We start from the raw sequence: 72,089 nt of genomic DNA, 5'->3' as shown, positions 1-72,089 counted from the left end.
CAGTCAACCATTATCCTCTCCTACCATCATTTTTTCGTACAAAAACTCTTTCATGTATATTAACGATTTCATTCACATTATCCTCTCTTACCATCATTTTTACGTCAAGACAGTTTAGACTTAACAATGGAAAGTGATTCCTTAACTCTCTTAGCATTGCACTGCTTGAAGGGTACAAAAATCCTTTATCCTTTATTATAAAAGATAGACTTGATGAGCTAGCATGTTTTTCCTAATCCCTTGCATTTTCCCCTCATAAACATGTAATTATTGCTAATCTAATCTTCCAACCACACACTTAATCACAACCGTTGATTCGATTCAAACTCTATTTTCAAACTCCTCACTTTCTCTCATATAGAAATGTCATAATGACAATTGATAATAGTGCTAATCATACTCATTTTTCCTCCTTAATACGTAATTAATGCTAATCAACTCAGTCAACCACTCCATTCATCTCAGTCGTAGATCTCATAACTTTTCATGTATTAATGTTAATCAACTCAGTCAACCACCCCCTACATCTCAGCCGTAGATCTCATAACCTTCCATGTATATTAACGGTACGACCTTCATCTATGCAATTAACATTAATGCAATTTATCTATGCAATGAAGATGATTTATTGCTTCTAGAAGTGAATGGTTATTGCTATTTAAGAGGTTCTATGTATTGATGTCTTTTTCTTCTACCTTAGTGACAGATTTTCATATTATTATAAAAGCTCTAGCATGTTTGCCCTAATCCCTTGCATTTTTCCCTCATAAACATGTAATTATTGCTAATCTAATCTTCCAACCACACACTTAATCACAACCGTTGATTCGATTCAAACTCTATTTTCAAACTTCTCTCTTTCTCTCATACAGAAATGCCATAATGGCAATTGATAACAGTGCTAATCATACTCATTTTTCCTCCTTAATACGTAATTAATGCTAATCAACTCATTCAACCACTCCATTCATCTCAGCCGTAGATCTCATAACTTTTCATGTATTAATGTTAATCAACTCAGTCAACCACCCCCTACATCTCAGCCGTAGATCTCATAACCTTCCATGTATATTAACTGTACAACCTTCATCTATGCAATTAACATTAATGCAATTTATCTATGCCATGAAGATGATTTATTGCTTCAATAAGTAAATGGTTATTGTTATTTAAGAGGTTCTATATATTGATGTCTTTTTCTTCTACCTTAGTGGCAGATTTTCATATCAACAAAAAATACAGTAGTCAAACTGTCAATCAAGAATGTTAGATCTTAAGTCTGCCAAAAATCTTACTGATTTCGCTCTTTACTCATGCAGAGGTAAGTGCATTTTTATTTGTGTTTGTGTTATAATTTGTTGATAGAAATTATTCACAATTTTATTTAAATCATTCTTCTGCAGATGTTGCGTTGTGGGAATATCACGTTGAAGACCTGTCATATATGATGTTGTTGAAATTAAAATGGCGCACCTATCATGTCTAGTACCACCCAGACGAGGTATGTTATACAACACATAATACGTTAATTGATATCGTTAAACAATAACATATTCTAAGTGATAGGTTACTATTTCTTAAGGGGTGCTCCATTTTTTGAGCAAGTTAGTTTTACAACTGAGAAATTATAGGTTTAGTTTGCTATTAGAAAAACAGATATAGTTCCAACATTCAAAATCGTCAAACTAATAGAAATTATAGGTTGATACTTTTAAATTAAAATTTCCAGAGGAATTATAGGTTTAGTTTGTTATTAGACAAACAAATGTTGGTCAGAACACAAAATCGTGAAACAAATATAAGTTATTATAGGTTGATATTGTTAAATTAAAATTTTCAGAGGAATTATAGGTTGAGTTTGTTTTAAAAAAAAAACAGATGTTGTAAAGCAAACAAAATCGTGAAAATAATATAAATTATAGGTTGATGTTGCTAACTATATATGTTTAAATTGTTGCGAATTATTCGTTTAACTTCTATTTGGTAGGACTCGTGCGGTAGCACGGGTCAAGAGTCTAGTTAAATTATAATAACGCATCACTCATAAGCAATTCACATTAAATCCAGAGGCTAAGAGATGAGAAGAAGGTAACCTAGTGGACTCAGAGCCTAATTACTATTATGTGTCTTACTCCCCCTTTTGTCATCAACAAAAATTATAAAAAGAGTAAGAAAATATTGGATAAAACATGAATGAATTAGTATTAGAAGCACATAAAATATAGTATCAGAAGCTATAACATAGTATCAGAAACATATAGATTCAGAAATAAGAAACATAAGGGTGTGAAAAATTAAAATCTAGGGTTTCTGCTGCTGTTGCATCATTGCCAACAAAGCCTGGATGCCAGAGTTCATGTCATCTTGCTTCTTTGCCATTTCTGCTTGAGCCTTTGACATTTCAGCTTGATGTAGTGCAGATGCAGTCTATTTCTTCAACAACTCCTCATGTTTCCTTGACATCTCAGCTTGATGTTTTGCTTGCTTCTCCTGTTCTATTGCCATGGAAGCCTGATGCATAACTTTCTTTTCTTGTTCAATTGCCATAACAACTTGTCTTGCACTCGAACTCTTCTGCTCTTGAATCACTTCTAACAGTTGAGCCTTCATAGCCTCTGTGGTCATCTTCTGTTTTAGCAAATCAACTTCCATCTTATTTGCAAATTGTATCATTCAGGTTCTTGACTCTTGCTCACAATCTTGAGAGCCAAGAAGCTAGAAGTCCAAATTTCAGAATCTCAGGAACCTCTTGAGGACTTTCTTCAACAAATTCAGAGTCTGAAATCTGTCTTGAGATGTCTTTCTTGAGTTTAAATTCTTCCATGCTCTTAACAACTTTTTGAACCCAGTTTCTGAGAGGTTCTTGCTGAGAAGCTATGGATATGGTTTGAAGATCATCCAAAGTTCTATTCACTAGTTGCCTCAGATTTTGCCACTTATCAGCATAATCGAATAGTTAAATAGCTTGATGCCTTGACTCCAAAAGTTCTTGTAGGCTATCAAAGATAATCTTGCACACCCCTTGTAGGACAAGGTTAGAGGTTAAGGTATGAGGTGGGTTAATAGTTGAAGTAGCTAGTTGAATGGATGATGTGGTGATTTATGTGATAACTGGTGTTGGAGTATCAAAGAATGGTTTTGATACTTCCATAGCCATTGAGTTATCATCAGAGGCTAAGGTCATTTGAGTGGAGTTATCTGGTTGGGTTTCACCGTCTGATGCTTCAAGAATGGGAACATCAGAGGATGCTGTAACACCCCGTTTTCCCAACCTTAAAATTTCATTTAAAATCAGAGTATTTTGATCACAAACGGAATGTCACATACTTCATTTAAATCATAAAATGGATAATAATAATAATCCTTCAAATTCAACATCATGAAAATCTTAAAACTGTTGCAGCGGAAAATAGTTCAACATTTAAAAGTCTTGGCACGCAGGCCTTATTGGAAAATCTCATAAATTAGTTCATAAAAGAGACACGTAAGGAATAGAAGTAAAAGCAAGCCCCCATCCCATTACGTATCAGAGCACCTAGACACCAAGTGAGGAGTCCACTCACGAACGCCTGTAATCTTTATTACCTGCACAATACCCACGGTCGAGGCAACATATACGCAGAAGGGGTGAGATTTCATAATCAATACATTAAGCATATAATCCAATAAAATGCATTTAACAAGTTAAACATTAATAACATCTCAACGATTAACACTTAGCATATTTTTCATTTCATAACAAATACAATCATCAAATACTATTACTAATTTTCATCTCAAATCATAATCAACTTAACACTCAACTTGACGCACAACTCATCTTTGACCATGCAACTCTATCAACTCAACAACAGCTTAACAACTTAGACCATCATGAAACTTCTTGATATGCAAATGCATGTGGTACCAATCAACTACAAAATGAGCATAATAGGCTCTTCAACATGTGAGCACAAAGGCTGCCGGGCCTAAAGCCCCCAACTTTAATGAGCACAAAGGCTGCCGGGCCTAAAGCCCCCAACTTTACCCGTGCATCGCACGGTAGACGTGTCTAGTTAGTATTTATCGAGAATGAGTAGGGTTTTTGACTGTTAGGCCTTCTCCTTGACAGATGTCCTCAAAGGATACTTGTATTGATCTGGAGGTGGTCACATCATGGATCTGGACAGGAAAGTCAAAATTGAGAGTCTGAATCGCAATCCGTTGGGATCTAGGGCATGTCCATGGTATAGGTATGCCCTGCGTCGAATTCCAATTGGATATGGATCCTAACTCGGATTGAGCCTTTGCCATGTCCGGAACGAGAAGAAAATCAATTCTCTTCTTTTCTCGTTATTTTAAGATAGCATATCAACTAGTAAACTCTTATATAAGAGTACTTTTTTTTAGCTTTAAAAAAATTTTGGTTTTTTTTTTTTTGTAAGATTTTTAAAAATATATGTAGTTACTTATGTTTGTTTACCATCCATAAAATCACTTTAAAAAAAAAGATATTTAACTAGTTCATGTCTTACCTTCTTGTGTTTTTAAAAAAAAATAGATTTTGAAAAAAGTTAATCCTGATACCTTCTTGTGTATAGGAAAAATTTGATTGAAATTTTTTGATTTTTTTGAAACGAAAGTCACTACAAACTTTTACACTGTCAAGTCGATCCCTAAATTATTCATTAAACTTAGTTGATCTTTAAAGTATGTCATTCACTATCAAATCGTTCCCTAAATTATTTATCTTATCTATCAATCTGATATCTGATAAGCTTTTTCCAACACTTACATTGCAACTAGTCACAATTATAATAAGTTGTATTTTCCACTTATTATCGTAGTTTATGCTCATAGAACTCACAATCTTCTCTACTACTATGAGTTAGAATACATATATCATTAGTTCTTATTAAATTATCAGCTAATTCACACATTTAATACATAGATATTATTTATGGAAATGCTTGGTTGTACAAGACGAAAATACACCAAATCTGATTTGTGCTTTTTCACACGTACTCCGTTTTGTTTCCACTACTAAATTCAAGACCTTGCTAGCAACTGTTTTATTGGTCCAGCACACTATTATATGCTCTTTCTTGCTTTATTTCACATTGAGCTTGGCCACATACTTTCAAGTTCTCCACTTATTCTTCTGCCAAGAATCACAATGTCTACATACTTGATATATATGCTTCAAACTATATAAATAAAAGCTTTGGAGGAAGATGTTTCTTATTTAGTTGATGTCGTCTTTAGTAAAATATATATAAATATTTATAATAATGTAATTTATTTCAGTTCACACAGCAACAAGACTTGGTTCCCGGAAGGTCAGCACATACTCCTCTTAGAAACCCGAATGCGCGGCACCTTGCGTCGCAATTAGCAAAGCTATAACAAATCATAGGATAAATGCAGTTACTCAAACTTGGTGTTGGTCCTGCCACAAAAATAAAATTCACATGTTCAAAACGCATATTTAAGTTATAGTTTTTTCTTTTGAAGAGTTAAGCTATAGATTTATATTTATATAATGTTAACTACATTACAACAATGTAAAAGATTATATCAAATTTTTTTCGGATCAAGAATTTATTTATTTATTTTTTTTTTATGAAAACCGAAGTGCAAGAAAAAGAAATAAAACTTAAGGTTCAAAGTTCATATGTTTCTTACCTGAAGCTAGAACCAACACAATGCATAAAATTGCCAAGAGGCAGTACTGGGAAATGTGTTTTGCCATTTTTATGATGATTTTATCTTATAGCTCTATTATCTTTTGTTTTCGCAATATGCATAGAAAACTTCAAGTTCATTATATGTAGAACTCATGATATGATTATGCCTCCTTATCTTTTTAATTATCGTATTTCTAAAAATGTAAGTTTTTATTTGTTTGACGTTTTTAAAGTGTAATAAATATCAATTATGTTTTTTTTTGCTTAATTCAGTTGGTAGAGACAATACATTATTATATGTTAGCGTCGAAGTTTGAACCTCAAACATACCACTTATTTACCTTAAAAGATGAATTCTAGTTACTAAACTACTTGAAAAAAAAAATATCAATTATTATTTTGTCAACAATACACTACGGGTTAATAGCTCAACATCCCCTATAATTCGGAGGAGGTTTAAATATAGCCTCTGTAAAAATAAAAACACATTTCATTTTGTAATTTTAAAATTTTCATAATTAGCATTGACCTTGTTAAAAACCACTTTGTTGGACTTAATCTTTTTTTAGGCAACATAACCTCATTTCACCGGTAGATAATATTAAGGCTTAATACATCCCCAGGTCCCTTAACTTATTTTTTCTTCTCACTTCAGTCCCTTAACTATTAAACGTTTCAATTTGGTCCTTATCTTTTGTTTTCTTCATCGATTTGGTCCAATTTTATTAATTTTAAATCCCTAAAAAAGAAGACCGTTGGATCAAGGAAGTCCATCAGATCTTACCGTGTACCACCAACACCTAAGTATCTGAAATTTAATTTTTAAAAATAATATAAATCCATTTATATTAATTTAGAAATAAAAAATTAGAAAATTAATTTTCAAAAATAAAAAAAATTCTAAAAAATTTGAAAAAAATTCAGGAATTTTTTTTTTTAAAAATCTGGAAAATTACTCTAAATTTTTTTTACAAAAAAAAATTGGAAAATATTTTTCTTTTAAATCTGGAAAATATTTTTAGAATTTTTTAAATTTTTGAAATTAATTTTTTTTTACAAAATTCAGGAATTTAATATTCAAAATACAAAAAAAGCAAAAATTCAAAATTTTACAAAAAAGGTCAGTTTTTTTTTCGAAAAAAAGTTTTTAAAAAATTCAGAGTCTTTTACGGATTTTTTTAAAAAAATCTGGAAAATTAATTTGGAAAGAAAAATCTGTACTTTTTAGAAATATATTTTCAAATTTTAGCCAAAATCGTAAAATCTTCATAATTTCGTAAAAAAAAGATTTTAAAAATAATCTGGAAAAAAAATCAGAATATTTTTTTCCCTAAAAAAAAATCTGAATTTTCTCGAAAATAATAAAATTTTGGAAAAAAATAATCTGGATTTTTAAAATAATCGTAATTCTGAAATAAAATTTTTGAAAAAAATAATCTGAATTTTTTCTAAATTGGTATCGAGATTTTTAAAAGTTAAAATATTTTCCAAATTTTTTTTTTTGTAGAAAAAAGTTTTAAAATTAATTTTCCAGATTTTAAAAAAAAATTCTGGAAAATTGGAAAAATATTTTTCTTTTAAAAATATTTTCTTTTAAATCTGGAAAATATTTTTAGAATTTTTTTATTTTCGAAATTAATTTTTTTTACAAAATTCAGGAATTTAATATTCAAAATACAAAAAAAGAAAAAATTCAAAATTTTACAAAAAATGGTCAGTTTTTTTTCGAAAAAAGTTTTTAAAAAATTCAGAGTTTTTACGGATTTTTTAAAAAAAATCTGGAAAATTAATTTGGAAAGAAAAATCTGTACTTTTTCGAAATATATTTTCAAATTTTAGCCAAAATCGTAAAATCTTCATAATTTCGTAAAAAAATGATTTTAAAAATTATCTGGAAAAAAAATCAGATTATTTTTTTCCCTCAAAAAAAATTAATCTGATTTTTTTCGAAAATATTAAAATTTTGAAAAAAATAATCTGGATTTTTAAAATAATCGTGATTCTGAAATAAAATTTTTGAAAAAAATAATCTGAATTTTTATAAATTGGTATCGAGATTTTTAAAAGTTAAAATATTTTCCAAATTTTTTTTTGTAGAAAAAAATTTAAAATTAATTTTCCAGATTTTAAAAAACATTTCCAGATTTAAAAAAAAATCCTGAATTTTTTTTCAAATTTTTTGAATTTTTTTATTTTTGAAAATTAATTTTCCAATTTTTTAATTTTTTTATTTCTAAATTAATATAAATGGATTTATATTATTTTTAAAAATTAAATTTCAGATACTTAGGTGTTGGTGGTACACGGTAAGATCTGATGGACGTCCTTGATCCAACGGTCTTCTTTTTTAGGGATTTAAAATTAATAAAATTGGACCAAATCGATGAAGAAAACAAAAGATAAGGACCAAATTGAAACGTTTAATAGTTAAGGGACTGAAGTGAGAAGAAAAAATAAGTTAAGGGACCTGGGGATGTATTAAGCCTAATATTAAAGTCAGATATTTTCAGTAATCCAACTACTTTGTTAATGTTTTTTGGCGTGTGCAACATAAGGACTTATCAAGAGGTCACTCATCATAATTTTCTCAATTCTAATTTTTTTTTCTAAAAGAATTCTCATCTGTCAGTTAAAACCAATTTAAAAATTGGTCAAACTAATTCTATTTTTAATGTCATTAAAATTTCATTTGTATGGTTTGTACAACGTAAACACACGTGTCATTGTTTTAGATAGAAGAAGGTCATATGGATTGATTTGTATTATTCTTAAATGTATGTATAAAAGCGATAACTGATTAGAGTTATATCGTTGTGAATTTCAAGAGTGCTAGTGCGATGTTGTTGGAGGCACTAAGGGGAGGTCCAACTTTGCCAATATCTAGTGTTCACTGGACACCTCTTTTTAGTGGTTTCTATAAACTTAATGTTGATGCAGCAGGTCCGATAGAGGGGGGTAAGTGGGATATTAGTGTCGTGGCGAGAGATAATGAATATGTTGTCATTGATGCTAGTTACTGACAAGTTTTTTCATTATCAAATTCAGTGGTTGCAGAAGCTTTAGCTATGCGGAACAATTTGGAATTTTTGAAATTAAAGACAAGTCTTTTCTGAATCTTATAACAGAATCAAATGCTTCTAAGATAGTCTTGGTGTTGAATGCTCATCAACTATCTTCCACATATGTCGGCTCTATTATTGGAGATTGTATTAGTTCTAATGCTTGTTTTCGTAGTTTAATTTTTTCGCATGTTAGGCGTGAAAGTATGCTCTTCATAATTTAGATTGCATATGGGTCGAAGAGGTTTCACCTTGTATTTTTACCGTCTTGGCATTTGATTTATTGCTAGACTTTTATTAATGAATTTGTCTTTAATGTAAAAAAAAAGAGTTAAATCGTATTAATTATTATTTGTGATGTAATTTATTAATCAATTGTAGAAAAAAGAAATAATATATTTATATCAAATTTTTTTTTGGTTCTTGTTAACAAGTGCTCTAAGGGCATTGTTTAAGGAACCTACAAAAGGAAAATATGTCTTGAAAATATGAGTCAAACACTTGTTAAAGTCATACTCGTATAATTTCCAATGCAAAAGTTGCTACTTTTATATGTTTAAACAATGCCCTTAGGACACTTGTTAAGATTTTCTTTTTTTTTTTTGTTGTTTAAATTTTGATAAACCATCAAAATTTAAATATAGAAATTAACACTCGTATGCACGACTATCAATTAATTTTCCTAAAATTAGAGAAAGAAGATGGGCGAAAGGAAGACGCAATTTTTTGACTTACATGTAGAAGAAGTATCATCTATAATTTTTATAGGGGAAGAAGTGTCATCGTATGCGGAGTTTATTTTACGTATGGAAAAGTGATAATAACGTTACTAAAAGTGCATTATTTCCCTTTTTCATGTTAAACGTCTCAACTATAATATGTAGAGAAAAAAAGTGACATGTAACTTGTATTTTATTTTCATAAAAGTAATAGTTAATTAAATGATACACGTTTCTTTTGTTACGTAACAAGTTTCACCTCAAACTTGTCAAAAAAAAAAAAAAAACTAACGATGAAAGTCCAGAAAGTAATGCATATTTACTTCTTTTGGTAATTAGTGGAGCTAAAGAATCGAACCCCCAATAACTGATAAGTAATAATTTTCATATCTAATATGTTACTGTTGTGAATTCGATGAGAAAACCACACCATAACAATTTGATGTGTGGAGCAAGTTAATCAAGCAACCAATATCAAAGTGGATAGCAATTAAACACAAGCAAAAGTAGAAAACAGCGAGAGAAAGAAAGAGAGAACACAAAATAATTTGTTGACCCAGTTCGGTCCAAATTGACCTAGTCTGGGGGAGAGAGCATCCCTCCGTTTCACTATAATGATGAGTAACTTTACAAAAGAGATATCGATGAGTTACAAGAATAAGTCTTCCACCTAATTCTACCCAAAGCCCTAATCTCTTCCCGTAACCAAGAGACTCAATCCTAATAGTGTTTCCCAAGGTGAATCAACCCTCAAACCCTATTGTTTGTTCCCAAGAGACAAACTCTATACAAACCCTAGTTTTGTTGTTGCCTTTCTAAACCCATGTTTTAGCCCCCTCTATCTCAAGGTTTACACTGATACAATGTTTATATTTATAGTAAAAGAATCCTCAATAATACTGGAACAAATATAGGCCCGAAAATACGTTTATGTTTTATTTTCTGCTGTAAAAATCGGCCACCGAATGCTCCAAATCGGCCACCAATTTTTGCCGAACTAACAGACAAAAAAAACAGAGTTGAAAATCGGCCACCGTGCTCTGAAAATCGGCCACCGATTTTCTGCTTCCAGAATTCTAATTTCTTCAATTTTGAAGCACTTTCACAACAGTTACAATGACAATTAACCCACTGAAGATTATGTTTCTTGAGCTAAACTTGAGCTGAAGATTATGTTTCTTGACTAAATGAGCTAACTTTTTTTTTGATGGGAAATAATGATGTTTTGAACAAATATTTCGGTTTCCTGCTATATTTTTTCTTCTTTTCGAAATTATGAAGTTTTAAGCAATATCCTTGAGTTTCATTTTCACTAATTCTAGTCTAAACAAACCCATTCAAAAGAGTCTGAACAAATATTTCCGGTTTCCATTCTTTTTTATTTTATGTGAGATTTTTTTTAACAAGTCAAAATAACATTATATATAAACCAACAAGCTCTCCCTAACACAAGGAATGCACAAGGAGAAACTCAGAAAACCAAAAGTAAGTACAAAATATAGAAGTTTAGGAAGTAATGCATATTTCCTTCCTTGAAGGCGCAGTTAGTACTAAAGAATAGAATCCCCAACAACTAAAGATTAATACTTTTCATATATAATATGCTACAATGACAATTAACCCGTTGAACTTGTTTCATATACGATATGCGCTGAACTTCAGCTGAAAATTACGTTTCTTGAGTAAATGAGCAGACTTTCAGCTATATAATTAGTTTTTCTTAAATAACGAGCTAACTCTTTTTTAAGGGACATAATACTGAAGTTTTGAACAAATATTTCCAGTTTCAAACTGTATTTTTCTTCTTTTGGAAATTATGAATTTTTCAGGAAATTTTTTTCCAAGTTTTATTTTCAATTATACTAGTCTAAACAAATCCAATCCAAAAAGTCTGAACAAATATTTTCGGTTTCCATTCCTTTTTATTTCATGTGAGAAAATATTTTTTTTTTTAACAAGGCAAAATGAAATTATATATTAACTAACAAGCTCTTCCCAACATAAGGAGTGGACAAGGAGAAACTCAGAGAATCAAAAGTAATTACAATAGAACTAGTAACAACATGTAAAAACCAAAACAAAACTAGAAGGTTAACCGAAAATTAATGTAGGATTAACCCACCAGTCGTTAATTTCAAAATCTATACCCGACTTTCTTGCTTTCATCCACCAAAAAGATATCAACTTAACTTTATCAAGCAGTTTATGCATTGCCTCCTCCTTTCACTTAAACAAACAAGAATTACGCTGTCTCCAAATCACCCACACTGAATATGACCAAATAACATGCATAAGAAACTTTATTTTTCTAGAGAAACCCACACAACGAGCTAAACATTAATACATGCCCAAACAAATGAGTTCACAAAAGAAATACCCAGCCATTGCAAAACCAGAGACCAAATGCTGCCAAAATGATTATATTTAAAGAACGAATGATCGATTGATTTAGCTTGACACACCCGTAACTACAAACATTTTGATTCGATTAAATGATCTCATGTTGCACCAAATTGTCTTTCATTGCAATACGATTCCGAAATAGCCACCACGCAAAAATTGTTACATTTAAAGGTATTGTTTTATTCCAAATTATATTGATAAGTGCTAGAAAGTAGTAATTCAATGATATATATTAAGCCCTTTTGGTTACTTGTTTTACAAGTTATCCAAGGAAAAACCATAAAAAAGTGATAAAATGCATTTTTATACTCCTGATGTCTTACTTGACCCAATTGTGCATGAAAAGAGTGAACAAGACAAGAATCAAAGAAGGAAAAATCAAAAGAGGAGCAAAGGCCATTTCGCCACAACGAAACATGTCGCCATGGCGAGAATTTGTCATAGAATGCCATCATTCTGCTCGCACCAAAGCTCTCCACAACGAACCTAAAAGCGAGATTTCGCCATAGCAACGGAAAGGCGAGCAGGAGGGCGATAAGTTATTCTAGAGACCATGTTTCTGATGTTCAGAGCTCGCCATGGCGAAATATTCTTTCCTGGCGAGATAAGGCGGTTTGGAGCACTGAAGGATGACGTGGCAGAAACCCACTGGAAAAGAAAGGTCAGCTCGCCATAGCGAGCAAATCCTACCTGGCGAGAATGCAAAATTATGCAGAAGTATAAAAGCCCATTTGTACATTTCAGAACATATCTTATCATCATTTTTAGAGAGAGAATATGGCGAAATTTACTGTACTTCATAGGGCAAGAGTGATTGAGTGTGATTCATCAAGAAACTTTGAGAAATCAAGCTCTTAGCATGGATCTTCATCATTTCTTCCACTTTTGTAATGTTATAATGACAATGATTAACTAAATCCCTGACGTGATACCTTTGTATGCTGACCCTCCCTAACCGATTCTACTCCTCCTTGCCGATCCGATGCCCTTGACTTGTCCCGTCGTCGATCCTCTGGTTGCGTCGCTTTCCTCCTGCGTGACCTAACCACATACTAATTTCCCCCGTACCCCCCCCCCCCCCCCCCCCCCCCCCCACCCACCACACACACACACACACACATTTTCTGCCACCCTGGCTGGATCCCTTTCCCCCCCAATGTTCCTCACCGCCGGTGAAACGCTTTGGCACGATTGACCTAGGGCACTGCCACTCACTCTCGATCTATTCTCTCTCATGGGTTTTTTTCTTCCGAAAGTTTTATATAATGTTAACTACGTTACAACAATATATTTTTAGGAAAAATAAATTTATTTCATGGATATTTTATTTCATTACAATAATCGATTTCTAGCTTCTATAGGAACAAACACATCTATCCTTGGTAAATTGATTTGGAATACAAGTCCCAAAACCTTGTTTATAAGTGGCAGCACACTTTGCATTACAACAAGATTGATCACATTCACCCTGATAGCATGTTCCCATGCCAATATGACACAAATTGTTTGAGGAAGGATCTTGATTGAAAGTACAAGTGCATAGGTTGAAGAGATCACATCTCCAACTTACTCCACGGGTGCCATGAGCAGATTTACAATGTGAAGGGCAATCTATGTCATCACATCTATTGAATATACTTGTGCATGTGCCTGCTTCCACCGTTGAATATTGCACTGCGGCAATGGTGGCTAGGATGACAAAGAAATAAAAGAAATTTGAGATGTGGTTTGCCATTAGTAAACAATTCTTTGCTATGTAAAAGATTATATCAAATTTTTTTCGGATCAATAAATATAATAAACAATTCAACTAATTAAGAAAATATTTTCCTAATTGTTTTTTTACGAAAACCGAAGTGCAAGAAAAAGAAATAAAAGAAATAAAACTTTAATATTCAAAGTTCATATGTTTCTTACCTGAAGCTAGAACCAACGCAATGCATAAAATTGCCAAGAGACAGTACTGGGAAATGTGTTTTGCCATTTTTTGTGAAGATTTAATCTTATAGCTCTATTATCTTTTGTTTTCGCAATATACATAGAAAACTTCAAGTTCATTATATAGCAGTACTCATGATATGATTATGCCTCCTTATCTTTTTAATTATCGTATTTTTAATTTTTTTTTATTTGTTTGACGTTTTTAAAGTGTAATAAATATCCATTATGTCTTTTTAAGTTTAATGATCAGTTGGTAGGGACAATGCACTGTTATATACTAGCGTCGAAGTTCGAACCTCGAACATCCCATTTATTTGCCTTAAAAGGTGAATTCGAGTTACTAAGCTACTTGAGGGTTAAGATCCACTCCATTTCTTAAATAAAATGGCAATCTCCATTACTATAGTTTTCAAATAAATAAATGATATAAATACACACATTTCTGAAAATTGATACATTAATGAAATATTTATACACCAAAACTTTAGTAATGGAACAAAAAAGAATAATAAATGGAGAGGATCTTAACTAGTTACTTAACAAAAAAAATATCAATTATTATTTTGTCAGCAATATACTACGAGTTCCTAAAAAAACAATACACTACAAAGTTAATAGCTTAATATCCTCTATAATTCGGAGGAGGTTTAAATATAGCCTCTGTAAAAATAAAAACACGTTTCATTCTGTAATTTTAAATTCTTCATAATTAGCATTGACCTTGTTAAAAACACATTCATGAAATAACCTGTGTAATTTGGATAAAGTTTGAAAATAACATTCTATAATTTATTTTTATTTATATTTTATCAAACTAAAGTAATAGTTTTTTTTTGGTTGTCTTGGTAAAGTAATAATTTTTTTTTGGTTGTCTTGGTTATTGTAAAATGTCATAAAACGACAACTAATTAAAAATGAAAGGAGGGATTAAGAGTATTGAAAAATAAAAGTAAGGAGAATTAGATACAAAGGGCCCGTTTGTTACGGATTAAAATAAAAGTGATTTTGATATAAAATAATTTAGAGATTATATGAAAAATCAGAATCTATTTTGCGTTTGTTTACTGTAATCAAAATCACTTTTTTTAAACAAATAATCTAGTTTGTTTGGATACAACTATATAAAAGGGATTTTTTGTCACAAAATTAGTTCAATCTTTTAAATTATATTTTCTCTCACCTCTAAAAAAAATCTATTTTATTTTAAGCTGCTCCTAACAGCTTCTCATTTGAAGCTGTTTTTAGATTATTTTTAGATTCTAATTTTTTTAAAAATCTGTAACAAACGGATGCAAAACTCTTAAAAGTGATTATTTGTTTAAAAAAAGTGATTTTTTTTCTTAAAAAAACTATAACAAACGGGCTCAAAATATGTGATGGAATGCAAAGTAAACTTTCTTCATTTTTTTTCCCTTAAAAGTTTTGGATTAACGTGTCAATACGCCTGAAGATTAATTTTATGATACACATACGTTTCTTTACGCTGTCCATTAATTACTAACCACTTTGTTTGACTTAGAGCCCGTTTGTTATAGTTTTTTTTAGGAAAAAATCACTTTTAAGAATATTGCATGCGTTTGTAACAGATTTTAAAAAAAAATTAGAATCTAAAAAAAAAATCTAAAAACAACTTCAAATGAGAAGCTGTTGAGAGAAGCTTCTCAAAAAATAGATTTTTTTAGAGGAGAGAGAAAATATGGATCTAAAGATTGAACTAATTTTGTAACAAAAAAATCGCTTTTATATAGCTGTATCCAAACAAACTATTTTTTTTAAAAAAGTGATTTTTTACTACGGTAACCAAACGCAAAATAGATTTTCATTTTTCATAAAATCTCTAAAAAATAATCTCTAAGAGCCCGTTTGTTATAGTTTTTTTAGGAAAAAATCATTTTTTTTAAGAAAATAATCACTTTTAAGAATATTGCATGCGTTTGTTACAGATTTAAAAAAAATCAAAATATAAAAAAAAATCTAAAAACAACTTCGAATGAGAAGCTGTTGAGAGCAGCTTCTCAAAAAATAGATTTTTTTAGAGGAGAGAGAAAATATGGATCTAAAGATTGAACTAATTTTGTAACAAAAAATTGCTTTTATATAGCTGTATCCAAACAAACTATTTTTTTTTTTTAAAAAAGTGATTTTTTACCACGGTAAACAAACGCAAAATAGAATTTGATTTTTCATAAAATCTCTAAAAAATAATCTCTAAATTATTTTATGTCAAAATCACTTTTATTTTAATCCGTAACAATTGGGCCCTAAATTATTTTATGTCAAAATCACTTTTATTTTAATCCGTAACAATCGGGCCCTAAATCTTTTTTTAGGAAACATAATCTCATTTCACCGATCGATAATATTAAAGTCATATATTTTTAGTAATCCAACTATTGTGATTATTTTTTGAACGCATGTGCAACATAAGGATTTATCAAGAGGCCACTCATATAATTTTTTCATTTCTAATTTTTTTTAAAAGAATTCTCATCTGCGAGTTAAAATCTATTTAAAAATTGGTCAAATCAATTTCATTTTTAATGTCATTAAAACTTCATTCGTATGGTTTGTACAACGTAAAAACGTGTGTCATTGTTTTAGATAGAAGAAGACCATATGGATCGATTTGTATTATTCTTAAATGTATGTATATAAGTGATAAGTGATTATATTTAAATCGTTGTGAATTTCAAGAGTGTTAGTACGATGTTGTTGGAGACACTAAGCGGAGGTCCAACTTTGCCAATATCTGATGTTCACTAGGCACCTCTCTTTAATGGTTTCTATAAACTTAATGTTGATGTAGCAAGTTTGATAGAGGGGGGTGAGTGAGATATTGATGTTGTGAGAGATAATGAAGGTGTTGCCATTGCTGCTAGTTACTGACAAGTTTTTTCATTACCAGATTCAGAGGTTGCAGAAGCTTTAGGTATGCGGAAAAGTTTTGAAAATTTTGAAAGACATGTCTTTTCTGAATCTTATAGCAGAATCAAATGCTTCTAAGGTAGTCTTGGTGTTGAATGCTCATCAACTATCTTCCACATATGTCGGCTCTATTATTGGAGATTGCATTAGTTCCAATACTTGTTTTCGTAGTTTAATTTTTTTGCATGTTAGGCGTGAAACAAAATTAAACTGCTAATTATTTAGCTAAGTATGCTCTTCACAATTTAGATTGCATATGGATCAAAGAGATTTCACCTTGTATTTCTACAGTCTTGACATTTGATTTATTGCCAGACTTTTGTTAATGAATTTGTCTTTAACATAAAAAAAGACTTAAATCGTATTAATTATTATTTTTGAAGTAATTTGTTAAATAATTGTAGAAAAAAGAAATCATTTATTTATATCATTTTTTTTGTTACATTTTGATAAACCATCAAAATTTAAATATAGAAATTAACACTCGTATGCACGATTATCAATTAAATTTCCTAAAATTAGAGAAAGAAGATGGGCGAAAGGGAGACGTAATTTTTTGACTTACATGTAGAAGAAGTATCATCTATAATTTTTTGACTTACATGTAGAAGAAGTATCATCTATAATTTTTTTAGAGGAAGAAGTGTCATCGTATGAGGAGTTTATTTTGCGTATGGAAAAGTGATAATAACATTAATACAAGTGCATTATTTCCCTTTTTCATGTTAAACGTCTCAACTACAATAATGTAGAGGCGTGGTTGGAACTAATCCATTTTTGAGTCAACATTAGATTAAGCTTTTCTTCTTTTGGTAATTAGTGGAGCTAAAGAATAAAACCCCCAACAACTGATAAGTAATACATTTCATTTATAATATGTTACAATGACAATTAACCCATTGAAGTAGTTTCTTGAACTAAACTTGAGCTGAAGATTATGTTTCTTGACTAAATGAACTAATTTTCAGCAATATATAATTCTTTCGCTTAAATAATGAGCTAACTTTGTTTTATGAAGGGAAATAGTGATGTTTTGAACAAATATTTCCGGTTTCCAGCTATATTTTTTCACTAATTCTAGTCTAAACAAACCCATTCAAAAAGGTCTGAACAAATATTTCTGGTTTCCATTCCTTTTTATTTCATGTGAGATTTTTTTTTTTAAACAAGTCAAAATAAAATTATATATAAATTAAAAAGCTCTACCCAACACAAGGAATGCACAAGGAGAAACTAAGAGAAACAAAAGTAATTACAATAGAACTAGTAACAACACGTAAAAACCAAAACAAAACTAGAAGGTTAACCCAAAAACAATGTAGGATTAACCCTCTAGTCGTTGAAGGTGAGAAAAACACAAGAACGGGGGGTTGGGTTGTGTTAGTTTTTTCTTCTTTTTAACTAAGTGCAGAGTTCAGCTTCTGATAGAGTTCAGAACCTGAAGCAATGTTAGAGTTAAATGCAGCGCGTATAATAAAGATAGAGAGAGAAGAGAAAGACACAAAACAATTTATCCTGGTTCCTTCCACAATCCGGAAGTAGTCCAGTCCCCGTGTAACTTACAAGAGTTTTTTTCACTATAATCACACAAGATTACAATTGCTCAAGTACACAAGCAAGAGACTTCCAATGCTCAAGCACACAAGCAAGATACTTCTAACAAACTAAGATTACAAAGCAAATTGTTTGGTTGAACACTTGATATACAATCAAAGATGTTCACAAAATACAACACAGTTCAGACTCTCGACTTAAATATTTCGAAGATATGAAAGTTAATAAGAAATTCTAAGTGTTTGATGCGTAATGATTTTGACAGAGTAATGACACTTGAAAAATATTGCAGATTCTTGTATAATCTTCAAGTCTTCAATCATTTACATAGAGACATTGAAGAGTGTCAGCGCATCAAAAGTGTCGTTTGAGAAGCTTGATCAAGCATCATTTATTTCTTGCTGGATTTGGTTAATGTCCTATGAAGGAATAATTTTGAATCCTTTCCTTGATAAGGAATTAACCGTTATTTTCCAAAGGAGACACAACTGTAGCTTCGTACAATGCACATGAGAATGTTGAAGGTAGTGATCATACACTTTGTCCTTCATTGTCCTTTAATGAAAGTGACATCCATTGACCTTCTGACACTTCAGAATTACCATTGCTTGATCTTCAAAATCATAGCATGACATCCATTGTTTCCGCTCCTTTGTGCTTCAGCTATCCAGAGTCTGGCTTCTAGAGTCTGAGGTCCATCTTCTGGGTGATCTTCAGAGTTTGACTGCACCGGCTTCTGGGTAGTCGTCAGAGTCTGACTTCTTCAGATTCTAATTTGCAACTAGGCTTCTCTTGAAAATTAATTGCCCTTCATTTGTTCTTTCAAAATCAATACTTAGATTAAGACATAATAAATTTTAGTCTATGGTCTTGCACAATTTAACAAATATTAATCAAATCAGTCAACCATTATCCTCTCCTACCATCATTTTTTCGTACAAAAACTCTTCCATGTATATTAACGATTTCATTCCCATTATCCTCTCTTACCATCATTTTTACGTCAAGACAGTTTAGACTTAACTCTCTTAGCATTGCACTGCTTGAAGGGTACAAAAATCCTTTATCCTTTATTATAAAAGCTAGACTTGATGAGCTAGCATGTTTTTCCTAATACCTTGCATTTTTCCCTCATAAACATGTAATTATTGCTAATCTAATCTTCCAACCACACACTTAATCACAACCGTTGATTTGATTCAAACTCTATTTTCAAACTCCTCACTTTCTCTCATATAGAAATGTCATAATGACAATTGATAATAGTGCTAATCATACTCATTTTTCCTCCTCAATACGTAATTAATGCTAATCAACTCAGTCAACCACTCCATTCATCCCAGTCGTAGATCTCATAACTTTTCATGTATTAATGTTAATCAACTCAGTCAACCACCCCCTACATCTCAGCCGTAGATCTCATAACCTTCCATGTATATTAACGGTACGACCTTCATCTATGCAATTAACATTAATGCAATTTATCTATGCAATGAAGATGATTTATTGCTTCTAGAAGTGAATGGTTATTGCTATTTAAGAGGTTCTATGTATTGATGTCTTTTTCTTCTATCTTAGTGACAGATTTTCATATTATTATAAAAGCTCTAGCATGTTTGCCCTAATCCCTTGCATTTTCCCTCATAAACATGTAATTATTGCTAATCTAATCTTCCAACCACACACTTAATCACAACCGTTGATTCGATTTAAACTCTATTTTCAAACTTCTCACTTTCTCTCATACAGAAATGCCATAATGGCAAATGATAACAGTGCTAATCATACTCATTTTTCCTCCTTAATACGTAATTAATGCTAATCAACTCATTCAACCACTCCATTCATCTCAGCTGTAGATCTCATAACTTTTCATGTATTAATGTTAATCAACTCAGTCAACCACCCCCTACATCTCAGCCGTAGATCTCATAACCTTCCATGTATATTAACTGTACAACCTTCGTCTATGCAATTAACATTAATGCAATTTATCTATGCCATGAAGATGATTTATTGCTTCAATAAGTAAATGGTTATTGTTATTTAAGAGGTTCAATATATTGATGTCTTTTTCTTCTACCTTAGTGGCAGATTTTCATATCAACAAAAAATACAGTAGTCAAAATGTCAATCAAGAATGTTAGATCTTAAGCCTGCCAAAAATCTTACTGATTTCGCTCTTTACTCATGCAGAGGTAAGTGCATTTTTATTTGTGTTTGTGTTATAATTTGTTGATAGAAATTATTCACAATTTTATTTAAATCATTCTTCTGCAGATGTTGCGTTGTGGGAATATCACGTTGAAGACCTGTCATATATGATGTTGTTGAAATTAAAATGGCGCACCTATCATGTCTAGTACCACCCAGACGAGGTATGTTCTACAACACATAATACATTAATTGATATCGTTAAACAATAACATATTCTAAGTGATAGGTTACTATTTCTTAAGGGGTGCTCCATTTTTTGAGCAAGTTAGTTTTGCAACTGAGAAATTATAGGTTTAGTTTGTTATTAGAAAAACAGATATAGTTCCAACATTCAAAATCGTCAAACTAAGAGAAATTATAGGTTGATACTGTTAAATTAAAATTTCCAGAGGAATTATAGGTTTAGTTTGTTATTAGACAAACAAATGTTGGTGAGAACACAAAATCGTGAAACAAATATAAGTTATTATAGGTTGATATTGTTAAATTAAAATTTTCAGAGGAATTATAGGTTGAGTTTGTTTTTTAAAAAAAAAAGCAGATGTTGTAAAGCAAAGAAAATCGTGAAAATAATATAAATTATAGGTTGATGTTGCTAATTATATATGTTTAAATTGTTGCGAATTATTCGTTTAACTTCTATTCGGTAGGACTCGTGCGGTAGCACGGGTCAAGAGTCTAGTTAAATTATAATAACGCATCACTCATAAGCAATTCACATTAAATCCAGAGGCTAAGAGATGAGAAGAAGGTAACCTAGTGGACTCAGAGCCTAATTACTATTATGTGTCTTACTCCCCCTTTTGTCATCAACAAAAATTATAAAAAGAGTAAGAAAATATTGGATAAAACATGAATGAATTAGTATTAGAAGCACATAAAATATAGTATCAGAAGCTATAACATAATATCAGAAACATATAGATTCAGAAATAAGAAACATAAGGGTGTGAAAAATTAAAATCTAGGGTTTCTGCTGCTGTTGCATCATTGCCAACAAAGCCTGGATGCCAGAGTTCATGTCATCTTGCTTCTTTGCCATTTCTGCTTGAGCCTTTGACATTTCAGCTTGATGTAGTGCAGATGCAGTCTATTTCTTCAACAACTCCTCATGTTTCCTTGACATCTCAGCTTGATGTTTTGCTTGCTTCTCCTGTTCTATTGCCATGGAAGCCTGATGCATAGCTTTCTTTTCTTGTTCAATTGCCATAACAACTTGTCTTGCACTCGAACTCTTCTGCTCTTGAATCACTTCTAACAGTTGAGCCTTCATAGCTTCTGTGGTCATCTTCTGTTTTCGCAAATCAGCTTCCATCTTATCTGCAAATTGTATCATCTCAGGTTCTTGACTCTTGATCACAATCTTGAGAGCCAAGAAGCTAGAAGTCCAAATTTCAGAATCTCAGGAACCTCTTGAGGACTTTCTTCAACAAATTTAGAGTCTGAAATCTGTCTTGAGATGTCTTTCTTGAGTTTAAATTCTTCCATGCTCTTAACAACTTTTTGAACCCAGTTTCTGAGAGGTTCTTGCTGAGAAGCTATGGATATGGTTTGAAGATCATCCAAAGTTCTATTCACTAGTTGCCTCAGATTTTGCCACTTATCAGCATAATCGAATAGCTAAATAGCTTGATGCCTTGACTCCAAAAGTTCTTGTAGGCTATCAAAGATAATCTTGCACACCCCTTGTAGGACAAGGTTAGAGGTTAAGGTATGAGGTGGGTTAATAGTTGAAGTAGCTAGTTGAATGGATGATGTGGTGATTTATGTGATAACTGGTGTTGGAGTATCAAAGAATGGTTTTGATACTTCCATAGCCATTGAGTTATCATCAGAGGCTAAGGTCATTTGAGTGGAGTTATCTGGTTGGGTTTCACCGTCTGATGCTTCAAGCATGGGAACATCAGAGGATGCTGGGTTTTGTTTTGGCTTGGAAAATTTTAAAGGGTCATCTAAAATTGGTTTGTCTTCTAATACTGATGATGTATCAGAGACTGTTTTGGTTGATATGTTGGATGGTGGTTCAGATTCTATTGTGGTTGTTGTTGTTGTTTGGGTTTCTGAGACAACTGCTTCTGAAGCTATCTTAGAGGCTATTTGTGAGGGTTATTGAGGGATTTCTGAAACAATTGCTTCTATTATTGTTTCAGAGGCTGTTTGAGTAGTTTGGGTTGGTATTTGTTTAGGCAGTTCTCCACCCAGATGCTGTGAAAGAACATCTATGGTAGACGAAAAACTTGGCTTAGAATGGGTTTGTATAGTTATATAAGAAGCTTGTTTAGATTGTCTGGCTATCTTAACTCTATCGATAACATTTTTACATAAGCAACTTCTGCTAATTCTCCATCTATTCTATCTAACTCAGGTAAACAGGTCTGAAGTGGTCTAACCTCTAATATTTCCTCAGTTTCTGATACAAGGTCGGGTTGAGGTTTTGGTGAAGGGGGTTTTGTTTTTCTTGAGGTTTGTATATCTCTAGTTTAAAGGTAGGTCATTTTTGGGTGAAGGTGTGTGTTCAAGTGAGTATACATGTATTGGTCTGAAAAGGTATGAGTGTGCAAAACTACCGGGGTTCTGAGAAGAACCACCAGCTTCTGGTCTAACGGCTTCTGAAGCACCATGTTCAGACTTCACTTGAATATGAGCCTTCAGAGCTTCCTGGGCTTATCTGGCAGAAGAAAACATCAGATCATCGGACAAGCTGATAACCTGCTCCATAACCTTCATATGTTTTTCCTTCACTTCTTTGGTAACCAAGCTCTCTACATGTTACTTGGACTTCTTGCTTGTTTGAAATGGTGAAGCTTTCTCATATGCTCCTCTTCTGGTCCCTGTAGGAAGCACTTCTTTATGAACATCAGAAGCTACAGGCTTAAAAGTCTTCTGATGCTTTGCTGCCTTTTGTGGCTCAACCTGAGTATTGTTTGAAATGGTGAAGTGATAGGCCAACCGCAAGTGCACGGTCTATCGAAGTAATAGTAGTAAAAGAGTATCGTTCCGCTAGGGAGTTGTTCAATTCAATTAACTTTTAGAAAATGATTAGAGGAGAAGAAAGTTTATAAAAAGGAGGTTTAGTTGGCTGAAGGTAAATAACAATAATATAAAAGAGCCTTGGGATCATTGGTTCATCGTAACGACGAATCCTTCACAAACAAGCCTTAAACTTATAATTCTACGTTAGTCTTAATTTCTAAAGACAAGTTTCTCTTTAGCGTATCAAAGCTTCTCTCGAAGTCAGTGAGTGTGTTCCTCCAACAACCACACCTATTCTCATGGGTGATTGTCTTTGGAACCCTTGAAGATCGAAACTTTATGTGTCTCAAGGTTTGCTAGACTATTCTCATGTTTCGCAAACCTTGTCTAAATTCACTTGTTCGAATATCAAAGCTCCGCGTTCGCTTTATGAATTGATATTTGAGATAATGAATTAACAATTATCAAACCCTCCGCGTTCGCTTCCACAGTTTGATAATGGTTAATTCATGTTAAAGCGGTGAATTTAGATTAGAAATTAAGGTAACATATAATTAGGGTTTAAGACTTGGTTTGATTCGGTTTACGTCATTAGACTTATCCAACAATCCCAAGACAAAGAAGTCTACTCACTCATGTTCATCGTAGACATGGGGGAAGAAGAGAGAAAGCAATAAAATAACAAGAAAGTAAATAAAATAAAAGATGAACTTTATTATGAAAACAATTGTCACTATTTGATTCCAAGAATAAAGATGAATATTTGTGATGGAGAGCTACTCTATTTATAGCTTTACAATCGACTTAAAATCGAAGCAACTATAAGGGCATTTCGGTAAAACTAAAACAGAGTAACTTGGCCTTCAAGCAAAAGCAGCAAAAGCAGTCCTTGGAGGTGGCACGGCCGTGCCACATGTTGGCACGGGCCGTGCCAAGCTTCTGACTTGGGGGCTCTATATTTTTGTTCCGAATCTTCCGTATTTTCGCTCCAAATCAGCTCTAGACTCCTTTCTTTTGCTCCAAGACACCTTCCATCATATATTCGTTCCTGAAATATAAAATATGCAATTGTAGTAAAAAGATTCAAAAAGGAAATAATATTGCAATAAAATAAATTCAAATCTAATTAAAACTAAACTAAATAATGCATAATAATAGACTAAATATAGACTCATCAAACTCCCCCACACTTGAATCTTTGCTTGTCCTCAAGCAAAAGGCAATAGACATAGTAGCAACAAGAAAGATTAAAGATGGCATCACAATTGAAAAACTCAAGCCTCTCTTAAGGTTTTGTTTCAAGTACACTAATCACGACCTCAAGTATTCCTTGTGAACCTATTCAACCCAACAACAAGTCTTAAGTGAGTGTGTGTGTGCAGTCCAACCTTTTTCTTGCTCCTGTATAAGACAGATATTATGAGGAACATGTTCTATCCCTAATACTAAAGTAACCGAGAAAAGTCCTTTCTTCATTTCATATAAGAGTGATGGGAATTTAGTTAAAATTAAATTAGATTAACAATTTAAGCACAAGGGGCTGCAGATTGCTTAGGGGCTATCTATCCTCATAGGAAGTCTTTATGGATGAGTTGTCCTTTTCCCCTAGATTCAAGATCACCCTAAGTAGCGCTGCAAAATTTTTATTCATCTCCGCGTAGGAAGTCTTTTCGGATGAGTTGTCCTTTCCCCTAGCTTTGATGAATTTAATTTCCTCATTTGAGGGATTTGGAACTTAAGTTCAATTTAGGGAGTCACCACCACAATTAGGGAGTTAGGGATTGTCCTTTCCCCCACATGTTGGTGCCATTTTCCCGCCCCATTTAACCTTAACAATTTAGGATATGACAATAAAGCACATTTATTATTCCACACAAACTTATATTACTTTTACTCTAAAGACTTTTAAGGGTCTAAGTTACCACTAAAGATAGAACGAGTTCCTTAAAACACCTACTCATACACTTGCTCAAAGATTGCAACTGGGTGCTTTTCTCATTGGAGAATTTTTCACAATAAAACATGATGTGGGTATAGCAAGAACACTAAAAACACAAGAAATTACTTTCATGTACAAGAAACAACCTTTTTTTTAAGAGAAGACAACAAAAAAAAAATTTATGCCATGATTTTCATTAAAAACAAGCTACTTAATCATGCCTTTCGCTATAAAAATAAAACAAAAGAATAAAGTTCAAGGGAGTTTGGAAACACTACGACTCTAGACACTTTATTAGGCTCCCCCCCACACTTAGGGGAAGCATTGTCCTCAATGATTCAAAAGAAAAGAAAAATAAAAAGAGAAGAAGAAGAAGGAGTAGAAGAAGGAGTATGAGAAGGATAGATGTAGAGAGTAGGAGAAAGAGAGAAGAGAGAAGGGAAGAGAGGAAGAGGAAAGCTCACAATTTATTGAGGTCCATAAGGAGGACCTTGGAGATTGAAGTGGTGCATCATCCTTCGGAGCATTTTGTTATTTTCTTCTGTCATACGGTTGCCCCTTTGGACTTCATTTCTAAGTCCGGAGATTTCAACACCTTGCCTTTGTTGCTCGGTGCTCATCCTCTCAACCTCATTGTGTATCCATGCCCATCTTTGATCGTCATTTATCCCACCGGCTTCATGGCCATGGTGCTCTTCCTCTTGGTGCAAGTTAGCACCTTCTCCCTCATCATCATGCTCATGTACCTGTTCATTATCAACATACAAAAAATTTCCCTTCACCTCAGTGTTAGTCCGAGATGGGTTAGGAAGCAAAAATAGAATAGGTACGTTGAGAGTAAGGGCATATTGCAAAGGTGGACGATGCTTAATGAATTTCATAGAGATTAGTGTCTCTATGTTAAGCCTATTGTTGCCCTCAATTTGATTTATCCCCTCCTCCTCACTCACTCCAAACTTCCAAGCAATGAATGTAATAACACCACCCACTACTATATGAGTAACATGATTAGGCTTAGTTCCTAAGAGGCAAGGTAATCAGGCATGTAAAAACAAGTATTCACAGGATAATTTTTAAGCATAGTCCAAAGCACAAAGAGTTCATCTGTCCTACATGTTCCTACTTCTTTCCCACCCCAAATTGTACAAGCCATCACTCTTTGGAGGTACCTAAGCACTGGATTATGAATGTTACAAGCCTTGTTGTTACGTGAAACATATTGATTTAAACCGGTGATGCGTTTCCAAAAGCTAGCAGGGTCATAATCTTTCGGCTTTAGAGCTTGATTCCAAGAGTCATGGATGAACCCCGCATTTGCGAAGCCCATTTCATTACAAAAATGTTCAAGGGACATCTCGTAATCAATATTCAAAAGCCGGAAGGAGACTCTATGATCGGGGTTATCGAAATTCAACTTATCTTTCTTGAAATCTATAGAACTTAAAAACTCATAAGTGAAGTTCTCATACCCCCTCATAGGTCTAAGCATCTCTCCCCATCCTAATCTATTCAACAGTTCAAAAACATTGTCCCTAATCTCTAAGACATTCAGAGTGTGAGAGTCAAGGTACCTGCAAGGATGAAAAGGTTTAGAGCTGAGAGCTTTATACCTATCCTTTTGGTTGTTGTCTTTGAAGAGGATGGCATGATTCTTAGCCGGTGCTTGTTTCTTTCGTGGAGGTCCTCCGAAAGAGCTTGCTGGTTCCTTGCCACTTCTTCTTGAAGCCATTAGACCTTGACCTTTGGTTAACTTTTGAGTTTCAGTGAAGGTTAGGGTTTGGTGATGAATTTTGGTGGAAAGGATTGGTTTAGGGTTGGGGTTGATATTTGAGTAAGGTTTATGAGTTTAGTTGTTGAGTTTGGTTAAGAATTTGTGGTTTTGGGGGTTAGGTTAATGAGAATAGGGTTTTGGTGAATTTTGGGTTTGGGTGGATGAAAGTTGTTTTTGATTGGTGGTTTGTGTTTTGAATGAAGTTTGGGATTGATTTGTGGAAGAATTGAATTGATTTGGTGGAGCTTTGATGGAGATGTGAAGGTTTGAGGTTTGATGGTTATGGAGGTTTTAGAGAGAAGTTTGAAGGTAGAGAGAGGTTTGTGTGTGATAATGAATGAAGAAGATGAAAAATTTTGTGTTATAGGAGGGCTAGGAGTCGGGCACGGCCGTGCCAACATTATGGAAGTTGGATGGCTTTTTGGCTTCACAATCTGGCACGACCGTGCCAGCCTTAGCACGGGCCGTGCCAACCTTCTGGTCCAGGGGCTTCAAAATTTTTCAATTTTCTTGAATCGTATTCGGACAATTACCTACAAAACAACTTAAAATAAAGAAAAACAAACAAAACAAAAGAAATTAAACGCGTGGGTTGCCTCCCACGAAGCGCTCGTTTAAAGTCATTAGCTTGACGGTTAGAAAAAAGTCCTTAAAATGGATCAAAGAGATCATCTTGTGTAGATGACGCTATAAAACGTTCTTTCACCTCATGATCTTTAAGCATGCAACAAGATTAAAGAGCGGGACCTTTCATAACACCTTCCAACTCAAATCCTATCATTTTATCACTCACTTGAAACACGATCCTACCATTCTTAACATCAACTAGAGCTCCCACAGTTGCGAGGAAAGGTCTACCTAGGATTATAGGGGCGTCATCGTCCTCTTTAATGTCAATGACTACAAAATCAGTTGGGATGTATATCCCTTCTATTTTAAGAGGTATGTCCTCAACATATCCAACTAGTTTCATGGTAGAGCGATCAGCTAACTTCAAATCTAACTCGATAGGTTTCAACTCTCCTATCCCCATCCTTTTAAAGAGGGACAAAGGCAGCAAACTAACACTAGCTCCTAAGTCACACAAGGCTTTGTTTATGGTTTCATTCCCAATTTCACAAGGTATGACAAAGCTACCTGGATCTCTAAGCTTAGGGGGTGTCTTCTGAATGATTGCACTAGTGTCCTTAGCCAAAGCTATTGTCTCATTATGCTCTATAAGTCCTTTCTGTGAAAAATTTTTCTTTAAAAACTTAGCATATAGAGGCATCCGAGACAAAGCTTATGCAAAGGGAAGTTTAATGCAAATCTTCCTAAGTATGTTAACAAATTTTTCAAATTTACCCTCCAAGTTAAGCTTAGCAATATTTAAAGGGGACGGAATTTTGTTCTCATCAAGTGGTTTCATATCTTCTATCACGGTTTTATCACTTAAAAGCTTGACACTTTCTTTCCCTATACTATTAACCTTAGCAATAGTTTCGCCTAGCTTACTACCCCCAAAAGTTATAACATTAACTTGGGCTTTGGGATTGGCTTCGGTTTGACCAGGAAAGACTCCCGGTGTTTGGAAAGAGGTAGCCACTTGTTGGGCTACTTGGGCGATTTGGGTTTCAAGCATTTTGGAGTGAGTGGCAATAGAATCAACTTTGGTATTGAGTTTGGAAAGAGAATCGTTTAGAAATCCAGTTTGGTTTTTAAGTTCTTGAAGTTGTTTGTATTGGTTGGCAATAGAATTTTCCAACAAAATTTCCAAATTAGATTTCTGAGCGACTCTTTGGTTGATTGCATAGCCAGGTGGTGCTACTTGTCCATAGGGATTTTGATTTTTATAAAAGTTTTGATTTTGTCTCATCCCTTGGTTGTGTTGAGCATAGTTCATTTGCTCAATACCATTAATATCACTACCTAGTTGGCAATCAACACCAGCATGACCAGTTATACCACAAATTTCACAAGAAGGAGTAAAAGCAGAATTGATGGCATTAACATTGAATTTTTCGAATTTTTGAGTTAGTGCATCAATCTTAGAAGCAAGGTGATCATAGTTAGAGACTTCGTACATACCTGCCTCCTTTTTGGAGGGTGAAGAACTAGTGATGGCTTTCTCATCGGTCCATTTATAATGATTTTGAGCCATGTCTTCAATCAGGGCGTATGCCTCCGTATAGTTCTTGTTCATTAGAGCTCCACCTGCAGCTGCATCAATAGACATCTTAGTGGTATAAGACAAGCCATTATAAAAAGTGTGGACTATAAGCCACTTCTCTAGGCCATGGTGGGGACAAAGTCTTAGCATTTCCTTGAAACGCTCCCACGCCTCATAGAGAGAATCCCCATCTTTTTGATTGAACCGTGTGATTTGGTCCCTTAGTTTAGCAGTTTTAGATGGTGGAAAGAATCAGGCAAGGAATGCTTGCCTCATTTGATCCCATGAAGTAATGGAACCGACTTCAAGAGAATGGAACCAAGCGCTAGCTCTATCCCTTAAGGAAAAGGGAAAGAGATGAAGTCTTACGGCCTCTTGGTTCTCCTTTAGGGTTCCACTAATTCGTAGGAAAACAGAGATGTGAAGATTGGGATCCTCGGTGGGGGATCCCGAAAATTGGTTTTGCTGCACCAAGTTAAGTAGGGCAGGCTTGATTTCAAAATTGTCATCCTCAACCGTTGGGTACACAATAATAGCTTGTGGCTCAGCCGTAGACGGCGTTGCATACTCTTTGAGTGTGCGATCAGCCATGGTGGTATTATTTCGTGTGTCTCTCTTTCGTTTATACAAATACCTTTCGATCTCGGGAATTATTACCACTCGATTTCTGGTTTTTCGCATAAAAAATTGAGAACCCAAGAAGTTAACGATAACAGAAAAATAAAAAGATAAAAATAAAAAGAAAAAGAAAAGAAAAAGAACAAGAGAGACTTCTAATCACTAAAGAAAAGTTAATTAAATTAGTTAACTTCCCCGACAACGGCGCCAAAAACTTGATATGCCAAACCGCAAGTGCACGGTCTATCGAAGTAATAGTAGTAAAAGAGTATCGTTCCGCTAGGGAGTTGTTCAATTCAATTAACTTTTAGAAAATGATTAGAGGAGAAGAAAGTTTATAAAAAGGAGGTTTAGTTGGCTGAAGTTAAATAACAATAATATAAAAGAGCCTTGGGATCATTGGTTCATCGTAACGACGAATCCTTCACAAACAAGCCTTAAACTTATAATTCTACGTTAGTCTTAATTTCTAAAGACAAGTTTCTCTTTAGCGTATCAAAGCTTCTCTCGAAGTCAGTGAGTGTGTTCCTCCAACAACCACACCTATTCTCATGGGTGATTGTCTTTGGAACCCTTGAAGATCGAAACTTTATGTGTCTCAAGGTTTGCTAGACTATTCTCATGTTTCACAAACCTTGTCTAAATTCACTTGTTCGAATATCAAAGCTCCGCGTTCGCTTCCACAGTTTGATAATGGTTAATTCATGTTAAAGCGGTGAATTTAGATTATAAATTAAGGTAACATATAATTAGGGTTTAAGACTTGGTTTGATTCGGATTACGTCATTAGACTTATGCAACAATCCCAAGACAAAGAAGTCTACTCACTCATGTTCATCGTAGACATGGGGGAAGAAGAGAGAAAGCAATAAAATAACAAGAAAGTAAATAAAATAAAAGATGAATTTTATTATGAAAACAATTGTCACTATTTGATTCCAAGAATAAAGATGAATATTTGTGATGGAGAGCTACTCTATTTATAGCTTTACAATCGACTTAAAATCGAAGCAACTATAAGGGTATTCCGGTAAAACAAAAACAGGGTAACTTGGCCTTCAAGCAAAAGCAGCAAAAGTAGTCCTTGGAGGTGGCACAGCCGTGCCACATGTTGGCACGGGCCGTGCCAAGCTTCTGACTTGGGGGCTCTATATTTTTGTTTCAAATCTTCCGTATTTTCGCTCCAAATCAACTCCAGACTCCTTTCTTTTGCTCCAAGACACCTTCCATCATATATTCGTTCCTGAAATATAAAATATGCAATTGTAGTAAAAAGATTCAAAAAGGAAATAATATTGCAATAAAATAAATTCAAATCTAAATAAAACTAAACTAAATAATGCATGAAAATAGACTAAATATAGACTCATCATGAAGCTTTCTCATATGCTCCTCTTCTGGTCCCTGTAGGATGTAAACAATTTAATCATCAAGATCGAGATATTATATGAAGTTAGAACACACTTACTTGGAAACCATGATTACCGGATTCGCCGAGATTTGAGACAAAGTCTTCCTTTGCCTTTCACATGCTCCGAACTTAGGGCTTTCGATGGGGCAAACCGCTAATGAGCAGAATTGTCAGAGTGATGGCAAAGGGGACCTAGCCTCTCTATTTATAATCGTGCAACCCTAGGCACCACCCATCATGGGCCTAGTGTTTGGGCCTAGACTATGTTTCTACACAAATTAGATTAAGTGCCCAAAAGCCCAATATTTATTGATCACTTTTATTAGGGCCTAAGCATCATCAAATGGATCATAACATCAGTCCATTTTTATTAAAACCAAAACAAACAATTGATTGTAGCCCACAAAATATTAGAAGAAATTCTAACATTCTCCCACTTGGGCAAAATCAATTGTGTATTTTAAAAATAAAAATTTAAAAATAATTTTTAAAAATGACTCTCGGACTGATAACAAACTTCCTAACGTGGCCACTACATGATCCCATAATGCAACACTTAATAAAGACTCCGTCCAACTAAGAACTGAATGATATCGAATCATGGCGGTAGTTATATCCTTAATTGATACAACACCTTCCATGGTTACAAATATCACCAATTCCGTTGATTAGTCATCTGTGTAGAGTGTAGCAAGAAATGATATGTCAACGTGATCATCGACCATACTATCATTTTCATTGTTGGTCCTCAATTTCTCTCAATGCCCTAAAGCCAGAGAAATTATGTGATTTCGCTCAAATGCTTAAAGCCAAAGAAATTATGTTATTTCTCTCAAATGCCTTAAAGCCAAAGAAATTATGTGATTTCTCTCAAATGCCTTAAAGCCAGAGAAATTATGTGGTCCACGGAAAACCACATTGCCTCAGCTCCAAAATAGTGTCAATCACCGGCATAGTGATCCCAACGACACTGATCTCTAATTTTCACACATAATACATCAGCTCCAAAATAATGTTAACAGCCGGCATAAAGATCCTGTCAACATTGAGCTCAATTTTTTTTATTTTTTTTACATGTAATGCCTCAGCTCCAAAATAGTGTCGATCACCAGCATAATGATCCCTTCAACACTGAGCTATAATTTTTCACATTTGATATTTGATATATACAAGAATTCATCTCATCATCAATAATTAAATTGAATGGAAATTCACATCAATATATCAAAGAAAAGAAGTGAAGAAAAATTCATCATCACAAAATTGATAATATAAAATTCAAACTCCCACTAACCAAAGACATCAAATGAATTCACAATATTCATGTTATTCAAAGTGACTCTTGAAAACAATGAATCAAAGTCATTTGGTTAAAAGAACAATTAACGTCAAAGCTAGGGAGCCAATCAATGTAATAAATAATTTATTACTATAAATTATAGGAGTTGGGGGCCACTAATTTCAATATTGACAATTTCTAAGGGTTAAGAACTGCTAGTTGTAACCATGGGTTGCAGTAAATTTTCTTATAATGCAATCCACACAAGTACCTGGATCATCAAACTTTATGAGAGGTAGAATATTTACTTTCATTAATTTCTCAACCCTTTCCCCAATAAATATGATCCAAGTGCTTATGCCATAAAGTAAAGGATGTCTTCCTCAACATTAGACCTTATAGCAACAAAAGTTTTGACAACGAAAGACGAAGTAAGGTTATGTGAAGTCAAAGACAACTTATACAAACCATCAACAAAGATCTAGGGAGTCAAGAACCATCTACTAGAGACAATTTATGTAGATGAACAAAGGATGAAACAAGGTTTATGTGAGTTTAATCTCAAACTTAGTTTTCTACCTCCAAGAGTAAAACTAAAACAAAGTTGCTCCAACAAGGTAACGCAAACAAGATTCATCCTAAACAAGATATTTTTCTCAAAACAAGTTCAAAACTAGAATGTTAAATTATGGTGACATCTCCCACTGACTGAAATTAAGTTGACATCTCCCACTGACTTCACAGTTGCTCCTAAATTATAACATTGTCATATTTTCACGTCCAATAACTTTTCATTAGACACATGGAGACCAATATGGTAAGGTACTTTAACTTGTGAGTCATCTCCCACTTACCAAAAGGTTATTTCAATTCATGCATGTTCTCCTAGAGGCAACTCCGAATCTTACTTCCATTTCTTACGGTTTGACTCGTTTATGATCTCGATGGAAGCAAAACAATCATTCATTAATAAGGAAAAAATGAATGAATTAAAATATGTCATAAGACAAGATATAGCTTAAAATAAACAAGCTATTATAACGAGACCAATATAATTGTACAATCACCTTTGGGCAGAATGCACAAACTAAGGTCAAAGCCCTAGCCAAAACCTCAAATGAGTTAATCTATGAGGATACATTGAACTTGTGAAATTGTCACCTTTGGGCAGACAAATTCTTTGGTTCAACATATACTCCAATAACTCTATCTCATATAAGTTAATCAATGAGCATGCATAATAAAAGCATAACAATTATCCTTTGAGGAAATATATGAGACAAAACATGAATGCATCAAAATATATCATTTGACAAGATATAGCTCAAAATAAACAAGCTATCACAATGAGGCCAATATAATTGTACAATCACGTTTGGGCAGAATGTACAAATTAAGGTTATCACCCTAGTCAAAACCTCAGGTAAGTTAATCAATGAGCATGTATTGAATTCAAAAATTTGTCACCTTTGGGCAGGCAAATTCCTTAGTTCAAAACATTCTCCAATAACTTATCCCAAATAAATTTTTAATTATATAATGCAATAACCACCTTTGGGCAGGAAACTACATGTTACAATTAAAAACATTACTCAAACTACAAAAGGAAATGTCATCAATCAATCAATAGAGGCGGTTCCACTTTGGTGGTAACGACCTATATTAACGCAAGAAATTCTTTTTGCATAGGAATCAATTACTCTTGTCAAAATATGACACAGAAAAATTATGCATCATTTAAATGCATCTAAACTGGTCAATATCGTTTCAATTTGCATTCATTGTAATTTTGTTTGATACGATGCGGTAGAATAGTACGTTAAAAGCACATAAAAGAAAATCAACATATAATTATGTGCTATCTTTTGTAAGAGTACTATTACCGCTAAACTCATAATCTTATTAACAAGTAATGATTTAAATCAATTACCTACGCAGCAGAAATATATGAGACTTGAATTTCATCACAATTGATGATAAAAGACAAAAGAGTCACAAAAAATATTTAATAAAAGACTATAATATCCTCAATGTAAGTCTCCATAATAAACAAAAGAGTATTTTTCAACAAAGGATATTTGTTTCTCATTTATAGATAATTGACATGTAAGATTCTCCCACTTGATGGAGAATGATAGTTGGATTATCAGTCCAAGACTTTTAAAATATTTTAAAAAAATATTCAACTATATTCTCTATCACACAATGGTCATGTCAATTAATATTACACCAACAGGATATGTTCATCCCTTATATAATAAGAAAACAAGTGTAATCAAATCAATAAAAGGAATTTAAATTAATTAAACCATGGCTAACCTCAAAAGGTGTAATCAATTCTCCTTGTATGTGGAGTCATTAAGCTTCGATGACTTAGAGAAAATTCCGCACAATTTGGCATATTGTCATCTCAATTGGTTCATAATTCAACAACAAACCAATATAGCAAAAGAAAAAGACTCTCATAATACATCAATAAAATACAAGGATAACAGTTTTTGATTGCCTTCAGAATTGCTCGAAAATTATCTTTTATGATATTCCACAATTGAGCATTCAAATAAGAACAAGACAACATATAATTTAATAATTATAAATTCATATACATTGATATTTGGTGCTATGATTGATAAAATTGTGTGTAATGTAATTTTACAATTACAACACTTTAATAGAATAATTCACTTCTATAAAAGAGAATATATATCTCACAAAAAAAGATTTTACATATTTCACAAAATAAAATTTATTGCCATAAATAAAAATGTGAAAACAATGTTTGGAAATTATTTCCAATCAAATTACTCAATTTTTAAAACAAATCAATCCACCAAAATCAAATCAAATCCTTTTGAAAATGCAAAATTTGATCCATAAAATATTAATCATGGTCAAATCAATCCACCAAAATCAAATCAAATCCTTTTGAAAATGCAAAATTTGATCCATAAAATATTAATCATGGTGTTTCCTTCCGAATTTAAGATAAAATAAAATTATGCATGATGGAATATTCATATAATAATCATGCCAATATTTATTCACATTAGATGCACATGCACAATGAATCACAACATGTGAAATTTGTTTCAAAACCGCAAACCTTGTGGCAACAGAAACAAATATAACATCAATTTTTATTGACAAAAACAACATCAAAAGGAGTAGCACAAAAAATACATGGTCTTAATTTGAACATGACTACTCAAAATTGTCTCTGGATCCACACATGCAATTGTAATTCAATCATGATAAACATATTTTTAAAGCAACTTCAATCTATGCATAAACCAAATCTCAAATCCACTCAAATAATAGAATAGAAACTATAGTCATATATAAAGGAAACTATCCATAAACTTAACAGAAGAAGGAGTCACACAAAAATGGATCAATTTACCAATTTCACATGTATTAATACATCTTTCACACATATAAAAATAATTTTCTATTTAAGAAAATAAATGACTCAAAATCAATCGATATCCATATCCATTTTAGGAACTTAAATTCAAATATAAGATGAGAAACATATCTTTGCCGGGCCATATTTATATATAAAGGTTAATAAATATGACGTCACTTTTGTGACATTATTTAATCAATTCATCCCAAAATTAAAACAAAACATACCATTAGAAATAAACCAAAGTCTACCATGTATCAAGAGACCAAATTAATTTCACACACACGTAACATTATATTGGATTATATGCCAAATAGGTCCTCATAAAATTAAAGTGAAAACATTGACAAAGCACACATACATGGATATGGAAGCCGAAAAAACAATCAGGATATTAATTCAACTTTATAAATCCACATAAATCAGGATATTCATTGAATATCACAAGGTTTATTGTTTCAAAAGTTAGGGAAACAAACAACCACTAAATATCAAATCAAACAAAAGAAATTTACCTATATAACCTGATTGTGCCGAACTATATCCTTAATTTAAGGAAGAAATAAACAAGGTAACATATTTTAAAATCAAATATAATGATTTATTTCAAAAATATGATATGATCTGTTTCAAAACAAAATCACAAATCCACCTTTTCTTCGCAACAAACAAAATACAAATAAATTGCAGACAAAATTCAATCGAAATTTATTTTCATGAGTATACACTCTTTTAAAGTTTAATCACTCACAAGAAACGCAAAATACAAGCAAAACTAACCTTAGAATAGTTTGGCAAATCATATATCCATAGAAATTTGGGTTCGTAGAAATTAATATGATTGCCAAAATAAAAAAAATAAAGAATAAAAACCACAAAAAGAATCGGAACCACGATAGGATTAAAAAATTAGGATTAGTGCTTACACAAAAATCATGAACCACAAAACTTATGTTGCATAGATGCACATAAATCGAAGACATCATATCAATCGAAAGGCTGAGAATACCGTAAATTGACATGAACACATGTATAAACGATAGTTATTGGCATCAACGATACGATACGTAAAGCGACACAAATAAAAAATAAAAAAATCTATCTATGTGATGCCGTCCAAAAACTTTAGATGTTAGGGTTCTAAATCATATAATAGTAGGCTCTGATACCACATGTAAATAATTTAATCAAGATCGAGATATTATATGAAGTTAGAACACACTTACTTGGAAAGCATGATTACCGGATTCGCCGAGATTTGAGACAAAGTCTTCCTTTGCCTTTCACATGCTCCGAACTTAGGGTTTTCGATGGGGCAACCGCTAATGAGCAGAATTGTCAGAGTGATGGCAAAGGGGACCTAATGAGCAAAGGGGACCGTGCAACCCTAGGCACCACCCCTAGTGTTTGGGCCTACACTATGTTTCTACACAAATCAGATTAAGTGCCCAAAAACCCAATATTTATTGATCACTTTTATTAGGGCTTAAGCATCATCAAATGGATCACAACATCAGTCCGTTTTTATTAAAACCAAAACAAACAATTGATTGTAGCCCACAAAATATTAGAAGAAATTCTAACATAGGAAGCACTTCTTTATGAACATCAGAAGCTACAGGCTTAAAAGTCTTCTGCTGCTTTGCTGCCTTTTGTGGCTCAGTCTGAGTATCTTTTGATGAAATTTTCCTCTTCCTGGATGCTTTCCAGGGTTGGTCAGGATGATCTGGGACCATATCCCATGATATTGCTATACCCGTTTTTTTTATAATGTTGAGCAATGAAGTGAGCTAGCACATCTGAAGGGTCTTCCCTGGAAATGGGTGGGAAGTCATCCATTAGTGCACTCTGATTCAGACTTGCTTGAAAGTTTTGTTCAGAAGTGACTACATTTTTCTTCTCAATGATTTTCATGTAGCCTAGGGTCATTCCAGACAATATTCTCTCTGTCCAAGTCCCTAAATCTTCATCAAAAGCTACTCCAACATGTTGTAGCGTCTGAAGCAACTTCCCCTGATGGAAAATCTCAGAAAGTAATCTAGTGTAAGTCACATTTATTTTTCCTTTAATTCCTTCTTTGATGGAACTACATAAATAGTTGAATATATATGCAGGAGGTTGATGGGAAACTTTTTGATCAGGAAATGCATGAAGTGTTTGTGATCCTAAGACATGTAGTTTGTTCCTCCTTCCCTTGGTAAGAAGCACATCAATACCAACTTGCGCAGAACCCTGTGTTCATTCTTCATGTGACTTTCCTTCTCAGACTCCCTTCCTTCATGGAGTGTTGAGTAAATTTTGGAACTCCAATCACTTTTCTTGTATGTTCCTACCACAAACATTCCATTACTTCTGGCACTAATCACCTTAGCAATAATTTATTATATGATTGTGACCCTGATTCCCATCACAGCTGACCTAATTTCAGGTACTGAAAATTCTTCCAGACCCATTTATGCCCTTGTATTCCCTTTTAGCTTCTTGTTCTCAGACACATTTTGAGCTTCCTCCCTAACAACAACCTCTTGATCGTAAACTTTGCTTTTGACCTAGAAGTCATTTACTAACTCAGTGTAGGACGATCCATTCAACATATTGAAGAAAGGCATCCAATTCTGATGCTCTATGTAGTGTTGAATGTCGCAGCCGTTTAGCTTCAGAGACTCGAAATCCACTACATTCTCTATTATCATACTCAAATCCTACTTGCTTACAGTCATCGTTCTTGGCTTGATGAAGGTTGTAGCACCAGATTCATTTGTGGGTTCCGTTTCTTTCCTTGCTCTCTTTTGGTTTTTTTGTTGCTTTTTATTTTATTTTATTTTATTTTCTTGCTTTGTTTTTCTTGTTTTGGTTTTTTCTTGTATTAGAAGATTTTGGTATATGCCCCCCTTATTCTTTTGTTTATGTTTCTTGATATCTAAATATTTCTAGGGTATTGCAGTTGGTTCATCATTTGCAGCTCTTTTTGCTTTAAAAATATATTTGTCACTTTCATTCACTTTGTACTCATTCGAAGTCATTAGATTGTCAAATTTGTTCATGCCATTGCTTAGGGGCCTGTTTTAGACCATACAAAGATTTGTCTAGCTTACAGACCTTGTTTTCTTGTCCATGGATCACAAAACCTTAGGGTTGTTCCATATAGATTTCTTCTTCTAGTTCACCACTTAAATAAAATAGTTTTCACATGCATTTGGTATACTATCAAGTTATGAATAACAATTAAGGAAATTAATACCCTCATGGATTTCTTTTTCAAAATCCATTTACAACCAATTGGATTGCAAGAGACTTCTAATTGATTCTATTTTGAACATAACATGGTGCGTTTACTGCTTTTGCCCAGAAGTACTTAGCCAAGTTATTTTCATGAATCATGGTTCTAGCTATTTCTTGTAAAGATATGTTCTTTCTCTCTACAACCCCATTTTGTAGTGGAGTTTCAAGAGAAGATAACTCATGGATAATTCCATGTTTTTCATAAAAAGATTCAAATGGCTCATTTTCAAATTCACCAACATGATCACTTCTGAATTTTAAAATTTTCATTTCCTTTCCAAACTGTACTTGAGTGCGGAAGTTACTAAACACAACATATGCATTATCTTTAGTTCTAAGGAATTTTATCCAAGTCCATATGCTATAATCATCAACAATAACTAATCCATATTTGCTTCCATTGATTGATGTAGTACTTAATGGTCCAAACAAATCAATGTGAAGTAGTTTTAAGGGTCTAGAAGTAGAAACAATGTATTTAGATTAAAAAGAAGATTTCACAATTTTTCCTTTCCGACATGCACCAAAGAGTGCATCTGAGTGATAGTCAATGTCTGATAGGCCTCTAACCAGTTGTAACTTAGTAAGCTTAGAGATTAATCTCTAGTTAGCATGTTCTAACCTTCTTTGCCACAACCATTTCTTATCGCTCACTGATAAAAGACAAACTACCTTGTGATCAGCCAAATCTGAAAAATTCATTTTATAAACATTGTTCTTTCTTTTAACTTTGAACACTATGGATTTGTCACTTTTGTTGATTTGTCATGTGTCGTGAGCAACCATTGCTCAGGTACCATGATCTCTGGTTTTCCTTTCCTATGAAGCATATCTGTAGCATAAACAATTTCAGACTTAGGTACCCATATCTTTTTAGGTCCTTTATGGTTAGTTCTGAAGGGTTTAGTCTTCTTTTGTGCCTTGTACTTGAAGTTATGTGGCTTATGTTCATTCAAGACTTTAGGTTTAATACCACTTGGTCTTGAATCCCATGTAGCAACAATAGTTTTCCTCCTTTGATCCTTAAACTTTAAGACTCCAGACTCTGAGTTAATCAGAACTTGAGATTTAAGTTCTGGTCTCTTTAGAATCTGAATCTTTGAAGTCTTAGGTCCAAAGTTATTCACAACATTAGACTTAGGAATCTTTGACATTGAAATGTTCATAGTCTTAGAATTAGAATTAGAAGCTTCAGGTTTTAACTAGATTACAACTGTCGTTTTATCAACTTCTTGCACAAAATAAGCTTTCAATCATTCCTTAATGTAATCAGAACAAGAATTTGGATTAGCTTCATTAGGTTTCCCTCATGTGAAGCCAATTCCTTCACCATTGGTTCTGTATATGCTATAAATCATGGAAGCTACCTTGCTCATGTCAATTCCAGTCATGATAAAATTTTCAAGAACAATTTTTTGTTTACTTAAAGGTTTTTCATTAAACTTATCATTTAGTTTTAGAATAAGATATTTGAGTTTCTTCTCATAATTTTGAACAATGGAATCATAACTCTCATTATCTTCTTTTAACTGCTCCATGTCCAAAAGAGTTTTCTCATGTTGTCGCATTAGACTAACATATTTCTATCTTAACTCTTTTAACTCTTTAGATCTGGTTTGATAATGACCGAGAAGCTCTTTGACAGATTCAATAAGTTCAGATCTAGTTAATTTAGAATATACCTCATCTTCATCCTCAAAGTTTGTTCCAGATTCTGCATCAGAAGTCACTATAGCTACCAATCCCATAACCACATTAGCTTCTTCTTCAGCTTCATCGTTCTCATATTCTGATTCATTGTCTAGATCTTCCAAAGTATCCATCAGACTCTTCTTGATTTGCCTTCTGAAATTGTTGGATTTGAAGTTTTCTTTCATAGTTTTATCCTTTGATTTCTCTTTTTGCAAATCAAGACAATTAGAAATGAAGTGACCAGGTTTCTTGCAGTTGAAGCATCCCTTCTGATCTTCTTTTCTTGAACTTGATCCTTTGTAGCCACTGCTTCTTCTCAAGACACTGAAGTCTTTTGAAGAGCATATCCATCTCTTCAACTTCTGGATCTTCTTCAGGACCTCCAGCAGGAGATTCATCTTCAGATTCATTAGCTTTGGGAGCGTTTGAAGACTTTCCTTTAGACTTTAGTGCTATAAATTTTGATTTCTTCACAAGTTCTTCTTCGTTGAGCCCTATCTCATGACATTTGAGAGAGGTTATAAGATCTTCAAGACTTAGTGTGTTTAGTGTAACACTCTAAACCCTCAAAGCGATAAAACGCGAATAATACAAGTCATACTTCTTCTATAAGTTCAAAACATAGATAAATAATTTTTCAAAACATCGCATCGAAATGTAATATCATCACATCTCAACAACAACTAAATAAAAATCTCCAAGTAGCTACGCCATATAGTTATAATACATCACCAAAATAAATCAGACATCTCAACATACTGAGTGATGAAGATCTCAACAAGTCATAAAATGAAAAATAACAGACAGACACCACTAATCAGAGCCTACACACTAAGACTCTGAAAGCAAAAGACGAGGTAGCTCCAAAGCTAGCCTCCAACAACTTACCAATCAAAGCAAACTAAACCTGCACGCCGTTTACTCATTCATAAGAATAAGGCAGGTGGTCAACCAAACGACCACTGAGGGTTAGATAACAATTCATAATTAAAGCATAATCAGATAAAAGTAAACGACATAATTTAAATTCACATGATTATTAAACGAACAAGTATACAAGCACAATCAAGCAATGCATACCATTCATCTTTTTCCATCAATCACCAAAATTTCACCAATGCACATATACACAAATTTGCATATCCAAGTATGACTCGACTCACCAAATAATCATATGCATGCAATGTTATAGACTCATCTAGATGCATGTCGTACCATTAGGATTCCGGAGATAATTTTAGCAATAGCTGTCACCTTAGGTCGCCAATTAGCAAGTAAACTCCTTAGAATCTTCTTCACATGATCAGCAGCTACATAGCTTTTCTTCAGAATCTGAAGTCCAGATACTAGAGTCTGAAACCTTTAGTACATAATCTCAATGTCTTCATTCTATTTCATCTTGAACATTTCATATTGCTGAACAAGCATAGTAACTTTATCTTCTTTGACTTTCTTGTTGCCTTCATAGTTGGAACACAAAGATGCAAACATAGCTTTAGCAGTAAATTTGTTACTCATCTTCAAGCATTCTTTGTGAGGTAGAGCAACAACAAGAATTCCTCCAATCTTGTGATGTTTCTTGTAGAGCTTCTTATGAGTAGCAGTGTGTTTCTTTCTATCAACAACTACACCTTCTTCATCCAAAACAAGATCAACACCATCTTCAAGAATATCCCATAATTCTTCATCTATGTCATTGATGTGACTGTACATTTTGCTTTTCCACCAAGAGAATGCATCAGGATCACCATTGAACATAAGAGGCTTGTGTGAACCAGAAGACTCGTCATAGTACCATAATCATATGATACAACAACACTAGAGTTTCCAGCATCACCAGAAGACAAGTTTTTCTCAGATCTTTTTCGTTACACTGTTAAGTGCTAGAACAACAGAACTAGGCGCTCTGGTACCAACTGAAGGTGAGATAAACACAATAAGAGGGGTGAATTGTGTTAGTTTTTTCTTCTTTTAAACGAAGTCCAGAGTATAATAGAGTTCAGAGTCTGGAAAAATGTTCAGAGTCTAATGCAGCGGATATAAAAGAGATAAAGAGGGAGAGAGAGAGAAAAGAAAGAGACATAAGCAATTATTCTAGTTCCTTCCATAATCCGGAAGTAGTCTCGTCCCCTTTGTACTTCCAAGGAGGTTTTACTTTAATCACCCAAGATTACAATTGCTCAAGCACACAAGCAAGAGACTTCAAATACTCAAGCACATAAGCAAGCGATTTCCTATGCTCAAGCACAAAAGCAAAAGACTTCCTAAGCAAACAAATTACAAAGAATAAGTTTGGTTTGAACACTTGATATACAATCAGTGGTGTTCACACTACAAAACAGTTCAGACTCTAAGACTTAAGAAATTCTAAGATATGAAAGTTGATAAGAAATTCTAAGTGTTTGATGCACAACAATTTCAGGAGAGTTTTGAGATGATCTACTATCACAATAATGATTCAAACGAGCTCTACAATTTTCCTGATCTACTTTCTATCATTTATAAAGTATTGTTTTTATTCTATTATTATTTCACTATTCTAAATCTATTCTACATTGTTTATTTTTAATTTAGGAATGTGACAGACATTACGTGTAAGTTGTTTATTTAATTTATTTGTTAATTTTATACCGTTATTATTTTCAGTATTCAAATAATTCTAAAAAATATTAAAACAGTTAAGTAATATTCTTGCTTAAAAAAATTTATATCCTAATTTGAAAGCAAAATCAATATAATCTATATAATATAAATTTACCACCTATTCCAACGCCTCTTCTCTTCTTTTCTTGCCAAGTGTCACCATTTTTAAAGGTTTTAAGGTTTCATTCAAAGAGCGACATGTGGCGCTCTAATCTTCTTCTATTCTAATGTTTTATTTATGGAAATGTTATAATTCAATATTTTTTTTGGAAGACCAATTAAATTGTGTTATTATATGTTATTTTTTTATGGAAATGTTACAATTCAATGTTTTTTTTGGAATACCAATGATATTGTATTATTATATTATTTGTATAATCGTGTAATGTAGTGTTTAGTTATCATATTAAGGAATGAAATTTTAACGAGATTGTTTTATATAATATGATATTTCAGTTATAACATGAAAATACGTGCAGAATAAATGAAAAATATCGTTGAAAATAAAAGGTTAACCCACGCTGATATTTATCCCTGTGCTAAAAATATGAATATTGTTTTATCCTTGTGCCAAGTATAGTGACCGTGATCCACCATATTTTTTTTTAATAAATTTCGTTGCATATTTATTTTAGGAAAGAAAAAAAAAATCGGATACTTTATTTTAGAACAGAATTTTTTTTTGGAATTTGAGGTATTTAATTGGCATTATGATATGAAAAAAGAGTTTAATGACCATATATGATTGGTATAAATTAACTTTACATAAACTGACACCCCATTACAGTAATTTCTTGTGTAGTAGCATCTTCTATATATATAAACAAAAAAAAACACCAATATATTATTCCATTAGTTTTTTTTTTTTTTTGAAAAATATTATTCCATTAGTTATATCTTACATATACACACAAAAAAAATATCAATGTAGTAAACTCAACAAATATACACACCCTTTGGTACGTTGCTACGTCCCAATATCTTCCATCCTTGATATATTTGTGCGCTAAACCAACGTGATCATAACAAAAGTGGCACGATATAGTGATGTAGCAAAAAAAAATTGGATACTTTATTTTAGGAAGGAAACAAATTTGGAATTTGAGGTATTTAATTGGAATTAAGATCATATATGGGTGATTGGCAACAAATATGAAAAATATGATTTCAATTGATTTTATTTAATGGACTTGCTAAAATAAACGTTTAGACCTTCCCTAAAAAAAAGAGCCTTAAACCAAAAAAAAAATCGGAATTGCTTAATAGCTAAAAAAATAAATTATTTCAAGGTCTTTCCTCTTTTTTTTTTTTTGGTTACCAAGGCTTTTCCTCTAAAATCACAAAAACCATTAAACAAATTGAATCACGTAAAATTCATAGTCCTATTTAGCACGCTGATATTTATCCTGTGCCAAAAATATGAATATTGTTTTATCCTGTGCTAAGTATACTGACCGTGATCCAACCATATTTTTTTTTTAAGAAATTTCGTTGAATATTTATTTTAGGAAAGAAAAATAAAATCAGATACTTTATTTTATGACAGATTTTTTTTTTGAATTTGAAGTATTTAATTGGAATTAAAATCATAAATGGGTGATTGGCAACAAATGAAAGATATGGTTACAATATGATATGAAAAGAGAGTTTAATGAGCATATTGTTGGTCTATTTAGGTATGTCGGCAACCATGTCTATTTAGGGTCTATTTTTTTTTTATTATGAAAGATATGTCGGCAACAAATGTGAAAGATATGGTTACAATTATAAAAGTAGCACGATATAGTGATATAGCAAAAAAAAAAAATTGGATACTTTATTTTAGTCTATTTAGTTTTTTTCAAATGCAATCATTTAATAAAAAATATATATTATATTTTGCTTAATAGTTAAGATATGAGCTCAAATTTGATTGGTTAAGTTACATGTTGTTGTTTTACGTAATTATCCTCTAAAAGCTATTATAAATTAGACCCTTTGGCCAACACATTCTTCACACCACAACTCCTGTTTTGCTTATCCTCTAAAAGCTATTATAAATTAGACCCTTTGGCCAACACATTCTTCACACCACAACTCCTGTTTTGCAGTTGTCTTTCACATCCCTTTCTTTTTCATTACGTAATCTTCGTATCTCTCTGTCAAGCTGAAATGGCGCCAAAGATCGACTTGATTTCTGATATATCCCCTTCCAAAGAAAACTGGAATATCAGGGTTCGAGTCGTTCGCCTTTGGTTTGTGAGGGATATGAAAAAGGATCAACTTCCTTACTCCTTGGAAATGGTTCTAATGGACAATAAGGTAGTTTGATTCAATTCGTTTTTAGTTTTTATCTTTCTTTTTTTTTATCAATAATTTTTTGTTTTTTTTTGGTCAAAACAATTTTTTTTTTGTTAATGTCGTGTGTAGCTATATCAAGGACTTCAGTTTTTTATAAAGCAAAGAGCGTGTGTAAACACTAAATTTTTAATTTTTTATAAAGCAAAGGACTTCAGTTTTCAATTTTTTATGAAAACTTACATTTGGTCAACACTAAATTGATTCATTTTATTGCTTACATAAAAAACTCTTAGATTCACCGTGTAAGTTTTCAATTTTTTTATTTCAAAGAGCGTGTGTAAACAAATCACAATTTCTTGACCTCAACCGTTGAACCTAATCCAAACAAAAATACGATCGGTTCATTTATATATATATATATATATATATATATATATATATATAAAACAGCGTTATATCAATAATTTTAGTAATTGTATCAATAAATTTTTGTTTGGGTCCTTGGAATTTTATTTGTTTATATACAATTGATTGTTTATATTTTTTTTGTCCGGCTGTTTTTATTTTTCGTTCTTCTATTATTTTATCCCTAATTGTATTAGGTCATTATCCGTAATTGTATTGTTCTCTAAATTAATCATATAACTTATTTATACTATAAAATGTTTTGTTATCTAATTTAAAGTTTTTTATTTTATTTTATAGGGTGACCGAATCAATGCGTCTGTTAGACGTACTCTCATATACAAGTATGAGAAGGAGCTGAAGGAGGACCGTGTCTTCTCTATTGGAAATTTTAGTGTTGCTTCTAATGTGGGATCGTATAGGACGGCGAGACACCTTTATAAGATTAACTTTCAGTATGGTACAAAAATAAAACAATGTGATGATAAGTTTGTTCCTGCTGACATCTACGTGATCGGTGATCCTCGCGAAATCTTCCTAAGTTTTTTCTTACATTGCATCTACTTAATTTTTTTTTAAAGACTCAAATTAAAATATATTAAACACTTTATTCTCCAATCAATATACAAGATATGCATTAATTCCAACATTTATCCTTTTCTATAGTCAATCACCTTTAAAACAACATAAAAAATCATCTTTTTTTTTTCAAAAATAAAACACATAAATTATTTTAATTAAAGGTAAATAAGTTGTAGAAACTTTGAAATGCATCAATCAAGGCAATCACAAAAACAGAAATTCATTGAGTATTTTAAATCACTGGAGAATAACTTATGCATTTGATCTATATATTATAGTGTTATCTTCAGTTATTCAATGAACCTAAAAAATGATTTTTTTCACACTAGCGCACACACCCTTAGCCAAGAAGAAATGCATCAAATTTTTGAAAATACCAACGCTATATTAGAGCGGTCTTTAACTTCATAGGGAATTAATCCTTGATAAAAATCATGGGATTGACTTTCTATTGTGTTTGATAGATCAATTCATTGCTATTCTACTCATGTATCTTTCATGATTTTTTAAAGTTGCAATTTTTGGGGTTGTCTTGATCCAATATATAGCACCTATTCTCACACAGTAAGATGTCGAAACATGACCTAATTTCATTGTTATTCTGTAACACCCATACCAGACGTATCTAGAAAGTCTGGCACGTGCGTTAATATTAGTACTGGATACATTAAAATATACAACAATTAAAAACTTCGAATGAATAATATTTACATCAAGTTACGTTCGTATAAATAATAATACAATACAACTCATCCATACATAAAAATACATCCTTGATGTCCATGACGTCCTGCAGCTTTACGAACGAACCCTTGAAGTAATATCCATTCGGCTTCGAACATGCATAAACGTCCTGCTTATCTGAAACAAATAAGGATTGGAATGAGACATAATGTCTCAGTGAGTTCCCCTAAATCCTAGGCTATAGGCAACCTCAAGGGAAACCTACGGTCACCACGTGTCTAAAAATACAACCTGACGGTTGATTATACGTGTGTGGGGACTTGCATACTTAGACGGTCGTGCATACTAGGGCCGTCCTAGTCTTATCTCACTTGTTATAGGCTTCACTTCCTATACGTGTCATGGCGGTCGAGGGGAAACTAAAACCGCAATGCCAAGAATACGCTCTACGTATCAAGGCCTAACATACTATGATCATGACACCATTCTAAACCGGACGGTTAGGGGAGACCTAGGACCGTCATCGGAATATCTTTCTCTATTTGCTCTAATGCATAATACAATGTTTCTAACACGTATCATATCTTGCTATCATACTAGTTTTGACGCTCTACGTCTATGCTCTACTATTCTTGACGATCTACGTCAAGGTTTTACTAGTTCTTGACGACCTACGTCAAGGCTCTGTGACTTATCATAAATATATCTAATAAATATGCATAGTCAAGTTCATTCATAAAGTTAGAGTTTAACAATCAAACATTATCTGAGTTCATTTTACGGAAAGCCCCGAGTGGAGTAACCCCGAGCGCATTCCCTATCTATCCGATGGAAACCTATCTAAGGTATAACCAACGGCACTCCTGCAGTGACGTGCGGGATCCTTACGGCTAACCCCGTTTCACCTAATGGAAACCTCTTGAACCAACCTAATGTGGACACAAGAGACACGACACTACCTCTTGCTTACTAAGTGACATGCGGGTTCCTTACGGCTAACCCCGTTTCACCTAATGGAAACCTCTTGAACCAACCTAGTGTGGACACAAGAGACATGGCACCTTAACTTAAAAGTCTTGATCTAAATATATGCATGAGTATTAAATCTATACTAGCTATCTCTTTTACCCCGGATGTCTATACGATCCGACTAGAGGTAAACTATGTGCTTGCTTAACCTTCTATGTGAAGAGATATCTAATCAATTCACGTCTTGCCATACCTGTATGACACTTAGATCTTATGCGAAGATAATATTCTATATCACTTCGCGTCTATTCAAACATACTACTCATGTCTAGCATTCTATTCTCTTCTAACTATTCTAGTTCTTGACAAGCTATGTCAAGGCTCTACTTTCATCCCATGCCTAGTTCCTTGCTACCCGAATAATTCGGCTAAAACTCTCTTGAGCCATCCTTGTAATACATGCTAAGATTGCCATGATTAATGATGCAAGGATCAATTGACGATGCGTGCAAAGTTTCAATAATTACTAGAGACCGAAAATGCCATAAACCCAAGTTTCATGCCGTTTATAAATTCTATGATTTGATAAAGCCAAACTTGTTCCAGTAGAAAAATAAGTGAAAACAGTGAAAGAACACTTCGAAACGATCGCTACGGACCCCCACACGACTGCCCCCAAGCACCCGAACGCAGAACAACGCGGAGGTTGTCCTGTCTGGGGCGCCTGGCGCCAGGAGTGGGGCGCCTAGCGCTGGCTCCCTGTGTGTGGGCGCCTAGCGCCCTTGTACAGGCGCAGCGCTGCGATTGTTGCGTTTTCGGTGTTTTCGGCTACGGGTTTTCGCCGTTTTCGACCCAAAACTCGTCCAATTCGACCCTGTAATGCATCAAACTCATACAACAACATGTATAGCATCATTTAAACATAACTCATGGCAATTTTTAACATATAATCAACTAGAATTGGCTTGGGGTGCTAAAATTTCATTAAAACTAAACTAGCATAAATCATTATCCTTCACAAGATTAAACAACCCCAAAGGTGGGTAATCTATCTATGGAACTCACCTCTAATGTTTGCACTTGATTCCCAAAGCCTCCATGTCCTAAGCTCAAGAATGCCAAAACCCTTGCTCTTGGTTCAACACAAATCCATGGCTTTAGCTCATCAATCCCACTTCTTCCATGCTTCTCTTTGTTTCTTGATCATGAAGAACCACATCATGCACAAAATCATGCTTCTACTTCCAACATAACCAAGACCCTAACCTCTTGAGGTTCTCTTGGTGAAAAGAAAGAGTAGTGGTAACAATCCAAACCAAGCTTCCATTCTTCACTATGATCTTGAAGAATCTTTGCTCAAGTATGTATAAAGATGAAATCAAATTCTTGGATGACAAGGAGAAGAGAGGAAGGCGTGAAAGAGGAGAGAAGGAGGAGAAGAATTTCTTTCCAAAACCTAGAGAGAGAAAGAAGAGTGGAAAGTGAGATATTTTGAGCCAAAATCAAATAAATATCTCTCAAACGTGCAATTACTAAATTGCCCTTGCTCCAAGCGTGTTTAATACGACACTGATACTGAAATCGTATTAAGCTAACATCCCATAAAATATTTCCATCACTCTTATTTTCCATGAACTTAAATCCTCTGGCATTATCGTCTGGTAATATTCTGATACTGACAGGCGGGATGTTACACTCTACCCCCCTTAAAGAAATTTCGTCCTCGAAATTTAGAAATCATCTACCAATCGCTGCGACTAAAACCTGTCTTCTTTGGTTTCAGTTATACTAAATCTGATCAAACTCACTCCGTAGAGTTTCGAAGCATACTTTCCTTATCAATACATGTAATTCTTCCTCTTTCTTATTCTGCATATGATTGAATATGGTCTCTTCTATCTTACCATCTTTATCAAAATCACAGAACTGTCTGAGAAGATAGTGATTAAAACTAACCTTTGTTATAGGAGGATTGCTTGTCTCGGATCTATTCCTTCTCTGCATAGCATGAACTCTGCATCTAATAAGTTTTCTCTATCTGAATCACTCAGGATTTGCCTTTAAACTGGAGTTCTACTGATATCCAGGTTTGCCCTGCAGTGCTTACGTGTATCTAACACATCTTGTCATGCATACATTTTATCACACATAGATAATCTCTCTTGCCGCACTTTGCGACTTTTGCCTCTTACTTTGTTACTCATCTTGATAATTCGGCAAACCTATCATCTCTTTTAGGAGTCTTAAGAAATCTTTCTATCTTTCATAACCTCCCTGTACTGCAATTCATGGGTAACTTGTCTAGCTTGGCATGAAGAAGTGAAATCAACTACATTGATTCATCTGACAATCTATTAACCTGTCTGGTGGTTCACATGCTCTTGAAACTTTCTACTAAGTCCATTTGCACTTGCATTGTACACTCAAAGCACAAATCCGTGCATCCCGTATGACTTGAGTATCACATGGGTATTGTCATTCATTCATAAAACTTTACCTTCTAGTATTGGCATACTTTTAGCGCCATTGCTTGTTAGTTAATAACGATACTCATTCTAGCTTCTGTTTCTAAAATTTCTAAACTTTGGTACATAGGTTCTTGGGATGAATAGATACATGACTAGAAAAATATCATTTTAAAACTGAGTCTATACTAGTACTGCAGAACCACAGGACAAGTCTCTATATCTGAAAAAGGTTTTATGACTCTCCTTCACACTTGTCTCTAACAAGCTGGTCCTGAAGTCTGTACGTCTTAAGTGAGCTTACTCGCTTACGACGTATCTCATCAGTCTTAACAATGTGAAATTTCATGTTTCTTTTTTTTTTTTTAACATCGTTCCCAAGTTCCTTAATACCGACCTTATCTTTAAAAGTTAAAAAAAAACGTGGCTTGACACCATTCTAGAAAGTATCGTTATCAATTAACAAGTATGGTATAAGAGGGTATGCACTTCGTCAGGCATAACTCATCAATCGTACTCCATCAATATAGCATATACTCCTTCTGACTAACCAACAGCTCTTCTACGAATTAGACATCACCAAAAGGCAACTTGATTAATTCACCTGTGTTAACTCTAGTCTTTCTCATCTTACCTGAGTGAAGATGCTTTCTTTAAACTTTTACTTTAATCATTACTGGCTGCATAAGCATCTATACTTACTTAACATAACGAGAACTCCTCGCTTTCCACATAATACTTCTCACTGAAATGGTATTTCTATCTCGAACATTATTCACAAGATTCTTACTACAAAATTCCATGTTCCATGGCTACTGTTCGCAACTTAAGTAATTAACTTCCGTTGCGCTACTCTGATTCCCACCGGTTGGCTTCAACCAATACGTTGATCCGTTGAGACGAGTGAACTTTCTTCTTCTTCTATTATTACATTAATATCTGCTTGAGCTCTGCTCGATACTTCTATGTTGCATGCTACTCTGTAACCTTGCTCTACTCTTTGCTGGTAAGATTGAACCTCAAGGAAACTTACCTCTGGACATATCAATTTCATACGTACTCTTATTCCTGAGCAACTTAACTCAAGGAGCACATCTTTGCTATTACATAACTACTATTCCATGAAACGCGCTTACAACATCCCATGGTAGACTCATCTTGCACTCGGACAACTTCCTTATGCATCTAACATTGTAGCTTCGTATCTCGCATACTATGTTTTGCTTAATTCTTCCTATGCTTGCTCGTTAATTTTTCTTTCTAAGAAATTTCATAAATTAGCACAAGGGTCATTGACGTTGATGACTTTCAACTATATAAAAAAAAAACATATACTGAATCTAGGTCCCAGTCGTTACTCTAAATTCACAGAACGAGTTGATAACACGTATGTGTCATCAAATCTTAGTCCTAGTGAGTTTAGCCAAACTATACGAGTCGTAACAAACCGGTACCTACAGAATTTCACTTCGAATTTCAAAATGTCAACTTCAATCACCCATATGCGTATGTCTTTCTAAAATCATGTAAACTTTACAACTTAGCATCTTAACTAGCCTTCGCAAGTCCATCAAGCAAAACATAGATTCGAGGGGTACTCTTAACTCTGCGAAATCCAAAATCCTCATGATTTCATATGACTTTGCACCATTTAACTTCTTGCCTTATGATTTCACGTCTGTGACTTTCATTCTAGATACTGGTGCCTCTAAACTCTTGGTCTAAACTCATTCTTATCTTTTGACACATTAACTTCCAAAGTCACGTTAAACCGGATTGATTTTTCATTGATAGTTGCTCATGCCTTTTTCCCTTTGGAAACCTTAGGATGTGATATGCATTCGTCACTCGATATCAAAAACAATTTTTCGTTGCATAAAAGATGGTGAAGACAACTCTCCAATAGTCACTGCATTCCCTAGAGACGAACTGAAAAATTTCGCTCCGGGTTCGCTATTGATGAGTTTCTTCAGCTCAATTTTTTTTTCAAAACATAGTTTGTATAAATTTTTATTTCTCAAGTAATTTAATGCACATCAGTCATTCCCAACATCTAAAATATCCTACTACATATGCATGGCAAGCATCAACCTAATTCGATACAATTCTCGGCACTTTAGAAATTAATGCCTCATTCCTGATAACATAAAACTTTCACCGAATCCTTTTCTACTACGAGTAGCTTACTTCCCTGCGTTACCGCTTAACATAGCTTCCCGAACACTAGAACCTTGTTCACCTTGAACATTCAAGTCCATAACTTCAATAACATAACACTAATCCTGAGAGTCTACTAATCCCGTCAACCTACGTCGACTGCTCTCTATCTTGTAGCCTTGCGTTTACTTTCTGGAATACAATTCCGTTCTAACTACGACCCTTACTGAAGCTTCAGGTCCTACAAAGATATTTCCATATCCTTCACTTACGGGTATACGAAGTATCATCAACAACTTACCCAACACTGTCTAAGCGCCCCTTCTTAACTTTACCTTACAGTCCCGGAGGATTCATACTTCTACTTGCTTAGTTCACCGTCCACCTACTGGCACGATCAACTTCTTACTAATACTCATTCCGAGTTCTTACTTCTGAGTTCACACTTTCCAGTGCATCTTCTTCACATACTTCGTCCCTCCAGGGTCCTATTCAGCTCTCAGGCATCCATTCTAATCGTCGAATGCTAAATTGAGTTGATCAGGCTCAACTAACAACAACAACTAGAACATTTACCCGGAACCCAATGGTCCCACTACCTTTGTTGTAACTTAATGACCCAAGGCACGGTCTGAATCGACCTGCTCTGATACCAAATTGTAACACCCATACCAGACGTATCTAGAAAGTCTGGCACGTGCGTTAATATTAGTACTGGATACATTAAAATATACAACAATTAAAAACTTCGAATGAATAATATTTACATCAAGTTACGTTCGTATAAATAATAATACAATACAACTCATCCATACATAAAAATACATCCTTGATGTCCATGACGTCCTGCAGCTTTACGAACGAACCCTTGAAGTAATATCCATTCGGCTTCGAACATGCATAAACGTCCTGCTTATCTGAAACAAATAAGGATTGGAATGAGACATAATGTCTCAGTGAGTTCCCCTAAATCCTAGGCTATAGGCAACCTCAAGGGAAACCTACGGTCACCACGTGTCTAAAAATACAACCTGACGGTTGATTATACGTGTGTGGGGACTTGCATACTTAGACGGTCGTGCATACTAGGGCCGTCCTAGTCTTATCTCACTTGTTATAGGCTTCACTTCCTATACGTGTCATGGCGGTCGAGGGGAAACTAAAACCGCAATGCCAAGAATACGCTCTACGTATCAAGGCCTAACATACTATGATCATGACACCATTCTAAACCGGACGGTTAGGGGAGACCTAGGACCGTCATCGGAATATCTTTCTCTATTTGCTCTAATGCATAATACAATGTTTCTAACACGTATCATATCTTGCTATCATACTAGTTTTGACGCTCTACGTCTATGCTCTACTATTCTTGACGATCTACGTCAAGGTTTTACTAGTTCTTGACGACCTACGTCAAGGCTCTGTGACTTATCATAAATATATCTAATAAATATGCATAGTCAAGTTCATTCATAAAGTTAGAGTTTAACAATCAAACATTATCTGAGTTCATTTTACGGAAAGCCCCGAGTGGAGTAACCCCGAGCGCATTCCCTATCTATCCGATGGAAACCTATCTAAGGTATAACCAACGGCACTCCTGCAGTGACGTGCGGGATCCTTACGGCTAACCCCGTTTCACCTAATGGAAACCTCTTGAACCAACCTAATGTGGACACAAGAGACACGACACTACCTCTTGCTTACTAAGTGACATGCGGGTTCCTTACGGCTAACCCCGTTTCACCTAATGGAAACCTCTTGAACCAACCTAGTGTGGACACAAGAGACATGGCACCTTAACTTAAAAGTCTTGATCTAAATATATGCATGAGTATTAAATCTATACTAGCTATCTCTTTTACCCCGGATGTCTATACGATCCGACTAGAGGTAAACTATGTGCTTGCTTAACCTTCTATGTGAAGAGATATCTAATCAATTCACGTCTTGCCATACCTGTATGACACTTAGATCTTATGCGAAGATAATATTCTATATCACTTCGCGTCTATTCAAACATACTACTCATGTCTAGCATTCTATTCTCTTCTAACTATTCTAGTTCTTGACAAGCTATGTCAAGGCTCTACTTTCATCCCATGCCTAGTTCCTTGCTACCCGAATAATTCGGCTAAAACTCTCTTGAGCCATCCTTGTAATACATGCTAAGATTGCCATGATTAATGATGCAAGGATCAATTGACGATGCGTGCAAAGTTTCAATAATTACTAGAGACCGAAAATGCCATAAACCCAAGTTTCATGCCGTTTATAAATTCTATGATTTGATAAAGCCAAACTTGTTCCAGTAGAAAAATAAGTGAAAACAGTGAAAGAACACTTCGAAACGATCGCTACGGACCCCCACACGACTGCCCCCAAGCACCCGAACGCAGAACAACGCGGAGGTTGTCCTGTCTGGGGCGCCTGGCGCCAGGAGTGGGGCGCCTAGCGCTGGCTCCCTGTGTGTGGGCGCCTAGCGCCCTTGTACAGGCGCAGCGCTGCGATTGTTGCGTTTTCGGTGTTTTCGGCTGCGGGTTTTCGCCATTTTCGACCCAAAACTCGTCCAATTCGACCCTGTAATGCATCAAACTCATACAACAACATGTATAGCATCATTTAAACATAACTCATGGCAATTTTTAACATATAATCAACTAGAATTGGCTTGGGGTGCTAAAATTTCATTAAAACTAAACTAGCATAAATCATTATCCTTCACAAGATTAAACAACCCCAAAGGTGGGTAATCTATCTATGGAACTCACCTCTAATGTTTGCACTTGATTCCCAAAGCCTCCATGTCCTAAGCTCAAGAATGCCAAAACCCTTGCTCTTGGTTCAACACAAATCCATGGCTTTAGCTCATCAATCCCACTTCTTCCATGCTTCTCTTTGTTTCTTGATCATGAAGAACCACATCATGCACAAAATCATGCTTCTACTTCCAACATAACCAAGACCCTAACCTCTTGAGGTTCTCTTGGTGAAAAGAAAGAGTAGTGGTAACAATCCAAACCAAGCTTCCATTCTTCACTATGATCTTGAAGAATCTTTGCTCAAGTATGTATAAAGATGAAATCAAATTCTTGGATGACAAGGAGAAGAGAGGAAGGCGTGAAAGAGGAGAGAAGGAGGAGAAGAATTTCTTTCCAAAACCTAGAGAGAGAAAGAAGAGTGGAAAGTGAGATATTTTGAGCCAAAATCAAATAAATATCTCTCAAACGTGCAATTACTAAATTGCCCTTGCTCCAAGCGTGTTTAATACGACACTGATACTGAAATCGTATTAAGCTAACATCCCATAAAATATTTCCATCACTCTTATTTTCCATGAACTTAAATCCTCTGGCATTATCGTCTGGTAATATTCTGATACTGACAGGCGGGATGTTACATATTCTTTTTAGCGAAACCTGCAAAAAAGTATGCCAACCAAAATTATTACAAGAGAATCGATCAAAGTATGGACTTCATCTTGATAAAAAATTTGGGACAAATAACTTCTATGATGTTATGTGGTTACTAATTTGACATATGAATGCAAAGTAAATGCCTTTTATGTATGTCACGTTTTTTAATACCATAATAATGCACATAAATGTCCTTTAACACAAAACTGTCTTTTAACACAAAACTTCTTAATGATCATTGGACCATAATGATTCTTGGGTATGATATTTAATGTCGTTATTAAAAAAACAAAAGTCATAGTGAATTTCTTTTCGGTGAATTTTTTTTATGGTGATTGAATGTTAATTTTGTATAAGGTAGGAAAAGTCTTAGAGATAAAAGAACACTCACTAAGATATTTACATTTATCTAGCTCCAAAGATACTCGAAGGGCTCGAAACCTGTAACCTTTAAATCTAAAGTATGTCTTTACACTGCTAGAATAAACCCTGATAGGATATGAAACTGGATAGAGACTTATATGGACATGATAAACATTAATCATATCATGTGTTTGATGCGCACATGATAACAAACATGATATCATTATCTCTATTATATACATTTGCCTTATTTTTTTTGAAAAGTACACATGGCATCTTCTAATTTCTCATCTCATTTAATGCTTTTTCATCAACCAATCAAAATATATCATGACTCATTTATTTTTTATTTGCCAATCAAAATGAATCATGACTCATTTATTTTTAATTAGCCAATCAAAATTGATCATGACATGATTTTCTTCCCTATATATAGACAACCTGCTTTTCATTATATTCATACCTCTTCCTCCCTAAAAAAAGAAGACATAAAAAGGCATTTTCTGTATTTTAAAAAGCATGGAATTTTAATCACTTGATGGATTAAGAGGTTGACTTACTTTTTCATTTGAATCTAATCGCTAATGCTACTTTCTTCCGGTAGATTTTCAGATATCCAAAAGGCTACTTTCTTCCGGTAGATTTTCAGATATCCAAAATGAATGAGTGGCTAACTTAGTCATTCTGAGAGAAGAATCTAGATAATTTTTTTTATTGCAATGAGCACTATTACATCTATTTTATTGCAATCAGCCAGCTACTCTGTTATATCTGTTATATTAATGAGGATTATGTAATTTTTTGTTATGATTATGCCTATATGCATTCGAATGGAATAAAAGGGAGTAAATTATATTGATGAGATTAGTAAATGTAGCTTAGTTCTCATTCCCCTGCTTTTTACTACATAAAGGGGATAACTTATATTTTAATATGATTGGTATTCTATTTTGTTATTCTTGATTCCAGAGTTTACAAGTTTATATTTAACTTTTCTTTTTAAAAAAGTTTATGTTTAACCGTATAAAGGTACACTTTTTGGCCCCAAAAAAAAAGGCACACACTTCTTGATTAGAAAAATCCTAATTAATAAGATTAAATTTGAAGAAAAAAATTCAACAAATTTTAATTTCGAAGACTTTTCCATTTATATGAAGATTATAACTCATAATTAAAAAAATAGTTTTGAATGCCCGTAAATTTATTGTATGAATAAACTCAAATAATTTTCTTATAAATGTCAATGAATTTGATTAAATTTTAATAATTTTGTTGAGATTTTAATTTCTATTGATTAGACTACGCTACCTTTTGTACATTTTGAGGTGATCTACATGAGGCTTTTGCAAACGAGGATAATATGCCACTAATGGTAAAAAATAAAATATCATTGATAATAATATTCATTTTTTTTTTTTTGAAAAAATTGATGATAATATTCATGTTTGCTTCTAATGTTGGCCTTAACTATTGCAACGATGCCTATTATTTTGATGAATTAATATTAACATGATAATTAAGGTTTGTTTGAAAGGGGATTTATTGTTTGTATAATGTTACCTCTAAAAAGGTCTAAGGCGTATATTTACTATTTTCAATGAAAAGAAACTAAATTTTATAATAATAAAAAATGGTGAATAAATTTTAAAATTTACTCCCCTAAAAAAACAAAAATTTATAAAAAATGGTGATGATAAAGTTTTTTTTTAGTTATTTTTCTTTAAAAAACAAATCGTATATGCAAATTTCGCTATGGTAAACTAATAAAAAAATAGCTTCAATTTTTTCAATTGTATCTCTAAATCAAATGAGGAAAGTGTCTAAAGGATTTTAAAAAAAAAACTCCGTATCCGAGTCAATGATCGATTAATCATGGTAACCATTCTCAATTTCTCATTTTATATTTCTACAAAAGATGCAAAATCATGTTAGCATTTAATGTAATATCAATTTTCTAATTCAATGTATTTATTGGTTTCCATTGATTGTATTTTTTCCATGATAGAGGTTTTTGGTACAAATTCGAATGAAGAAAAAAATATTTGTTAATTACTAAAATTTGCCATTAATTTCCTCAAAAAAAATTGCCATTAAAAAACTCTTTGTTTAATAGGATATCTTTTTTCATAATTAAATACATTAAATATATAACTTTTAACATATGATGATCAAAAAAAAGCGTATGTCTTTCATTTTAAATAGTATTCTAGACATTTTTCAATTAAAAATAGAAAAAATTGATATTTTAAGGATCTTTTCTAACAAGTTTTCTTATGATAAAAATTTATGGAGAAAAAAAAACTAGGAGACGTAAACCTAATCTGATAAAAAAAATAGGGACATAAATCGAATCCAAGAAAAGAGCTAACATGAACTAAGTTTTATAATCACATTAGGTCAAGAATAACCACATTATTCTGATTGACGCTACATCTTCGTCCAAATATTATTTTTTTACTTTTTATTAAGGATATTAATGATTAAACAATTTAAGAGTAATTAATGCCATTTAAATTAAAAGGCTTCGATCATGGATCAGATGGAAAAGGAAAAAAAATGATAGTGTTAATTATAATCCCTAATTAATGGAAACAACTAAACAAAAAAAAAATGTAAACAAACAAATATTGAAATATGTTATAAAAAATAAATCGAAGACATTTAAAATTCAAATGGTTCATTTTTATATCCGTATAAAAAAACAGAATTATTTGAATATTTTAATCTTTCCTGTTAATGTTTTATATTCAATTCTTTTAAGAGAATATTTAATTTACAAAAAAAGTTTTTGAGTAATTTTCAAAAAAATAAATTGTCTTTAAATTTTGAAATTTATATTTTTTATAATTCAAAATAATTAAATTATATGTGTCATTTTAATTGGGTTGATTCTATAAATATTAAACTTTGTCGTTTAATAGGTCAGACAGATTTTAGACAAAAAAATAAAACGTTATTTAAATAAGATCCTTAATTGTAGCCCTTAATTAAACGAAATAAAAAATATTAAATTATATTGCAAAGAAAGAATGATGTGTTGTCAAAATTTAAATAATTGAGGTTACTTAGAAAAAACGTATTGAATATTTTATTTTTTTAAATAAACTAAAAACAAAAATATTTGAAGTTTTTTATTATTGTTTCACATCCATTTTTTTTTTGTGATTTTTTTTTAATGATCAAATAAATTAAGAGTCATTAATGTGGTCATATAATGAGACAATACTATTATATTATAATTTTAAAACTATTATATTATAATTTTTAAACTATTTTTTTTTTTGACCAAATTTTTTTTTTTTTTTAAACTTTTATATTATAATTTTATCTTTTGTATAATAGTATTTAAATTTTTAATTAAAAAATGGAATCACACTCTAATTAAGTATAATAATGATCAAATAAATTAAGAGTCATTAATGTGGTCATTTAAATTAAAATGATTCTATTAAATGTCTCATTTATTGGGTCAGATGAAAAAAAAATGCTATTTAAATGATACCATTAAATGATATCATGTTTTGATTCACTATTTTTGCTATTAATACTAATAATAGCATTCCTAATCCAGGTTGACTCTGCTAATAATGAGTTGACTCAACCTCAAGAGCGTGGATTCAATTCCCACTGTTAGCGTGAGGATCTCTTTGATAGGGAGTAACTTTTTAAGTGCACATTGAGTCAAGAGACATATCTTGATGTGTCCTCTAGAGTCTAACTCACCTAATTTTATAATTAAAAAAATATTTTTTTTAAATTGTAAATTGTAGATTATGATAGTAGTCTTTGAAAAACCTCAATTTATTTTATGAAATATTAAGGATGTATTTGTTTTAAGGTAAGAAATTACATTCCTTGAAACGACATTCCTAGGAATAACATTCATAACCATTTGTTTGGTAAAAATTTAGATTTCCTGAAATGTTTTAGAAATTAATTAATTAAAAAATAAAAATGGAAATAAATTTTAATGGTAGAGAGAATTTATAGCAAGTTGCGTTTTATTACCGTGGAAATTTTAGATTCCCGTCCTTTAAACATGAAAATAACAATATAAGAAAACATGTGTAAATAACATTCCTGCGAATATAACATTCATGGGAACAAATTTTCAAAACTTGAAACAAACATGAGAATGTTGCATTTTTAATCTCACATTCCTAGGTATCATATTACAAACGTATTCTAAAGGAATTTTTTTTTAAATAATAATAGGAAGCACAATTTAAAAGGAAAATTGAATGATATCCAAAATTAAATTTTAGCTCTAACTCAATGATTTTTCAAATTTCAATTTTACAAATTTTCAACAATTTTTTTTATACTCCTTTAAAAAAAACAATTTTTTTAAACAATTTATTTAGGTGCCCCTCACAAAAGTGAAGAGAGATAGGATGCTACTATAGCCACCATTCTCTACAAGCACCATAGTTATTTCCACCACAGTGGGGGTGCTTATTTATTATGGTGCTAAATAGGTGAAACACCCACCATTGTGGATAGTCTTAGAGATAAAAGAGCACTCACAGATATATTTATGTTTAGTTATCTCCAAGAATATTAGCTGAGCTCGAAACTCATAATCTCGAAATTCAAAGTTTGTCCTTCTACTACTAGATCAAACCCTTTAGTTGGAAAATCCCATTGAACAAGAAAATTATTTTTATTTCAAATTAATAATGACAGATGAAATATCCCTTATACCTAAACAATCTCTAATTTTGATTTTTTTACTAAAAGAGTTTGTTGGTTTAATTGTTCATACTAATTGGGATTGCTCAGTCAAACATATTGTCCAGAAGTTGTTGGTATTTTGTGGACTTTTTGAAGGAGTTGAAAAAATGACACCACATAATGAACCAAAACGTTAAGTCATCGGGTATATTGGTCATCTAAATTATATGTAACATCTACTTTAGCATCCAATATAGAACTTTAACTCACACTTGACACATTGACATCCCTCACTTAAGTTTGAGACACTTTGTGACTGGGATATAGAGACATAATAAAATAAAGTTAGACGGATACACGACATGCTAAAAAAGGTGGGTTGATGGTGGATTTATACAAAGCGTTTTTATCCCTTTCTTTCATGATAAATAAAGGATTAGGCAAATGAAATCCAAAAAAGAAGAAAACAGTTCATCATAATGTTAGGACTTTCGCGGAAGCGTAAACTAGGTTGGATAATCACATTAGACTAAGAGCAACTACTCAAGTGAGATTAACATCACATCTTCATCCAAATCCTAAATGCATTAGATTTATGGGTCATCTCACTTATATGTTTGTCACTATATTCTCTTACATCAAATCTAAAACTTTAACTCATATAAGACATGTTAGCATCTCTCCCTTTAAGTGTAAGACTCTCGGCATCTGTGATTTGGTAACAAAGCCAAATAAAATTAGATGAAGATATAGCATGGTAAAAATGGTGAGTTGGTGGTGATTTAATGGAGGGAGGTTTATGTTCCTTTCTTTCATGAGAAGTTACGAAATAATTTAGAAAAGGAAATAAAATAAAATAAAATAATAATTTAAACACGAGAAAAATGATAAGGAAAAAAAGAAGTGTGTGCTTTTATGGGAGCGCATAAGGAATAGAGTGAATTGTCGATAATTTTACTGGTTCGATTAAGGAGTTGGACATTTTTTAGTAAATATTTAACCAAAAACTTAGACAAACTAAAAAAACGCCACATTATTTTAAAATTGATAACAAGTATTTATTTTGTCAAATCAACAATACACATATGCTTTTTTCCGTTGTCAAATTTCACCAAAGAATATAAATGAAGGAGTTTGAAGTAGTTGAATAAAAAAAATATCATGAAAGAGAATGACATCCAATAATTAAAGTTTAAGATAAAAAAATAAACAATTGACAATTGAGAACTAACAAAATAAATTATCATAATGTTGGGATTTTCGGGTAACCGGGTTGGATGATCGTATTACGTCAATAACAACCATACAAGTGAGATTGACACCACATCTTCACATAAAACCTTAAGTCATTATGTATTTCGGTCATCTCACTTATATGTTGCTCAAAATCTACTCTTCCATCCAATGTATAACATTAATTCATATTTGACACATTAACATATCCTAATCAATTGTGTGACTATATGTGTCCATAATTATGTAACGTAGACAAATAAGGTCAAAATTAGGTATAACATGTTCAAAAAGGTTGATTGGTGGTGATTTCATGAAGGGAGGTTTATATTCCTTTCATCCATGAGAATAGAGAAAGGAAACTAGAAAGAAAAATAAAACAAATATGAAGAAGAAAATTGAACATGAGAGAAACATTAAGGTGAAAAATATGTAGGGTGCGTTTTGTCCGTGAGAGTATAAAAAATAGATTCAACTACCGGTAATTATGTGGTTTTGTTGAAGGAGTTGAAGATTTTTGGGTAATTATTACAAAAAAATAGACTTAATTAAAAAAAACGTATCATTTTAAAATGTCTAATAAACATGTATTTTGTAAATTCATCATAACACATGTACATTTTCCATTGTCACACCCCATCATAGATCATATGCGAAAGAGTTTGAAAAAATAGGGTTTGAATACAAAAATAGAATGAAAGTGAATGACATCCAAAAACGAAGTTTTAATGGTAAAAAAATGGTTAATTAAGTAAATGTTCCCTATAAATATTAAGAATTTTTTTAGTCCCTTGAAAAAAAATTGTATATCCTGATTTTTTGCAAAACATTAAGATCACGGATTTTTTCCAAGAGCGGGGGATACTTGCTCCCACACTGGACGTAGTTGAGCACGTAAACAAATTCCTTCTCTCATTGGTTCCAGTAGACGAAAAGGAATATATCAGTCTTGATTCAATTTGCAATCAGACGAGAATATTGAGGTACAAAACGTCAAGTTGTAGATTTGATAAAGAGAGCGACAAAGCTTCTATGTTCAAAAAAGCAAAATTAATAATACTGGATGGTGTCGATAATACAGACAAACCATTTCGAGGTGTTTCTGTGGTTTTGGGCGGTGATTTCAGAAAATTTTGCCAGTGATAAGAAAAGAATGCAGACATGACATACTTGCTTCATCCATCAACTCATCATAGCTGTGGAGTCACTGTAAGGTTCTCACACTTACAACAAATATGCTTTACGTGCTTCAGCCGTTCGTGCCGAGCAAGATGAGATAAGAAAGTTTGTCGATTGGATACTTTCAATTGGAGATGGAATATGATCCGTCAACGAGAGTGGAGAAATTATCGTACTCATTCATGATGAGTTGCTGATAAAAGATTCCTCTGATCCGTTGAGTTCTCTGGTTGATTTTGTATATCCGAATTTTTTGCAAAACATGTAAATCTCAGATTTTTTCCAAGAGCGGAAGATATTTGCTCCCACATTCGACGCAGTTGTGCACGTAAACGAATTCCTTCTATCATTGGTTTCAGGAGATGAAAAGGAATATATAAACTCTGATTCGGTTTGCAAATCAGACGAGAATAATGACGTACAAAGCGAATGGTTTACCACCACATTCTTAAACAATATCAAGTTTTTCGGTATTCCAAACCACAAGTTGAGATTTAAAGTTGGATGTCCATTTATGTTAATGAGGAACATTGACCAAACAGCTGGATTGTGCAGTGGGACTAGGTTGATTGTAGACAATCTCGGGAAGAACTTTATCAGTGCAACTGTTATTACCGAAAAAATTCTGGTGAAAAAGTAATTATTCCAAGAATGAACTTAGTTCCGAGTGATCCTGACTGGCTTTCAAATTTACTACGAGACAGTTCCCGTTGGCTTTGTGTTTTGCAATGACAATAGATAAAAGTCAGGGTCAACCGTTGTCTCATGTTGGAATATATCTTTCCAACCCAGTTTTTACTCATGGATAGTTGTATATCGCTGTGTCGAGAGCCACTTCCAAAAAGGGATTGAAAATGCTTATACTGGATGAAGAAAATTGTGTGCATACCGAGACCACTAATGTTGTGTACCGTGATGTTTTTCGAAACATTTAACCGGTCGTTCCTGATGACACAGGTGGGTATGAGTTTTTTTTTCTCTCTTTTAAACTTCATTGTAATATATATTTTTTATTTGGATATGAATTGGTTGTTGCTACTTGCAACCATTCTAATAGTTGCGTAAAGAAAGAGTAGTGGAATTGTCATGTAGATAAAATACAATTATGCAACTAACAATTGAAATCACACTTCTTAATTCATTATATAAAATTCAATGACATTTATTGTTGTGAAAAGAACAGGCCGAATGATCGATTATTATAGGGACTAATATGTTATATGGAGTAATATTTTTGATCCCTTTTTGACAATATTTTTGGTCTCATGTACCTTCAGGTGTTGCTTTTGTGCTTCAGGTGACGTGATATCATTCAGATGTACACATGCTAACATTAATGTAATAGGTGCAATGCCTTCTCTTCGGCTCCGAAATTAACATTGCCTGATACATTAATGTGTTTATCTACTGAGACTTCGGTTTTTCTATTATCTGATAGAGCAGTTCCAATATTCGCATACTCAGTTTAATTTTATCTATAATGTCAGTATCCTTCTAATCTTTCTCATTTTTTCAAATGCAAGTTGTACTCTTTCAGTGACCATATTATCAGCTATATGTTCTGCTTTATTTTTTATACAATCTACTATATATTCATCTTTTTTTCTTTGTTCTTTGGAGCGTCTATGTCTATGTGCATGCACAGGACAATTTTGTAGTCCCTTTTCAAGCCTTTTCTGTTGTGTTTTTACTGATGGGTTATTTTATAATATGCGTAGTTAAAAAATGTGATAGATAGTTGATGTCTTTGTCAGTGACAGTTCTAAGGTCTGGCGAGCCCAGGCACTTTCTCAGGCTTCGACCCAAATATTTTGCAATTTCTTATGTAAATCTCTTTGAATTTCCTATACAAACCCCTATAAATTGGGCATTTTTTTTTAGATTTTTTGATTATTTGCTTGCAATTTCTTATGTAAATCCCTATAAATGTGTTCCAATTTTGTTTTGCCCAGGCTTTATAATAATCCTGGCTCCGCCACTGGTCTTTGTCGTTGTTTGTTATACTTATTTGTTACACGATTGAATAATTACAAATTCGTGTTGGGTGTTAAGATGAATCAAGTGTATGCACGATATTAACTTTGTATATATAAGGCTATCCGCTATAGAAATCATGGAATTTGAAAGAAACTATATATAAGAGCATCTGGTAGAGACGATTTGTTGGGTAGGGACAATTAATTGTATATGCAGTGGTAGGCCTCGAGACTCCAACACCCCCAGTTATATGTAGAACATCCAAAAAAAAGACTCATGTCTCCGTGATTAATTTTAGTCATCCGTGTAAAATATTACGACGTTAAATACTAATATTTCGACGTTAAATCATTCATGTTTAACGATACGAAAATCCAAATAACTATATACGCGTTGATATATGTATATAATATGCAATAGAAAATACGATAACGATGTGTTCTATTGATATGTTGTGTATAAATAATGAATTTGCCGTTTAATTAGATTTTATAAAATAAGTAAAAATAATCGTAATTCTAGCCCGTGCTTGGCACGGGTTTCCAAACTAGTTAACAAACATTCATATTAATATATTCAATAATGTTCCTTAAAACTACAATAATTATCAATAATAATTCGATAAAACTTACTCGTGCATCACACGATAGACGTGTCTAGTTGGTATTCATCGAGAAAGAGTAGGGTTTATGACTGTTAGGCCTTCACCTTGACAGATGTTTGTATTGATCTGGAGGTGGTCATCACATCATGGATCTGGACAGGAAGGCCAAAATTGAGAGTCTGAACCGCGATCCATTGAGATTTAGGGCGTGTCCATGGTATAGGTCCGCCATGTGTCGAATTTAAGTTGGATATGGATCCTAACTCGGATTGAGCCTTTGCCATGTCCGGAACAAGAAGAAGATCAATTCTCTTATTTTGTCGTTTTTTTAAGATAGCATATCAACTAGTAAACCCTTATAAGAGTACTTCTTTTTATTTAAAAAAATCTAGATATTTTTTTATAGAGATTTTTAAAAATATAAATAGTTATTTATGTTTGTTTACCATCAATAAAAATCAATTTAAAAAAAAATTATTTTTAACTAGTTCATGTCTTACCTTTTTGTATTTTAAAAAAATATATTATTTTTAACTAGGTCACAATTATAATAAGTTGTACTTTCCACTTATTATCGTAGTTCATGCTCATAGAACTCACAATCTTCCCTACTACTATGAGTTAGAATACATATATCATTAGATCTTATTAATTTATAAGCTAATTCACACATTTAATACATAGATATTATTTATGGAAATGCTCGGTTGTACAAGACGAAAATACACCAAATGTGATTTGTTGCTTTTTTGACAAGTACTCCATTTTTTCCCCACTACTAAGTTCAAGACCTTGCTAGCAACTGTTTTATTGGTCCATCACACTATTATATGCTCTTTCTTGATTTATTTCACATTGAGATTGGCCACATACTTTCACTATTATATTCTTATGCCCATACTTGATATATATGCTTCAAACATATAATAATGTAATTTATTTCATTACATACAGCAACAAGATTGGGTTCCCTCATTGTCAGTATATACTTTCACAAAACGAAGGAAAATCGCAGCTATCACCTGGAGTTGGTCCTGCCACAAAAATAAAATTCACATATTCAAAACGCATATTTAAGCTTTTTTTTTTCTTTTAAGAATTAAACTATACATTTATATTTATATAATGTTTACTACATTACAACAATGTAAAAGATTATATCAATTTTTTCGGATCAAATATAATAAACAATTGAACTAATTAAGCAAATATGTTCTTAATTTTTTTTACAAAAACCGAAGTGCAAGAAAAAGAAATAGAACTTAAGGTTCAAAGTTCATATGTTTCTTACCTGAAGCTAGAACCAACGCAATGCATAAAATTGCCAAGAGACAGTATTGGGAAATGTGTTTTGCCATTTTTTATGAAGATTTTATCTTATAGCTCTATTATCTTTTGTTTTCACAATATGCATAGCAAACCATTTTTTATGAAGATTTTATCTTATAGCTCTATTATCTTTTGTTTTCACAATATGCATAGCAAAGTTCATTATATAGCAGTACTCATGATATGATTAAGCCTCCTTATCTTTTTAATTTGGGTAAAGTTTGAAAATAACATTCTATACAAAAAACTTTATATTTTATCAAACTAAAGTAATACTTTTTTTTTGGTTGTCTTGGTTATTGTAAAATGTCATAAAACGACAAATTAATTTTTTTTTGAAAGAATAAAACGACAAATTAAAAATGAAAGGAGGGATTAAGAGTATTGAAAAATAAAACTAAGGAGAATTAGATGCAAAATATGTGATGGAATGCAAAGTAAACTTCCTTCATTTTTTTCCCTTAAAAGTTTTGGATTAACGTGTCAATATGCCTGAAAATTAACTCTTGACTTAAATGCTGTTTTACCCCCTCTATTTTGATAGAATTTGGATTTTACCCCTATTTTAAAACTCGGAATTTTACCCCTTCTATTTTGATTGAATATGGATTTTGACCCCCTTATTTTAAAACTCGGAATTTTACCGAGGGTTTTACGTTTTTCAGGATTTTGCCCCTCTATTTTAAAGAATTAAAAATACTAAAAAACTAAAGAAACGATTAAAAAATATTAATCTGGTAATAAAATAAAAAGAAAACAAGAAAAGGCAAATGGTTTGTACAACATAAAAACACGTGTCATTGTTTTAGATAGAAGAAGACCTATGGATTGATATGTATAATTCTTAAATGTATGTATATAAGTGATAAGTGATTAGAGTTAAATCGCTGTGAATTTTAAGAGTGCTAGTATGATGTTGTTGGAGACACTAAGCGGAGGTCTAACTTTGCCAATATCTGATGTTCACTGGACACCTCTTTTTAGTGGTTTCTATAAATTTAATGTTGATGTAGAAAGTCCGATATAAGGGGGTAAATGGGATATTGGTGATGTGGTGAGAGATAATGAAGATGTTGTCATTGCTGCTAGTTACTAACAAGTTTTTTCATTACCAGATTCAGAGGTTGCAGAAGCTTTAGCTATGCGGAAGAGTTTGAAATTTTTGAAAGACATGTCTTTTCTGAATCTTATTGCAGAATCAAATGCTTTTAAGGTAGTCTTGGCGTTGAATGCTCATCAACTATCTTCCACATATGTCGGCTCTATTATTTGAGATTGTATTAGTTTCAATGCTTGTTTTCGTAGTTTAATTTTTTGTATGTTAGGCGTGAAAGTGCTCTTCATAATTTAGATTGAATATGGATCGAAGAGATTTCACCTTGTATTTCTACAATATTGGTATTTGATTTATTGCTAGACTTTTGTCAATGAATTTGTCTTTAACGTAAAAAAAAGAGTTAAATCGTATTAATTATTATTTGTGAAGTAATTTATTAATCAATTGTAGAAAAAAGATATCATTTATTTATATCAAAATTTAATTTTTTTGTTTTGGTACATTTTGATAAACCATCAAAATTTAAATATAGAAATTAACACTTGTATGCACGACTATCAATTAAATTTCCTAAAATTAGAGAAAGAAAATGGGAGAAAGGGAGACGCAATTTTTTGACTTACATGTAGAAGAAGTATCATCTATAAATTTTTTTAGGGGAAGAAATGTCATCGTATGCACTCATGGAGTTTATTTTACGTATGGAAAAGTGATAATAACATTACTACAAGTGCATTATTTCCCTTTTTCATGTTAAACGTCTCAACTATAATAATGTAGAGAAAATAAGTGACATGTAACTTATATTTTATTTTCTTAAAAGTATGAGTTAATTAATTGATACACGTTTCTTTTGTTCCGTAACAAGTTTCACCTTAAACTTGTAAAAAAAACACTAAAGACAAAAGTTCATAAAGTAACTAGTAAAAGACCCGTGTTTTCGCACGGGTCGCATAACATTGTGGTAATTATAGAAAAATAATTACATTGTTAGTATTGTCAATTGTTTAAAGATATTAAATGAAAATTACCAACTTTAATGAAATGTTTCTATCAAGTATTTGTTTTTTATATATAGAAAAATATGTTGAATATTTCAATCGCACAAGTTGTAGATTTTATTTACTTATATATGCAAAAATAAATATTTATGTACATATATGAGAAAGTCAATATGATAAAATTTTGAAAACTCATGATTATTTTCAAAATATCAAAATTAATATAGTGTTTCTATTAATTAACTTTTAATTCTATAAGCAAAACAATGTTCAATGTTTGCGTCGAATACGTTGCAGATATTATGTGCTTATACATGCATAAACAATTTTTTTGTATATATACAAGAAAATTGATATGATCTTGTCAAAATATAAACATTAATGCAGTGTATCTATTGAATAACTTTAAATTTTATATGTAAAACATCATTCCGCACCCGTTGTAGATTTTATGTGCTTATATCCGCATAAACAAAAAATTTATGTACATATATGAGAAAGTCGATACGATAAAGTTTTGCAAAAATCATGACTATTTTTAAAATACCATCATTATTGTAGTGTTTTACTCCTTCCGTTTCATAATGAGTGTCACTTTAAGGAAAAAAATTGTTTCAAAATGAATGTCACTTTACATTTTCAATGCAACTTTAATTTATTTTTCCAACTTTGCCCTCAATAATTACTCCAACTTTTCTCTCTCACAATTTTCAATGCAACTTTAAGTTTGTCTTTCTCTACTAGGGTCTTGCTAATAAGTGTCCTAAGGACACTTGTTAAGGATTCTAAAATAGAAATAGTTGGTAAGTTTTATATAGAAAAAAAATTACATTTTCAAGTTTCAATGTGTTGAATGCATCTATCCTAAAATAAAAAAAATTCTTCTTTGGAAACTTGTTAGCATTTCTCTTTCTATTATACTCCCTCTGTCCCATTTTGAATGACTCAATTTGACCCGTAGGGCACTTGTTAAGGATTCTAAAATAGAAATAATTGGTAAGATTTATGTAAAAAATTACTTTTTCAAGTTTCACTGTGTTGCGTGCATCAATCCTAAAACAAATTTTCTTCTTTATGCTTCTTAACAAGATGTTGTTGGATTCGTCTCGATGAATATTTTCAAAATATCAAATTTTCATAATTTTTATTAATAGATTATTAAAGATATTTAAGTTCAAAATTGTGCATTGACATACGTGGCAGAGTCAACTGTGTCACATATTATGGGACTGAAGGAGTATGATACAAGTATAATTGACTCTATGTTCTTTGTATCACTCTTCAATACAAGATTTAAAAAACCTTATATAAAAAGAAAAAAAAAACTTTAAAACAATTCTGAAAAATAGATCAAACTTAAAAGACCACGAAGGTTTTTGGTTATTCAAATGGCACCCTCTAGGGTACGCGCGACTTAAACATATCGCATATGGTACGCGAGTGACAATAAGCTGGATTCATTGTACACCCGTATGCACCAAATATCTCTCTCTCTCTCTCTCTCTCTCTCTCTCTCTCTCTCTCTCTCTCTCCCCCCCCCCTCTCATCCCTTCTTCCCTCTCTCTCCTTTCTCTGTAACAACATATAACGACCAAATATTCTGGCAATTATAATGAAAACGTTGGGTGGGTATATGATTGATGATTTTGATCCTCTTTTAAAACGGTAGATTTCAGATTTCAATTTTTTGTATAAAAACGGTAGATTTTGATTTTTTTTTCTTCTTCTTTTGCTTGTAAACAACCATACATGTGGCTATGGTGAAAAATTGGGGCTGAAATTGTATAAATTATTGGATGAATTTTGGATTTGAAAATTAATTTGTTTTCTTCAGCTTGGATTTGGTTTTGAATGGGATTTTGTATTTATGTGTACAACCTGAATTTAGTTACATGCAATTGTATACAAGTTTAAAGGTGGTTGCATGTTTGCAAATGAGAGAACTTTAGAGAGAGATTGAGTGTTTGAAGGTGCATGATAAGGATTATATCCAATGGTTGGTCAACGTTTGTTTGTGTACCGTGTGAGACATACCTTACTCACGTACCTTTGACTTTGCTTATT

The 72,089-nt window shown here is 32.7% G+C and overlaps 5 long non-coding RNA genes and 1 other non-coding gene across 7 annotated transcripts; 2 read left to right on the top strand and 4 right to left on the bottom strand.

Annotated features, from left to right (window-relative positions):
• Positions 1–4,863: 4,863 nt before the first annotated feature.
• On the bottom strand, positions 4,864–13,878 carry LOC146938032 (uncharacterized). Of its 2 annotated transcripts, none has more exons than XR_015033346.1 (2): positions 13,765–13,878; positions 4,864–5,428 (listed from the first exon to the last, which is right to left on the bottom strand). It is a non-coding gene; the product is annotated as an uncharacterized LOC146938032 (long non-coding RNA). The 2 variants fall into 2 exon arrangements; XR_015033345.1 differs by lacking the exon at positions 13,765–13,878 and adding an exon at positions 5,665–5,803.
• Positions 13,879–29,437: 15,559 nt separating this feature from the next.
• Positions 29,438–29,544, top strand: LOC146938031 (small nucleolar RNA R71). Its single transcript, XR_015033670.1, has one exon. It is a non-coding gene; the product is annotated as a small nucleolar RNA R71 (small nucleolar RNA).
• A 16,215-nt stretch (positions 29,545–45,759) lies between these two features.
• Positions 45,760–46,997, top strand: LOC146938030 (uncharacterized). The gene is made up of 2 exons (XR_015033343.1): positions 45,760–45,948; positions 46,633–46,997. It is a non-coding gene; the product is annotated as an uncharacterized LOC146938030 (long non-coding RNA).
• A 592-nt stretch (positions 46,998–47,589) lies between these two features.
• On the bottom strand, positions 47,590–50,021 carry LOC146938029 (uncharacterized). The gene is made up of 2 exons (XR_015031100.1): positions 49,633–50,021; positions 47,590–47,775 (listed from the first exon to the last, which is right to left on the bottom strand). It is a non-coding gene; the product is annotated as an uncharacterized LOC146938029 (long non-coding RNA).
• A 1,361-nt stretch (positions 50,022–51,382) lies between these two features.
• LOC146938028 (uncharacterized) lies at positions 51,383–56,381 on the bottom strand. The gene is made up of 2 exons (XR_015031099.1): positions 55,964–56,381; positions 51,383–54,106 (listed from the first exon to the last, which is right to left on the bottom strand). It is a non-coding gene; the product is annotated as an uncharacterized LOC146938028 (long non-coding RNA).
• Positions 56,382–67,301: 10,920 nt separating this feature from the next.
• On the bottom strand, positions 67,302–68,051 carry LOC146938027 (uncharacterized). Its single transcript, XR_015033344.1, has 2 exons — positions 67,930–68,051; positions 67,302–67,672 (listed from the first exon to the last, which is right to left on the bottom strand). It is a non-coding gene; the product is annotated as an uncharacterized LOC146938027 (long non-coding RNA).
• Between the last annotated feature and the right edge of the window lie 4,038 nt (positions 68,052–72,089).

The sequence above is a fragment of the Medicago sativa genome, chromosome 3 (assembly GCF_051527215.1).
Source record: "Medicago sativa cultivar Bolivia chromosome 3, Bolivia_mono, whole genome shotgun sequence".
Lineage (NCBI taxonomy): Eukaryota > Viridiplantae > Streptophyta > Magnoliopsida > Fabales > Fabaceae > Medicago > Medicago sativa.
This window is presented reverse-complemented; position numbering and strand designations above follow the sequence as displayed.